Source organism: Balaenoptera physalus (genome assembly GCF_965194825.1).
Source record: "Balaenoptera physalus genome assembly, chromosome: 2".
Lineage (NCBI taxonomy): Eukaryota > Metazoa > Chordata > Mammalia > Artiodactyla > Balaenopteridae > Balaenoptera > Balaenoptera physalus.
The window spans coordinates 153,190,549-153,262,637 of NC_138883.1; the positions used below are offsets into that span (position 1 = coordinate 153,190,549).

The following is a 72,089-nucleotide window of genomic DNA, read 5'->3' on the forward strand; positions in this document are numbered from 1 at the left end:
CACTGAGTCAATGACATCTGAAGTACATAGATTGATGTAAATGGCCTTGTAAATGAGTCGGGAGTTTCAGAGGGGGCTGAGGTCCCAAACTGTAGCCGAACATCAGCCTGCCCTGGAGCCTCCGGTATCACAGATCTTTTGGAAAATCAGGCAAAACCCCACGGGGCCCAGGATGGCAGCTCCTGCCCTAACAGGATCCTGAAAAATAAAGGAAAAAATGCTTGGAACTGGCTGCGATTTTGAGGATGATAACAGGGAAGAGGAGAAAGGGGGCTCCCTTAGCAGCACGTGCTTAATGTAGGACATTTACAGGCAGGCTGTTTTCACACTGGCCGTGGCCTGACGTGTCTGCAGGAGGAGCAAGTGCGCGCCTCTCCCTCTTAGAGAAGAAGTGTCTTTTCTTAGGAAAACAAAGCTGGGTGGGAGTTGCCTCCCTCTCCCCCCCCTGCGCGCCCCAACATGCGCACATACACTCAATCCCGGCTCGGTGGATGGGAGAGCAATGGGACAGAAACGGTGTCACAGGAGAGGTGGCAAAGGGAGCAGGCTGGCGGGGGGCGGCCAGGGACTGAACCGGAGAAGCCGGGTTCACTGGACACTTTCCACGGGGCACAGGGGGCGCCGGCCTGGGAAGCGGTGTGCGCAGGAGCTACTGTCCCCCCTCTTGCAAACGAGGAGCTCGGTGTCCCCCTGGGGGACGCAGCCTTCTCTCCCGGTGGGAGGAGAGCTCCAGTCGGATGTGGGTGGCCCCAGTCAGGCGTCAGGTCACAGCCTCCTAATTCACTTGCCTTTGCTTTTTTACCCCAGACAGACTCCCATAGAATCCGGGGCAGATTTCCATGAGTCCCAGTGAGAGGAGCCCTCAGGGGGCCGGGCTGGCGAGCACCTTTATCTGATGCCTGATGCCCTGCTCCTTGTTCTTGCCCAGGGATGTCTCGCTGCTATTCCAACACGCTGGCCATGGGGACCTTGGCTGGTGGTCATCCCATCTGCACGAGGGCCCGGATAGGCTTTGGCTGGAGTGTTGCAGTGGACACAGAAGACAGGTGAGGCTACTTCCTCTGCCCCCACCCAGAAAAAAATCTGCATGTCTGTGTGTGCATGTGTCTATGTGTGTGTGTGCATGTGTGTATACATGTGCTTATATGTATATGTATCTGTGTGTGCATGTGAGTATACGTGTGTCTATGTGTGTGTGTGCATGCATGTGTCTGTGAGTGTGTGCATGTGAGTGTATTCATGCATATGTGTGTCTATGCACGTATGTGTAGTATGTATCTGTGTGTGCATGTGAGTATATGTGTGTGTGCATGTGTATATGTGTGTAATGTATATTCGTGTGTCTGTGTGCATGTGTGTGCCCACATGTATGCATCTCTTTCTGTGTGTGCATGTGTGTGCATGCATGTGTGTCTGCATGTGAGTGTATTCGTGCATATGTGTGTCTATGCACATATGTATATGTATCTGTGTGTGCATATGTGTGTGTGTCTCTGTGTGTATATGTCTATGTGTATGTGTCTACATGTCTGTGTGCAAGTGTGTGTGTGTGTGCGCACATGGGTGGCAGGGGAGGAGGTGCAGGCGGGAATGATGTCATGCAATTTGCTGCTTGAGCACTGGTGTGTTCCCAGCAAACAAACACACTCTGCTGCTGGGCACTCAGCTCTCTGACCCCTCAGGTGACTGCCCTGCATATGAACACGTGAAGTGGGCCCACTCAGGAGCTACGGACACAGATCTTCCAATGGCATAAAGACCTACAACTTTGACTAAAGAATGAATTCGTGAACATTCACAAAAACCTATTTTGAAATAACTTCTAAAACAATTAATAGGCACAGCTGGAGGTGACACTGTTTATGCTGCAGCAAAATGTTACAGGACAGACACTCCTCACAGGGCTCTGATGTCAGGACGCTTCCCACACCGTCCTCCATTTATTTCTTTTATTACTACTGAGTCCTTTGGCCTTGGGTTTAATGACATGTACTTTTTATGTACTAGTTTTCCATTCCTTTTAAATCACAATCAGAATAGAAACTGAAATGAGGAAAAATGGAAGGACTTCAGTGTTAGCCCCATAAGCCCTTCAGAGACATGATCCAAGCCTGAAGACTGTTGTCAAGAAACAAGATGGTACCATCAAGAAGAGTTTACGTTTGCAAAACCTGGCATCAAAGGTTATTTCCGTTTCTTTAGTTTCTACATAAAATCCAAGAGTAAATTTATATAGGTTTTTAAAGGGGCAGATCTCGTATTTACTAGAAGCCTGGAGAGGGTAAGTGTATGTAGGAAGGGGGCCACAGTGGCCTCAGGACCCAGCAGACTCATGTCACATCTCCTCACACGTCATCCGGAGAAAGCAGTTTAATTCCAGTGCTTTTGGCTGAGCACACAAACTACAGGCTCTCTTTAAAAGACAAAGCAAAGAAAATCAGGCTGCTTCCCGTGTGGCCTTTCGCATGGTCAATGCCCAGGTGGAAGTTTCTGGAAGGTCTGCTTTGCCGTGCCCATGGTCTCTGCTCTCTGCTCCTAGCAGGGCCTCAGTCTCCCTCCTCAGTGCTCCCTGTGTGTTTCGGGATGGGGGCCCCCTAATCCCACCTGCTGCCCCCATAGAACCCCAGCTCACCACAACATTGGACTTGCCACTTGGGGCTGAGACCTGGTCTCCTAGCTCTGGTCTCCAGAGTTTAAACCAGGCCAGACTCAACAGACCCCTTCCAGTGAAAGTTTGAAAGCCAAGTGAATAAATTCATGAATTAACGGGTGTCAAATTAATCAAGTCTCGGGGGTTTGGCTGTGAGGTGGTGACCGTCTTGCAGTGCTATTTAGGGGCCAGCTTTCAAGGGTGTTCTGTCTCCACAAAGAAGGTCCTCCTGGAGCTCAAAGTTAACCCCTTCTGTCAGGGGAAAAATGTTTGGGAAACTCCATCCTGTGTCCCTCCCTGGAAATTTGCAATGGTGTTCAACAGATTTGAGGGCTTAAGAATTCCTCCTATTGAAAAAGACTGCTAAGCGTTGTTGTAGTTAGTGTTTCTCAGGTTTAGTTGATCATAGATACTTAAAAAAAAAGCATCTCCTAATACCCCATGGAAATGACAGGAAATGATATGATGTCATATATGAGGGCTTTGAACTGAGACGTGGTTTGAGTCCTGGGTCTGCAGCCCCTCAGATGCTGGGTGACCTTCGGTGTGACACATAACTTCTCTAAGCCTGTTTCCTTTAAGTAAAACGTGGATATAATCCAGTGTTAGAAACAACACATGGAATATTCTATCACAAAGCCTAAAACACAGTAACCGTTCAATACAATGAACGCCAGGGCAGAATAGGGCTTCAGAAAATGCTGAAACTTATGTGATAAAAGAGGCAAATGTTTTTGGTTTTTTTTTTTCTTAAACCAATTGTATGAAGGCATCCAGACAGGCTGTCCAAACAGGATCCATAAATCCCCACTGTCTAGATCAGGATTCTAATTTCAGCTGTTTTGAAAAATACTAATATGCCAATTATTTGGTTTTCTTTCATTGATTCAAATAAACACCTAAGCCAACTAACAGAGGATTCCAGAAAACAGGTCCCAACACACTCGGAAAGTAAACAGCACATTCATTAGGAATTCCATACTTTGGATGGAGCTCAGAAGACTCCAGCGGCAGAATTCAAAGAAAGAGAATGCTAACAGTTTGTGAGTCAAACATAAAGATGGCAGAATGTGCAAATCAGGTCATCAAGTTTTTCACTGGGGAGATTAGATTTTAATCTGTTTTCAAAAAGACTGAGGTGTATTCGAACTTGTGCAATAGAAATAACTCTCTCCCCACAAAAGGAAAATTTTTTCCATAAAATGCAAACAAAACATATAAGCCATTCCTATTTAAAATTGTATCCATTGAGGTTTTATTTGCATTCTAAATAAGAGTTTGAAGATTGGGTATTCATAGTATTCTGTACCTGGAATTTGAGCTGATTTTAATGCTATTCCTGGGCTTTGGTGACAGGAGAGGACAGCTTTATTTTCTTCCATTTATTTGGAAAGATCAGCTCTATACTGCAAAAGTGATCATTCTGTTTGAGATCAGCATTCTTTGGGGAAGTTAAATCAATTATACTTCTATTATGTCTACACCAACATGATTTAGCTCTAACATGGACACACATGGAAAACAAGAGGCTGTGATTAAGGCATCAGATCTGGACGGTGGAAAGAAGAGAATTCCTCCTTTTCTAGTGAAACCTCAAACTTTTCTGAATAGCACTGAGCATTACATTAACGAAATGCCTTCAATGTACGGTTTTTATATGGAGAATTACTTTGGCTACAAAAGAGCCATTTCTTTGGATTCATGAAATAATAGGGACACTGGCAATCCTATCATTCTTGTGACTGAGGTCTGCATGCTTCCATGTCAGGAAGTGCAATTTGCTCTTATTGGGGCCTAATGATACTGCCCTGAATTAATGTACCTGCAGAAGGAATTCCGAATATGAAAAATTACGGCTCCTGTTCGCTCTTATCTGCAATTTCACCTGAATTGTGATTGGGACAGCCTCAGGTTTCTGGTGTGCGTCTAAAAAGTCACACAGGCTACAGAACCCAGACGCTTATCACCAGACCCTCAGCTTACTGCGGACTTGCTTAGTAACTGCCAAGGCAATGGGGACAGGGAATGAATTTTTTTTCCCCTTTCCAGACTTTTTAATTTTTCTTTCTTTTTTTTTAATTGAAGTATAGTTGATTTACAATGTTGTATTAATTTCTGCTGTACAGCAAAATGATTCAGTTATACATATACATACATTCTTTTTTCATATCCTTTTCCATTCTGACTTATCACAGGATATTGAATATAGTTCTCTGTGCTAGGACCTGTTGTTTGTTTATCCATTCTCTATGTAATAGCCTACATCTGCTAACCACAACCTCCACTCCGTCCCTCCCCCAACCCCCTCCCCCTTGGCAACCACAAGTCTGGGGAACGAATTTTTAATTAAAATAAAATGACCATACAGCCAATTTCCTCAGAAACTAAGGGAAGGAAGACCTTTATGTATAACAGTGTGGTGATAGTGTTTACATTTTCATAACGTTCACATAAAGCAATCATTTCCCACACCATCACTTTGCAATGGTGTTAATGTATTCTGACTGCCATTTCATGAATGAAGGATGGGGAAGCTTAGATTGTAGTGTCCTATGGTTAGACAAAGTCTTCAGGATGAAGACAAAAACCCAAGTATCATGCCTTCTTGTTCAATGCTTTTACTCGATTAAATATTCATATCTCATGAAACGAAAGAGACGGAAATTATTTTACCAGTGGCCAAGTGGATGCGAATGCAGCTTAAGGACAGGTCATAGGTTGCTGTCCATCACTAACATGTAAAACTCTTTCTGCTGGGATCTTTCTTCTCTAGACACCAACAACTATTGTAGAGCCTAGGGTCTAGTTTACATTTTTTTAAAAAGCCGCTTATCAAAGTATAAAGCATCATATGATGGAAAAAAAAGATTTTTTTTTTTTTTTTTCTGAAGTTAGTGGCTGGCTGGCCCTGAGGAAGAGAGAAGGTGAATCTCTATAGAGGCTAAAGCAGAAAGGCTTGTAGACAGAGGAGCAGAGGTGAGTGGGACAGTTAGGAAGATATTCACGCCCTGTCCTGACAGAGAAGACCGTCCTGGAGAGCTGACCATGGAAAGGCCTGTGGGAGAAACTCCACCCTTCGTGCTCTCATATCCCTATAGGGCAGATGCCTGCCTTCTGTGGGGTGAGCACAGCCTGCCAGGGGCAGGGGCCAAGGTGGGGTGGGGTGTCCCTCAGATACCCCTGCCCTGGCTCAAATTTGTCCCGAATGACACCCAGCCACCCCTCGTGCAAAGAGGGTGGGATCAGAGGACTTTCCTGAGCACTTCTGTGTGTCACGTACCCTTCCAGGGTTTTAGCTGCAGCGTCTAATTGAGAATAACGCCAAGATCCCGAGATCTGGAAACAGGCTGCCCTGGCAGAGGTGGTATTTCTGTCGTGTAGCAGTAGTGCAATCAAGGGCTCATGATTTAATCCATCCAAACTCCAGTTTCCAGCTTAAAATGAGGAGGATAGGGTTAACTCCCTCCCAGGGTTATTGTGAAGACAAAAGGAGATAATCCATGTGATTAATATGGGCTCACTCTTAGCTGCTTCTGTTTATTGATACCGTTGTATTAGTAAATCATCACTTTAATTGAAGGAGCTAAGTGTTAAAGCATCCTCAATCCAAAGAAAATAAATGTCTCGTCTGAGGGCATGCCTCTGCTTTAGTGTGGTGAGAGAGGACCCGGGCTAGATGGATCCCTTTGTTTTGGAGACAGGAAGATAGTTTTCAGATAGTCATTGAAGTGAACTAGGAACACTTGAAGTTGGCAGGGAACCTTCGTGCTGTGGGAACACCGTGGAGGGAGGTTTTGAGAATGGCTGAAGGTACATGTTTTTGAATTCCACTTACCACTCCTCTGCAGCACCGGATCCCTTCTGTGTGAAATACACACATGAAATCCCAAGCAGAAAGCTGGGCTATTGTTTTTTGGTTTGGGGCAGAGAAGCATTGTGACGTTGGTTCCGTTCCCTCATCTTTCAATTCCATCATACTCTCAACCCCACGTGGAAGGACCAAGTTTGTTCCATCATATCTGTGTACCAAGGACAACGTCTGGCTTAGCTACAGGCTCTACAATATTCATTTAATAGATGTTGAACAAGTTCTCATCACTATAAAGACAATTTCTAAAGCCAGATTTTATCATTCCTTGACGAGGTCCAAAAATATTTGTTTAGAAATAAAGGTATACATTAGCCAAAGAGTGAGATCCCCATAGGGACAATCGTCAAATCTATTTTATGTTAGAACTATTGATTTCTGCAGACTAGATTGCAGTCTCTTGGAGGGAAGTGATTGGGTTTATTCATCTTTGTTTCATCGAAGTGTGTGTTCCACACAGTGCTTTTCCACGTGGACCCTTGAAAAACCTTCCTGCTGTGAGATTAAATTTGACCTATTGAAAAGAATCAGAATTGATGGTCTTTGAAGGGAATGAAGACCAAAAGTTTAAGAGGACCTGACTGAGGCATAGAATGACAAAACAATTGGTATATTTTGTCAAAAGTTTTCAGCAATATGTGAACAGAACAGTAAAAATTGCTCTAATTCTGTACTGAGTTTGTTGAATTAATTACAGCACTTACAGTTAAATGCATTATTTTTTATTCTAATGAATGAAACTTTAATGAGCTGAACCTGTCTTAAATATCTATGATTTTTAGTTGAAAGTTGCCCATGACATTACGCTTCTTATGGATTTTCCTTTTGTGAATGTTTTATCTACTTAATAAAATTTTATCATATGAAAATGTGTACATGCATAATTGAATCTGTTAGTTTTTCTAATATGTGATACATCAGTAAAAGTGAATTTAAAAATTTGTTCAAATTAATAATTAAGTTTCCGATTATTCATTAAATCTCTTAATAAATGCATACTTTTATTAACTCCATTAATACACGTTTATAGCCCTCTAAATACACTCACCTACTGAGTAATATTAAGCTATTTGTCAGGTTATTTTCTCTGAGGGATTTGAAAATAACATTGACTGAGTTGTGACCCTTTAAGCTCTGAGGAGAACCAAGTTTAAAGTTTAAATTCCCACCTCCTTCCTCCAGTACATACAATATATGGAGTTTTTTTTTTTTAATTTTTATTTTAAATTGGACTGTAGTTCATTTACAATGTCGTGTTAGTTTCAGGTGTACAGCAAAGTGATTCAGTTATACCTATACATGTATCTATTCTTTTTCAAATTCTTTTCCTATTTAGGTTATTACAGAATATTGAGCAGAGTTTCCTGTGCTATACAGGAGGTCCCTGTGGAGTTTTTTTTTAACCAAGCTGCTTTTTGACTTTTCAAATCATTTTTTGGAGATTGTTTAGTTATTGAATCATAGTTTTTTGTTTTTGTTTTTTTTTAATCAATTTATTTATTTTATTTTTGTCTGCATGGGGTCTTTGTTGCTGCACGCCGGCTTTCTCTAGTGGCGGCGAGCGGGAGCTACTCTTCTTTGTGGTGCGCAGGCTTTTCATTGCGGTGGCTTCTCTTGTTGCAGAGCACGGGCTCTAGGTGCACGGGCTTCAGTAGTTGTGGCACGTGGGCTCAGTAGTTGTGGCTCACAGCCTCTAAAGCACAGGCTCAGTAGTTGTGGTGCACGGGCTTAGTTGCTCCGAGGCATGTGGGATCTTCCCGGACCAGAGCTCGAACCCTTGTCCCCTGCATTGGCAGGTGGATTCTTAACCACTGCGCCATCAGGGAAGCCCTGAATCATAGTTTTTAATTCCAGTGAAGCGAGTCACTTATTCGTTAGATGCTTGTCAAAGGCAGGCTGAAGTTATATGGACCCTTCGCAGCAGGAACCGGTTTTGTAGACGGCTGCCCTCAGCAAATGGGCTGAAGACAACAGGGCAGAGGTAAGCTGTTTGCAGTAGATCCACTCAGAGGCTCACTGCTGTCTTTGTAGGACCTGCCTTCCTGCAGTCTGGCTCAGTTTTACTGTTACTGCTTCATACCTCTTAAAAGAATTGGTGATGTTGATTACAACAGAACGGCGACTGGGCAGCCACTGGGGCAAGTTACTGATGTAGGAGTTACTACTATTGTTTCTTAAGCATCCTAATGGGTTTAGTGCATATGGCGACCCCACTAGGTCCTCAAAAGGTATGTGACTTACAGACTTTTACATCTACCTCAGCAATAAGCTCATCAATGTATGTAGATTATAATATGACATTAACTTTTTCTTACCCATTTACGTGGACTATAGCATGGCATTCATTTTTGTTTTGTGTTTCCACTATACCCAGACACTCTGTAGAAAACTCATATCAATATAGGGGCAGGTGATTAAAAGGTACAAACTATTATATATAAAATTAGCTACAAGTATATATTGTATAGCACAGGGAATCTAGCAAATATTTTATAATAACTACAAATGGAGTATAGTCTTTAAAATTTGTGATCACTGTATTGTACACCTGTAACTTATATAATATTGTACATCAACTATACTTCAATAAAAAATTTTAAAAATACAATGGCAGAAAAAAGACTGAAAAAAAGTAAACTCATATCTATATTTTAAGGCATCTAAAGTTATATTGATCTATTTGTACCCATAGTTATATTTTATTGTAAAGCATTCATATCTAGGAATAGATTAACACTGAAATTATCCCATATTTTTACTGTGTTTTCACTGTGTCTATGTAGGAATGTCTTCCATCTCAGCTTTAGGAAAAATAATATTTCTATATTTTCTGGATTTCATCCAACTGTATGAAATTGAAAATTGGAGCCACTCAAGTTGTCAAGTTTTCCTATGTTCTCACAATTGGGAATAATAGTTTATCAGTTACAACTGGGAGTAATAGTTTATAGATTATAGAATGCCCCTCTCAAAGAACTCCTCAGTGTTACCAGAACCAAGTAAGGCCTTCGTGATGTAGCCTTTCCACATTATTTACACTTCCGTAGAAATTAAACTCTGGTTCGAATGTTTTCCTACATACATACTTATGGAGGTTCGTTTATCTCTGGAACAGAATCTGGCTGGCTGGACATAGCTAGGACCATTTTCCCAGAGCCTGCAGAAATTTTAGTTCAATTCTAACAATGTAAAAGGGCTACAGCTGAGTCATTTGTTGTTATTGTTTGTATTTTTTAATGGTCAATATAAATAATCTGGTATTTTTTCCTCCCCCAACAAAATAATGCATGTACAGACACATAGGCACAAATCAGACCAAATTCACCAGGTGATTGACAGATCATCAATCCCGCTTTAGCCACATGGAATTAAAGGCAGGAGTAAGCTGCCAGTCTCAACTATTTCTACTGTTGCCTGAGTGCTGCCCTTCCACAGAGAAGGCAAAGACCCTTAAGCCAAGAAGTTAGTTTCTTTTCCTGCCTCACCAGGCTTTACTTAATCTCTGTGTGCCTCAGATGATTTATCCAAGACATGGTACCTATCTCAGAGGGTTCTTGCAAGGATAAAGTGAGTTAATATATTGAAAACAATTTGAACAGTGCCTGGCATGCAGTAAGTCTTGTATTTGTGTTGGCTATTCATCTCCCAAATAATCATAATCATAATCATAATGACAGTAATAATAAAACTACTCACCATGTCAAAATTATCCAAAAATTTAAATTTAAATCATATCACTTGAACAAATATTATGTAACACATCTGCTTCCATTTTTAATGGCGAAAGATTTTGTGACTGAAGGTATCTTTCTAACTCATGTGAGTGGTTTCACATACTCTTACTCATTTAATGCGGCCGGGGGGGTTTCTTGACATTTCTTACACCTCAGCAGTTCTGCGGGCATTTTCTGTGGGCCTCTAGCACACAGATAGCAGACCACACAGATCATTTCAGGAGCTCCCAAAGTCATCCACTCTTTCTCTCAGGCTGGGCAAACGGAACTTAGGGCCCAATTCTGGGATGACTCTCTCTTCCAGAATGATTCCTCTGTCCTTCTGGAGCAGAGCCATTCCTGCCTTTTACCCTGCTTTGAAAATTATTCTTTCTGAATAGAATGCACCACAAATGCCCCATGCTGACTCTTAGGTCGCTCAGAGAAGTGAGAGGCCAGATGATATCCATTAGACAGAAAGTAATGGTGACATTAGTCTAATAAGAGTACACTGGGCTTCTAGTAATTCAGAGTGCTTAAACTGCATTATTACAATTTTGGCAGAATTTACCCTAATGGACTGAGAGAATTAAAATGCTGCAGATATGGACATTGTAATGCATTTCTTCTTTCAGTGTGGATGTGTGTGCTTAAACTGGCCTGGCTATTTGAAATACAAAATAAGATTTGTCTGGGGAGGTGAAATGTAAACTAAGTGTTAACACGAGCGATGAAGCTAGAATAGGGGTGCTTTGCTGGCCTGGGGGTGGGCAGGGCTGAGAGTAACTTCCTTCTCTGAGGTGGGGAGGCCCCAGGGTAGAGTGTCCACGGGAGAGAGTGGAGCTGTCAGGGGCAGTGCGGAGGCATCCGCGAGGTCAGAACTGCGTGCTTTATTGCTGACACTCAACTCTGGGGCCAGGAAGAAGGAAGGTGCCCAAGATGAGATGGGAAAAGTAGCAGGAGGTTGATCCACTGAGAAAGGCCCAGCTAAGTCTTGGAGGGGATGGGTCATGGTGGGGGGGAACTCTGCAGGATTACAAACAAAGAGATGGCATAACTAGACTGGTATTTTAGAAAAATACAGCAAAAATTAAAATGCCAGCAACAAAGCAGTTCAGTGGGCATTAGAGAAACTCTGAAAGCTTATTGCTTATCTCATCTGAGTTAAACTCAGCTGAGGCCACACCTACAGCGATCAGCAGAATCTGGTGGTACACCCCCAGCCACACCTGGTCAGCCTAGAGCTTCTAAAGGAACCTGACACAATTCGCCCTTGAAGACAAGGAGGACAGGGAGGGGGAGGGGGAGGAGCAGTGGGGAAGGGGAGCCCTCTGAGGTTGTTTCCAGAAGACAGAATATTTGAGGGCGTCAGACACATCAGGATTGCTGAGATGGGGGAGGGAGAAGGCAGACGTGCGAGGGTAGTTAGGTCAGCAGGACAGGGCACAGAACGCGACCCTGCTCAGTTCATCGAGATGGACCTTACATGGTAGGATTCTGAACTTCCTTTTGATTAGAACACAGAAGAAATGAGCTTCTTACAAGAGTTCAGAAGTTTAAAACAAAACAGTTGCTCAGTCAGATCTCTAGCTTTTCCTGGTTCTAAGACCTGTGAGGACCATTTCCAACAAGCACTCTGAAAGCAGTGTCCCCAGCACACCCCCATGGTCGACGCGGGAGCAGATTTCGCGAAGCCACCTCCATCCTTTTGTTTAGTATAATAAGTTAATATACATACAAATTTTATACATGTAGATATAGACATGACACATGAAAGGCATGAAGATACTAATATAGAATCTCTCTATACATCAAATGACAACATTACCAATAATTCTGAGACCATCTTACCCTGCTCTGACAGCATGCCCTGTTATACTTGCTAAAAATTTGTGCTTATTATTTGCTTGATTTGATTTATATTTTCCTATTACACACATCTGTAAACAATATGTTATTTATTTTGTGAGTTTCTGAACTTCATCTAAATGGAATGGCTTGTATTTGTGTTCTTCTGCTCATTGCTTTATCTCTCTTTTTTTTAATTCTGTATATTTTATTTTATTTTTTTTTACTAAGTTTATTTATTTATTTTTATTTTTTTAACATCTTTATTCGAGTATAATTGCTTTACAAGAGTGTGTTAGTTTCTGCTTTATAACAAAGTGAATCAGCTATACATATACATGTATCCCCATATCTCCTCCCTCCTATGTCTCCCTCCCACCCTCCCTATCCCACCCCTCTAGGTGGTCACAAAGCACCAAGCTGATCTCCCTGTGCTGTGCGGCTGCTTCCCACTAGCTATCTATTTTACATTTGGTAGTGTATATATGTCCATGCCACTCTCTCACTTCGTCCCAGCTTACCCTTCCACCTCCCTGTGTCCTCAAGTCCATTCCCTACATCTGCGTCTTTATTCCTGTCCTGGCCCTAGGTTCTTCAGAACCAATTTTTTTTAGATTCTATATATATGTGTTAGCATACAGTATTTGTTTTTCTCTTTCTGACTTACTTCACTCTGTATGACAGACTCTAAGTCCATCCACCTCACTACAAATAACTCAATTTCATTTCTTTTTATGGCTGAGTAATATTCCATTGTATATATGTGCCACATCTTCTTTATCCATTCATCTGTCAATGGACACTTAGGTTGCTTCCATGTCCTGGCTATTGTAAATAGAGCTGCAATGAACATTGTGGTACATGACTCTTTTTGAATTATGGTTTTCTCGGGGTATATGCCCAGTAGTGGGATTGCTGGGTCATATGGTAGTTCGATTTTTAGTTTTTTAAGGAACCTCCATACTGTTCTCCATAGTGGCTGTATAAATTAACATTCCCACCAACAGTGCAAGAGGGTTCCCTTTCCTCCACACCCTCTCCAGCATTTATTGTTTGTAGATTTTTGGATGATGGCCATTCTTACTGGTGTGAGGTGATACATCACTGCAGATTTGATTTGCATTTCTCTAATGATTGGTGATGTTGAGCATCCTTTCATGTACTGGTTGGCAATCTGTATATCTTCTTTGGAGAAATGTCTATTTAGGTCTCCTGCCCATTTTTGGATTGGGTTGTTTGTTTTTTTGATATTGAGCTGCTTGTATATTTTGCACATTAATCCTTTGTCAGTTGCTTCATTTGCAAATAGTTTCCCCCATTCTGAGGGTTGTCTTTTAGTCTTGTTTATGGTTTCCCTTGCCGTGCAAAAGCTTTTAAGTTTCATTAGGTCCCATTTGTTTATTTTTGTTTTTATTTCCATTTCTCTAGGAGCTGGGTCAAAAAGGATCTTGCTGTGATGTATGTCATAGAGTGTTCTGCCTATGTTTTCCTCTAAGAGTTTTATAGTGTCTGGCCTTACATTTAGGTCTTTAATCCAGTTTGAGTTTATTTTTGTGTATGGTGTTAGGGAGTGTTCTAATTTCATTCTTTTACATGTAGCCGTCCAGTTTTCCCAGCACCACTTATTGAAGAGGCTGTCTTTTCTCCACTGTATATTCCTGCCTCCTTTATCAAAAATAAGGTGACCATATGTATGTGGGTTTATCTCTGGGCTTTCTATCCTGTTCCATTGATCTATATTTCTGTGTTTGTGCCAATACCATACTGTCTTGATTACTGTAGCTTTGTAGTAAAGTCTGAAGTCCGGGTGCCTGATTCCTCCACCTCCATTTTTCTTTCTCAAGATTGCCTTGGCTATTCAAGGTCTTTTGTGTTTCCATACAGATTGTGAAATTTTTTGTTCTAGTTCTGTGAAAAATGCCTGTGGTAGTTTGATAGGGATTGCATTGAATCTGTATATTGCTTTGGGTAATATAGTCATTTTCACAATGTTGATTCTTCCAATCCAAGAACATGGCATATCTCACCATCTGTTTGTATCATCTTTAATTTCTTTCATCAGTGTCTTATAGTTTTCTGCATACAGATCTTTTGTCTCCTTAGGTAGGTTTATTCCTAGGTATTTTATTCTTTTTGTTGCAGTGGTAAATGGGAGTGTTTCCTTAATTTCTCTTTCAGATTTTTCATCATTAGTGTATAGGAATGCAAGAGATTCCTGTGCATTAATTTTGTGTCCTGCTACTTTACCAAATTCATTGATTAGCTCTAGTAGTTTTCTGGTAGCATCTTTAGGATTCTCTATACATGACATGTATAGTATCATGTCATCTGAAAACAGTGACAGGTTTACTTCTTTTCCAGTTTGGATTACTTTTATTAATTTTTCTGCTCTGATTACTGTGGCTAAAACTTCCAAAACTATGTTGAATAATAGTGGTGAGAGTGGACATCCTTGTCTTGTTCCTGATCCTAGAGGAAATGCTTTCAGTTTTTCACCATTGAGAATGATGTTGGCTGTGGGTTTGTCATATATGGTCTTTATTATGTTGAGTAAGTTCCCTCTATGCCTACTTTCTGGAGGGCTTTTATCATAAATGAGTGTTGAATTTTGTCAAAAGCTTTCTCTGCATCTATTGAGATGATCATATGGTTTTTCTCCTTCAATTTGTTAATATGGTGTATCACATTGATTGATTTGCGTATATTGAAGAATCCTTGCATTCCTGGGATAAACCCCACTTGATCATGGTGTATGATCCTTTTAATGTGCTGTTGGATTCTGTTTGCTAGTATTTTGTTGAGAATTTTGGCATCTATGTTCATCAGTGATATTGGCCTGTAGTTTTATTTCTTTGTGACATCTTTGTCTGGTTTTGGTATCAGGGTGATGGTGGACTCGTAGAATGAGTTTGGGTGTGTTCCTCCCTCTGCTATATTTTGGAAGAGTTTGAGAAGGATAGGTGTTAGCTCTTCTCTAAGTGTTTGATAGAATTCGCCTGTGAAGCCATCTGGTCCTGGGCTTTTGTTTGTTGGAAGATTTTTAATCACAGGCTCAATTTCAGTGCTTGTGATTGGTCTGTTTATATTTTCTTTTTCTTCCTGGTTCAGTCTCAGAAGGTTGTGTTTTTCTAAGAATTTGTCCATTTCTTCCAGGTTGTCCATTTTATTGCCATATAGTTGCTTGTAGTAATCTCTCATGATCCTTTGTATTTCTGCAGTGTCGGTTGTTACTTCTCCTTTTTCATTTCTAATTCTATTGATTTGAGTCTTCTCCCTTTTTTTTTGATGAGTCTGGCTAATGGTTTATCAATTTTGTTTATCTTCTCAAAGAACTAGCTTTTACTTTAATGATCTTTGCTATTGTTTCCTTCATTTCTTTTTCATTTATTTCTGATCTGATCTTTATGATTTCTTTCCTTTTGCTAACTTTGGGGTTTTTTTCTTCTTCTTTCTCTAATTGCTTTAGGTGTAAGGTTAGGTTGTTTATTTGTGATGTTTCTTGTTTCTTAAGGTATGATTGTATTGCTATAAACTTCCCTCTTATAACTGCTTTTGCTGCATCCCGTAGGTTTTGGGTCGTCGTGTTTTCATTGTCATTTGTTTCTAGATATTTTTGATTTCCTCTCTGATTTCTTCAGTGATCTCTTGGTTATTTAGTAGTGTATTGTTTGTCCTCCATGTGTTTGTAATTTTTACAGATTTTTTCCTGTAATTGATATCTAGTCTCATAGCATTGTGGTCGGAAAAGGTACTTGATACAATTTCAATTTTCTTAAATTTACCAAAGCTTGATTTGTGACCCAAGATATGATCTATCCTGGAGAGTGTTCCGTGAGCACTTGAGAAGAAAGTTTACTCTGTTTTTTTTTGGATGGAATGTCCTGGAAATATCAATTAAGTCCATCTTGTTTAATGTGTCATTTAAAGCTTGTGTGTCCTTATTTATTTTCATTTTGGATGATCTGTCCATTGGTGAAAGTGGGGTGTTAAAGTCCCCTACTATGATTGTGTTACTGTCAATTTCCCCTTTTATGGCTGTTAGTATTTGCCTTATGTATTGAGGTGCTCCTATGCTGGGTGCTTAAATATTTACAATTGTTATATCTTCTTCTTGGATTGATCCCTTGATCATTATGCAGTGTCCTTCTTTTTCTCTTGTAATAGTCTTTATTTTAAAGTCTATTTTGTCTGATGTGAGAATTGCTACTCCAGCTTTCTTTTGATTTCCATTTGCATGGAATATCTTTTTCCATCCCCTCACTTTCAGTCTGTATGTGTCCCTAGGTCTGAAGTTGGTCTCCTGTAGACAGCATATATATGGATCTTGTTTTTGTATCCATTCAGCCAGTTTATGTCTTTTGGTTGGAGCATTTAATCCATTTACATTTGAGGTAGTTATCGATATGTATGTTCCTATTACCATTTTCTTAATTGTTTTGCATTTGTTATTGTAGGTCTTTTCCTTCTCTTGTGTTTCCTGCCTAGAGAAGTCCCTTTAGCATTTGTTGTAAAGCTGGTTTGGTGGTGCTGAATTCTCTTAGCTTTTGCTTGTCTGTAAAGGTTTTAATTTCTCCGTTGAATCTGAATGAGATCCTTGCTGGGTAATCTTGGTTGTAGGTTTTTCCCTTTCATCACTTTAAATATGTCCTGCCACTTCCTTCTGGTTTGCAGAGTTTCTGCTGAAAGATGAGCTGTTAACCTTATGGGGATTCCCTTGTATGTCATTTGTTAGTTTTCCCTTGCTGCTTTTAATATTTTTTCTTTGTATTTAACTTTTGATAGTTTGATCAATGTGTGTCTTGGCGTGTTTCTCCTTGGATTTATCCTGTATGAGACTCTCTGTGCTTCCTGGGCTTGATTGACTATTTCCTTTCCCATATGAAGGAAGTTTTCAACTATAATCTCTTCAAATATTCTCTCAGTCCCTTTCTTTTTCTCTTCTTATTCTGGGACCCTTATAATTCGAATGTTGGTGCATTTAACATTGTCCCAGAGGTCTCTGAGATTGTCCTCAATTCTTTTCATTCTTTTTTCTTTAGTCTGCTCTGCAGTAGTTATTTCCACTATTTTATCTTCCAGGTCACTTATCTGTTCTTCTGCTTCAGTTATTCTGCTATTGATCCCTTCTAGAGAATTTTTAATTGCATTTATTGTGTTGTTCATCATTGTTTGTTTTCTCTTTAGTTCTTCTAGGTCCTTGTCAAATGTTTCTTGTATTTTCTCCAATCTACTTCTAAGATTTTGGATCATCTTTACTATCATTACTCTGAATTCTTTTTCAGGTAGACTGCCTATTTCCTCTTCATTTGTTTGGCCTGATGGGTTTTAACTTGGTTCTTCATCTGCTGTGTGTTTCTCTGTCTTCTCATTTTGCTTAACTTACTGTGTTTGGGGTCTCCTTTTTGCAGGCTGCACGTTCGTCATTTTCATTGTTTTTGGTGTCTGCCCCCGTGGCTAAGGTTGGTTCAGTGGGTTGTGTAGGCTTCCTGGTGGAGGGGACCGGTGTCTATGTTCTGGTGGATTAGGCTGGATCTTGTCTTTCTAGTGGGTAGGACTGCGTCTGGTGGTGTGTTTTGGCATGCCTGTGACCTTATTATGATTTTAGGCAGCCTCTCTGCTAATGGGGTTGTGTTCCTGTCTTGCTAGTTGTTTGGCATAGGGTGTCCAGCACTGTAGCTTGCTGCTTTTTGAGTGGTGCTGGGTCTTAGCGTTGAGATGGAGATCTCTGGGAGAGCTTTCGCCATTTGATATTATTTGGAGCCAGGAGGTCTCTGGTAGACCAATGTCCTGAACTCAGCTCTCCCACCTCAGAGACACAGGCCTGACAGCCAGCTGGAGCACCAAGACCCTGTCAGCCATACGGTTCTTGTGATAGTGGACAAACCACCTATCCCTGCTGTGTTTCAGTTTCCTTATCTTTTTCTCTGAATTCCTCTGGTTCTGAGCATCTGAAGACCTCATGAGTCAGAGACTGTGGTTCCCATGAACCTTCCGCACATCACATTCATTGCTTTATCTCTTCAACATTATGTTTTTGATATGTATCCATATTGCTGAGTGTTTTGTAGTCCATTCATTTGCACTGCTGTGCAAAAGCTATTTTGGTGTATTAATATACCACATTTTATTTTCCATTCAGCTGTCAATGAACTACAGGCTGTTTCTCATGCATCAGTGTAGGCAAACAAATAATATCAAGTGTAACTTAGTAAAGATAGATTCACATGTTATTGCCCAAGTGTGTAGTTTTCTAATCTTCTTTATCCAGAATATGACATAATCTCTAGATGATTAAAATGACCCCATATCCTTCTGGAATTTCCAGTGCCTTTTAATAACAACCAACAGAGAACTATGATTATTTTATCTGGCAATAATCAGTATGCCCAAATTCTCTTTTGCAAATAAGAACTCTATTTACTTTTATATGAATCAAAATGTCAGACAAAATTGATGTTTTCACATGAAAATTAAGAAAGTGACTAGAACATATGCTTAAATAGAAGGCCATTGAGTATTTGAATGGAAAAAGAAGAAAAAATAATTATAGATCAGGCCCCCTCTGGGTCTGCTTCTGACGAAAAAAAAAATGAGTGGATGAAAAATCAAAACCACAAGGAGATATCAGCTCACACCTGTCAGGATGGTTATCATCAAAAAGACAAGTAATATGAAATGTTGACAAGATGTGGAGAAAAGGGAACCCTCGAAAACTGTTGATGGGAAGGTAAATTGGTGCAGCCACTATGGAAAACAGTATGGAGCTTTCTTAAAAAATTAAAAATAGAACTACCATATGACCCATCAATTTCACTTCTTGGTATTTATACAAAGAAGAGGAAAACATTAATTTGAAAAGATATCTGCACCCCCATGTTCATTGCAGCATTATTTACAATAACCAAAATATGGAAACTTAACCTAAGTGTCCATCAACAGATGAACGGATGAAGAAAACATGGTATATATGTGTGTATATATATATATATATATATATATAATATTAATATAATGGAATATCATTCAGCCATAAAAAAGAAGGAAATCTTGCCATTTGCAACAACATGAATGGACCTTGAGGGCATTATGCTAAGTGAAATAAATCAGACAAAGACAAATACCTTATGATGTCACTTATACGTGGACTCAAAAAAAAAAAAAAAAAGCTGAACTCATAGATACAGAGAACAGATTGGTGGTTGTCAGAGGTGGAGAGTTGGGGGTGAGCAAAATGAGTGGGTGGTCAAAGGCACAAACATCAAACTTCCAGTTATAAATAAATAAGTCCTGGGGATGGAAGGTACAGCATGGTGACAGTAGTTAATAATTCTGTATTGTATATTTGAAAGTTGCTAAGAGAGTAGATCTTAAAGTTCTCATCATAAGAAAAATTTTTTGTAACTATGTGTGGTGATAGATATTAAATAGACTTATTGTGGTCATCATGTCACAATATATACAAATATGGAGTCATTATATTGTACACCGGTAACTAATACAATGTTACATGTCAATCATACCTCAATGCCTGGCACATGGCCGGGAATCTTTGAGTATCTTGAAGTGAATAATAATGCAGAGATAGCTCTGTTATATGTTCCAGCTAGTCTAACAGTGAGATTAACGTTGCCCTGGAATCCTGCGCCCTCCTGAGTGGAGTCCTGAGTGGACCCTCTGGATGACCAGCCATGTACTCTAGTTCCTCGTTGGCCGGGGCATCATGAACTGTCTCAGGGGCCGTGCAGCTGGGGACAGTGCTTCACTGAGGGCTCCTTTTAGGTATCCGCTCCCCTTTCTAAGTCTGATAACAGCACAACGGACCTCAGGTCATCATTTGTTTTTGCACCAGATCAGATTGCCACGGGGTCAGTCCCCTGGATTTGTGCCTGAGCGGCCAGGACAATGACCAAAAGCTCCGGATCTCCTCCTCCACTCTGCCAGTTCCTCTCTGTAGGGAGCAGAGTTCCAGACTGTGCCAACACGATTAGGAGCAGAGGAGACTCAGCAGTGGAAAGCGAAGCGTCACTTCCCGAGATCTATGATTAAAGAGGTCGAGCCTAAACCTTGGTCCTGGATAGAACACGTTTTATGGGGCAACAGTCCTCAAATTTATTTTTCAGAAATCAGCAATATTTCTCACGGCAACCACTCAATTTATGGGCCCTTTCAGTGAACAACTGTGGAGTACCACTGTACCTCTGCTCCAGGTACCCTGAGCATCACGACGGATACTGCCAAGACCACAGTCCCTGCCTTTAAAGCCTCCTTGCTGGAACTCAGGGTCCAAAACTGTTACCCTTGGGGTAATCCCAGCCTGCTGCCTGCTTTTGTGTGACTGTGATCGAAGAAGGATTTTTACATTTTTTAATGGTTGAAAAAATCAAAAGAAGAATAGTGTTTCTTTTCTTTTTCTTCTTTCTCTTTCATTTCTTGTGACATATCTGGCTAAACAAAATACTCATTAGAATAACCCCACTCTGCTACTGTGCTAGCCATGGATGTCAAATTGCTGGGATTTGGGGGATTATCTTAAATACGCCAAATAACCAATTACTGTGATTTCTGGTTTACAAAATGTTGGATTACTGGATGTTATTGTCCATTGGAAATTAGTAGGAACTTCTAACTCCTGAAATAGAACTATATTTGAGACAATGTGTCCAACACTGTATATGATCATTAAGCCTGTTTTTCTCTCTGCTAACCTGCCTTTGAAAACATCAATAGAGACTGAAAGGCAAAAACCTTACAGTTCTGCCTGGGGTCAACTGCTGTGATTTAGTCTAGAAATAACTAGATAGGAGTCAGACTCAAAGGAGACTCTGAAATTGGATCATTGCCTCTGCAGCTTGGTTTGCTCTTGAGGTTAAGATTTTTGGAAGGAGATCAATAATTATCAGATGTATCAAATCCACTGAAAAAATAATTACACAAGGGGCTTCCCTGGTGGCGCAGTGGTTGAGAATCTGCCTGCCAATGCAGGGGACATGGGTTCGAGCCTTGATCTGGGAAGATCCCACATGCCACGGAGCAACTAGGCCCGTGAGCCACAATTGCTGAGCCTGCGCGTCTGGAGCTTGTGCTCCGCAACAAGAGAGGCCGCGATAGTGAGAGGCCCGCGCACTGCGATGAAGAGTGGCCCCACTTGCCGCAACTAGAGAAAGCCCTTGCACAGAAACGAAGACCCAACACAGCCATAAATAAATAAATAAATAAATAAAATTAAAATAATTACACAATATTTAACTGGTGTCATAACATGAGAGAATGGTCTTTCTTGAAATAAAGAATGACACTGATACTACTATCTTTAAATCAAGATAAGAAAGAACCCTACAACTCTCTCTCTGTCTGTCTGTCTCTCTGTCTTTCTATGTGTGAGCATGTGTATAAAAATGTAAAACTATATACACACACACACACACACACACACACACACACACATTTCTCTTCTTTTTTCCATAATAAATGAAATAATGACTATAAAAAGTATAAAGCAGCCTGAACCTACACAAGTTGTCATGGACATTCTAGGTAATTTTGTTTCAAATTGATAGATTCAAACTACTTCCCGATGAGTAGAAATGAACTAAATCATATCAGTAGCTTTTACGAAATACATTGGTAGTTTAACTTACTGAAATTTATTAACTGGCGTTCACTGTAGTGGTTAACCTCTCTCTCTTCTTACTTGTTTGGGTGGGGGGCAGTGAATTTCTTCCTTCCTCCCTTTCTTTTTTCTTTTTAACATTTCTCACTCATTCCTATAACTGACATGCTAAATGCTTTGAGAATGTGGACGCCAAGTGTCAACTAAAAGCATGCATACAAATATATGTAAATTTTCAATATCCTGCTTTTATTTATTCAATAAATAAAAATTGAATAAGATTTGCAATATCTTGTAGATATATGCTTTTATTAAATTTTTTTAAAAAATATTAGCACTTATGAAAGAAAAGACTGGTGGGATTGGTCATGGAGGAGGGGATTGAAATTTGTGGTGAAACCAGGATAGTTTTACTGCAGGGCAATAAAGGCAGAAGAATGCTTTTGCTAATGGTGATGATCTCTCCCATCCCTTTTCTTAACCATACTGTTTTACTGGTCCGTGTGGCCACTAGGAGTTTTATGTTTTCCATGATTTCCAATGAGCTTACTCCATTTGGTGGAGGAAAGTTACTGAATGCATAGTACATGTAATTTAAATTTTGTAACTGTGTAAAAATTTTCTTATCTATGTAAAATTACTAATCTGAAAAAACTTATTTGTTAGATTGTTAATTATGTTTTGATTCGGAAAATGTATATGTGATTGTTCAAGGAACAGAAGAAACTGGCTAAGTGTGTGTTGACACTTCTGGGGGTGTGGGAGGAGCCTCCTGCTTCTGTGCATAACGTTCATTTATTTTTCATTTGTATCTTCTGTTTAAAATGTTAATGCACTTGGGAGAGGGGATGGTCACAACCACTCTAGTCTGAGTGAGTTTATCCTCTGTTTTACTGAAGGTAAAGAAACTCTATGTACACAGCTGGCCTTGGAGGAGTAAGGACAGGACACACCATCAACGTAATGGAAGAGGGGCGGCGGGGAGATGTGGTTGAGGTACCCAACACTAACTCAGCGCCCAGCGGAGAGGAACATCTCTGATCCTACGGAGGACTTTGCAGCTTGTATAAAATGACACTTAATCGTTAAATTATGGGGAAAATCTTGTTATGTTAGTCTTGAATAATAGACAAATTTTAAACAAGATGTAAGAAAAAATGAAGTTACTCTATATTTGTCATTTTCACCCCTTAAAATTTAAGTTCTTCCAAGTTTAAGATGTTTATATAAAAGTGCTATAGTACCACTTTTCTAGTTTTTCAGAGTAATCTAAATTATATCTTTATTGAAAAACATATTTATCTGGTCATTGTTAACTATTGGAATCTCTCTGGAAGGATATTCACAGGAAACAATTGATATATTTAATCACTATTTTGGGGACCATATATTATTTTTAACACAGTCTGTAAAAAACAGTCCCAGCCTCTCCTGATGCCAATCTTCGGTTGCAAGGATATATCTTCTAGTAATTACTCAAAGTTAAAATGATCTATACTACTCTGCGGACGTAAGGATGGCAGGTGAGAGTTGAGAATGGATAACGCATCAGCACACAAAGCAGAGAGGCAAGGAGAACAGATGCAGTCACAGACATAGGAGTTCAGGAGACCAACCCTTAAGTTGCAGGGACGAAGCGTCAAAATGGCTCAGGACTCCCTCTGACACTGGGGAACTGAGAGCTGAAGAGTCCTCACCTAAGTGCTGTTGAATTAAAGACAATTCAGTGACAGAAATGCATGATTTTCACCCTACAGCTTTCATGAAACAAGTTGGACAATGCGTATGTTTCTTCAAAAACAAGCTCTATGTGTTGAGAGCTAAGGATTGGGCTACGCCATCTCATTACAATTCTGGACTTCCTCTTTAGCATCTGACAAAGCTTCTATATTTTCTTAAGACCTCCCAGAAACAAACAGGCAGCACTGAAAAAAAAAAAAAAAGGAAGTTAAACAATGATTGGCTAAATTTGAAAGATACATAACTTTTTCACATGATACCGTTCCTAATGCAACACCCCTTTCTCTGCTGTTCTCCCATTTTCCAAATAAAGCCACCCTGAGGAAGTGGTGTCAATCAGCTTAATTAAAAATACTTCCTTCATATTTGCTACAGTACACTTTCTTCTTCTTGGCTGGCTTTTACCGAAATGAGTGATTTAAGTTCTTAGAAGAGATTGCTGCTCGTGTTACAACAGCTGATGAACATGGGACCCCCTCTCACACTTGCTCTTTGGGGACCTGTAGTGTAGTTAGGTAAGCAGCGATCTCATTTTTCGTCATTGCAGTTTTACTGACATTGAAATGAAAGATGCGAGGTAGCTGTCAATTTACTTCTTTAGTTTGTTTTGGCTTTTGTGCTTTTCCTCTCAAGGAGCTACCTCTGAGGAAACATGAAACTTTATATTTCTGCTTACTTATTGTCACTATAAAAGCAATACCTGCTCATTAAAGAAGTGGAAAAGAATAGAAGAAAGATAAGAAGTTACTGATAATCCCCACCACTTAACAAACAAACACTGTTTATATTTTCCTTGATTTTGAAACATGTTTAGGAAGTCTTTGTACATTATTTTTGTAGGTTTCCAATAACTGGAAATGAGAAAGCTCCTCAATCTGTTCTGGAAACTCGACATTCTTAAATGGTTACTTAAGCCTAAAATATTTCAGTCGAGTTAAACTTTGACCAACCCAGGTGACTAGTTTATAGGTCTTAAAACCTTGTGGAATACTTTGTATCAGCAAAGACCACACACCCCGAATTCCTGGACGGTGTCTGGTGTTTTCTTTCCCTAAGTATTTCAGACGCATTCTTCCATTTGAAAGCTTTGCATCTTACTCAACAACTTCTGTATCTAAACTATGTTAAAGATACATGGAAAAGAGATGACATCACAGAGCTGATTTTGTTCTTTTAGCCTTCTGTTCAGCTGAAGTTGAGCAGCGGTAATGAGTCATGCTGTCTTGTGACCAGCCGGGCACTTTTCCAATCAGAGAGACTGTTAAGATCTCTGACAACAGAACCTGTCATTGTTTGAAGAGTAGATATCAACGGTGACCTGTATACTTGGTGATCCAGGCTTCTGTGAGTAACAAAATGCGTTCCCATCCCTGCTGAATGACAGAACACCAGTAATGAGGTAGCACTTAGTAAAGCTGACTCATTTCCTCGTTTATAGATGAAGGGGATTGTCCAAGAAATAATCTCCCAGGTAAGTCATGGTTCCTTCAGGTAATACGTGGTGAGTCTTTTCAAAGCAAGGCTGACTGTAACACTGCCTTGTCAGTGATGAGGTCTATGAAAAGGCAAATTTCTTTATGAAATAATGTCAGACATTAAAAGCCAGGTCCATTTTTATCCTTAACCATGGATGCATTGCTGATTTCAGATGCTACTCACAAGAAAGAATTCCCGTTGCACAATCAGGTGTACAGATGATTGAAATTTTCCCATTAATTAAAATGTGGTATCAGTGTCAACTTTCCTTTTTATTTTCCACCACGCACATTTTGTGGTGACGCTGCAGCTGTTACCCTGGACATCTCTGGGAGATGTCTGTGGGGCAGTGCTGGGTACCCCCTCCATACAGCCCCGTTCCACGGGGCTGTGGGATTTCCAGCCAAGTCAGGTTGACTTGAACTGACTCAGCAGGTGCTGCCATCTTGGGAAACCAGGAGACCTCCTCCTTCCTGACTTGCTGTAATCTCCTGGGCTTTACAGTCAGGCTGCCTTTACAAACACATTTCTCAAAGCCAGTTTGGAGCATATTTATTTTTTAAAGTACAAGAAGCCTGTTGGGAGAAAAACATTAGATCAATGCAATCCTCTGAATACCACCCAAAGTCGTAACTCATTTCTTCTTAGACTAGATTTTATTTACGAGTATTTTTTTTTCTTTGAAGCATAGTTGATTTGCAATGTTTCGGGTGTACTGCAAAGTGATTCAGTTATACATCTATCTTTCTATCTATCTATCTACTTTTTCAGATTCTTTTCTATTATAAGTTATTACAAGATACGGAATATAGTTCCCTGCACTATACAGTGGGTCCTTGTTATTTATCTATTTTATATTTACTAGTGTGTGTCTGTTAATCCCATGAGGATTCTACAGGAGTGGAAATAGTTTCCTCTAACTAGGATTTCATTACTTTCACTCATTTATAATGTGTGCCTTGCCCTCTGTTGCCTCTTTCCCTACTTGGTATGCCTTCTTCTGAATTCTCATGGAACTTTAACAGTTGTGCCATTAATTCTTTTTGTTGTTGGGAAATCACAAATTATGAAATGTTAAACTGAGCACATTTAAAAATAACCTAGGCTTTTCTGCTGTTTGGGTAAGGCCACTTGCTTGTTTGGGGTTGCTAATGGGAATAAATGACCGTGTGTGATTACTTCTAGATCCAGCTTGTTTGCCCGGAGGAAAGAATTCATTGAACAGCCACAGACTACATTCCAGAACGTTAGCCAAGCACTTTGCAACAGGGTACCATTGGGTCATAGCAAAGCCTGCCACCACTCCTGGCAGAGCGACTCCAAATACCTGCCCATGGGACAGAGGTCTGGTTGCAGGAGGTCAGTACGGGCTCTCATGGCAAGAATTTTCATGAGTGCTTCTTTCCTCCGTTTAGTTTCCTGATAAAGGGCCATTGGAATTTTTAAGTCTCTGGAAATGCGTGGGACTCTACTTTTTTTTCAGTAGGTGCTTTATATGCTTTGCTGTGAGTTCTCCCAGTGAACTTCGATCTAAATTCTACATTGCAGGGTGGTGATGTGAGTGTGTGTGTGGGAGGGCGATAATTTCAAATACTTCAGGACCCAGAATAGATTTGTCACTGTTATTTCTCTCCTTCCTTGCCGACAAATCACAATGCTATTGTTCCCTGTTTGGAATCTGAGAATCTGCAGAGGCAGCTCATTGGTCCTCAGGGAGGATGACAATTAGCATGGCAGGTGGAACGCTGCACCTCCCGACCTCCCAACCCCTCTTTTATCTGTTTTACAAATTGGACAACTCTGCTTTGATCTGCTTTCGTGTAAGAGGTCATCGGAGCACGAGGAGATAAAAGTTGTCAAAGCTGAGCCCAGAAAGAGGTTGGTGCTGCCACGTGTGGTCACTCAGAAGAGAAGTAGGGTTGGGGCTCAGGTAATGTGTGTGAGCTGCCCGTCCAGGTGGGCCTCCTCTGGATTCTCAGGGGCTTATCCGCAGACAGCCTTGAATGGATGGTGACAGAGAGCATCGTCCTGGAGCCCAGATGCCTCGGTGCCTGTATTGGGGGATGGGGCCTCTAAGGAGGTGGTAAAGGTTAAATGAGGTCATCAGAGAGGATCCCTCATCCAATAGGGTTAGAGGCCTCAGGAGGAGACAGCAGAGAGCTTCACCCCCACCCCCACTCCCCGCATTTTCTCTCTATCTGTCTCTGTCTCTCTCTCTCTCCTCCCTGTGAGGACACAGTGAGAAGGCAGCCGTCTGCAAGCCCAGAAGAGAGCCCTCACCAGTGCTTGGCCATGACTCCAGCCTCCAGAACCGTGAGGAATAAAGCCCTGTTGTTTTAGCTGCCTGGTCTGTAGGACTTGGTTATGACAGCCCGAGCTGACCTGTACCCAGAGGGGCCTCTCCTTCTGAGGGGCCAGTCCTGCTTTCCCCACCTGCCCTCTGCTTGGTGGTGCTCTGGGTTTTCTCACAGCCTGTGCGTTCCTGCCTCCCATCTCGATTAGAAGCTTCATCCTTAGGAGTCCAGTAACAGGCCGTATCATTATTTGCACCCCTCAGGCACTAGCCAAATACATTTCTCACACTATAAAGTGTAATATTTGCTGATTGATTAACTAGTCTGAGAGATGATTAGCCAAGTTGTACCTATATCTTGAAATAGTTTGTTTTTACTTTGGTTTCAGAATTGGCAAAGAAATATGGGGATACTTATGCACAAAATTTCTGGCTACTTGGTGATATGAGTGTGTTGTTTATTTTCTCCTGGAATGATCCAGATTCAGAGAGTTACCTCAGCACTGACCTTTATCTTGCATATAAACATAAAATGGGGCCCAGGACTCCAAATTCTACAAAACTCACTGTAATTTTCTTTGAATGGTGGTCATTTTATCAATAATATTAAAATCCCATTAAATTATCTGAAGCACCAGGGTGCTTCATACTGTTCTCTTTCTTTGTAATTATTTAATCTCTTTTTAGTAGAAAAGAGGAAAAATCCCTTGAACCAGAAAGGATTTCTTTCTACTCTAACAGTATTCCTTTTTTCACTCTGGGTGAAATAAACTTAACGGAAAGGAGCTGAACTCTCCACTCCAGGCCACACGATTTAATGTGATGCAGGATTTTCAATTAATGGCAATACCTTGGACTTGATCAGAAAATCAAGCCACGAGAACTGAAGCCACAAGGGGTTAACACTTTTTCATTGTTTTTACAGAAAGACTATGTATGTCAAAAAATAATCCAAAAAGGATTTTTCATTTGCATTTCTAACCTAAAATGGCCCCATGCTTAATTTAACGTGCTTGATGTGCGTCATGGAATTATCAGTTACCTTTCTATTAAATTGCAAAAATCAGGGACATTTTGTTTAATCAACACTAATGTTCAGAAATGTGTTATCCGTGATGTTATCTGTTCTATCTGAACTTTGCCAAATTTTTTTTAAAAACTGCTCTGCCACCATGTCATTAAATTACGACATCTGAGTGAAAAGGCCGCATCACAAGCTAGTGGCCCTGTGACTCGCCTGAGCCCCACCTGACTGATGCCATTGGCTCCATCCCAGAAGCAAAGGTGAGGGAAGCAATGACAATTATCTCAGTGATTTTGGCCACTGTCTTCTTCCTCAGAAACACAAAGGTGGCACAGGCGAAATGAGAGAGACAGTTGATGCTGTAAAAGTTTTGCTCAGGCTGTTGAATTTATTTAGATAATTGCTTAAAAAACTTCTGCCACGTCAACTTCGTTCTTCTGAAATGACTCTGTGTCTTAATACATTTAGGATTACATTCAGCTGCAAGTTACAGAGAGTACAATTAAGAGAGGTATTTCACACTGAGGTTATATTTAACTCACATAAAAATACATACTGAGGAGGAGGGTTTGGGGCTAAAGCAGCTTCATAGTAACATCTTCAAGGATCCAGTGTCCTCCTCTCATTTCTGACCCTCCTCCCTGCCCTATAGGGTTTATTCTCATGGTTCTAGGATGCCTGCTGCCCTTCGAGGCAACTCCATGTTCAGGTTTTTTTTTTAAAGGGGAAGATGGTTGTTCAACAGGTATAAAGTTTCAATTATGCAAGAGAAATGAGTTCTAGAATCCGCTGTACAACACTGGGCTTATGGTCAATAATGCTGTATCGTACAATCGCAAATTTGTTAAGAGGGTAGATCTTGTGGTAAGTGTTCTTATCACAAGAAAGAAAGCAAGCAAGAAAGAGAGAGGGAGAAGGAAGGAAAGAAAGAAAGAGAGAAAGAAAGAGAGAAGAAGGAAGGGGAGAAGGGAGGGAAGGGAAGGGGTTGGGGACAGCAGGAAACTTTTGGAGGTGATGGATAAGTCTATTACGTTGATTTTGGTGACGGTTTCATAGGTGTTTGCACTCGTCCAAATCCATCAAATTGTACACATTAAGTATGTGTAGATCTTTGTATATCAATTATGCTTTAATAAAGCTGCTAAAAAGAAAAAGAAAAAAGGGAAGAGTCCAAGGAGTCTTTCTCCTGAAGAATCCTTTTTTGTTTGTTTTTTACATATTTGAGAAGTATGGTCCTCCCAGGAAATTCTGCTTACCTCTCACAGTCCAGAACTTGGCCACATGTCCATTCCCAGCTGCAGAGGGGCTGGAATTAGCTTTCCAGCCTCCACAGCGAGCGGGGGAAACAAAAGACAGGGATTGAAAGGCTTTTGGGTGGCAAACCCACCCCCTCTGCCATCCCGTCTTTCATGGATGCGGTGTAAGAGGCATAACGGACAGTCACGTTGTGGGTTTATCTCCTCACTTTGTTGACTCTCCCCAAACAAAATTCCAATAAAAAAAAAATCCCAATTAAACAAGGTCCTACAATATTGCATGGAGAACTATATTCAATATCCTGTGATAAACCATAATGGAAAAGAACATAAAAAAGAATGTATGTATATGTATAACTGAATTGCTCTGCTGTACAGCAGAAATTAACACAACACTGTAAATCAACTATACTTCAATTAAAAAAAAAATCCCAGTTGATTTTGACTAGTTCACTGGAACTAAGAGTGACACGAAATGATCCACAGCAGGTTCGAACTCTACTGCTGTCACTCACCAGCTGTATGACCCGGGCAAGATACTTCAAGCCTATAACCCTCAGTTTCCTCATCTCTAAAAACGAGCTTCCGCCCTTGGTAGATTTCGACAGGAACAGCTCTGATGTGTCACTCCTTTCGTATGAATTCCTCTTCACACTGAATCTAGGCTTAGCTCAGACCTTCTTTAGCCAGTGGGACATCAAAACACACAAAACAAGCAAACAGAACACAGTGAGCATGAGGTCAGCTGGTCTGAGGGGCAAGGTGTGGGGAGGGGGTGGCAGAGAGGAAAGACCTTCCAGGAAGAGGGGCCCAGCTTCTAGCTGTCCCAGCCAAGCCCAGCCCCTGGTCACCTGGGAGCTGACTGCAGTTGCCTGCAGAAGCCCAGGCCAGACCTGTGCAAGGTCTAAGCAAAACACCCATGGGTATGTTAAAAAAGTCGGGCATTGTTGGTTTAAGCCACTAAGTTTTGGGGCAGAAAAAATAACTGGTACACACACCAACTTTCCAGTGTTGCTGCTGGGATGAATTACAAGGGTTGTGAGGCACAAAGCGAGCACTGGAAAATACTAGTTATTATTATTGTTGTCGTTATTGTTATTTTCCGTTGTACAACATAGATACATGAAAAAGACTTGCCAATTAGAAAAAAAATAATCTGCAGATACTTTCTTAGCCCCTGCAATCTGTTTGGCATTGTCCTGTGCTATGGGGCTTTTCTTTAAGAAGATTATATCCTGGCTGATACATTTAAGATAAAGAAACAGTGCATTTATTACCACAGGCTATAAATACACGATAGGAGACCCAACTCTATGAACGTAATGAGTAAACATTCAAGGAATCAGTACAGGTTTTTGGAGGAAGCGTCACAGGAAAATGTATTTCTTGGTCTTGAGTGTAGGGAAATATTTAATAATACTATTAATATTTGGCATTTGTTGAGAGCGCCTTGTGTTCCAGGCATGACAATAAGCATTTACATGCAATTTCAGATTTAATCCTTACCATAAACTTATGAGCCAGTTTTATCCTATTTTTGTTTACTTATGAGGACCCAGAATGAGGAAGAATTAAGAAATTCCCTGATCTGTCCAATATTTCCCCCCTGATCAGCAGTAGAGCTGAGATTTGACGCCAGGGTTTCCTGATTCCAGAGCAAATGCTCTTTTTCTTTGCACAGAGGCTGACAGAGAAATTAACTATATTTATACCCTAAGAAAGCTCATTCTGACGTTGACGGGACAGGAAATTGTTATTGTGGTCACAAGCCTACCGTGACCTACGTTCTAAAAGGTCCTAAGTAAATGTATTAACAGAAAGTTCTTTTAACGATTAAAAGACATAACGTACTGTTCTAGAGCAGAAGAATAAAACCAGCTAACACGTGTCTGGGGCTTACTCTGTGCCAGGCACTTGTCCTAGTGCTTTATGCATTTGGTACTTACTTGATTCCTTCCAACAGGAGGAGGGTACATTCTTTTACTTTCCCCACTTTAAACCAGATACAGAGATATTAAATCAATCTCCAAGTCACCTGACTGAAAAAATGGTGGGTCAGGGATGGAAACCAGGATGGCAAGCTGTGTTCTGCCCACTGAGCGCAAGTCCTCTGCTAAGCGCTGTGTGAGCTCTTCCACACGGGAACTCAAACCTCGACAGAACCAAGAGGTGGACGAACGTGTACAGAGTGACAATCTCTTCTGCACATTTCAGCTCGTGCCACGCAAAGTGTCATCCCATCAAAGACTAGGACCCTGAGCTCCAGAGAATTAGTGAGCGTGGATTTCGTTAGCGAGGAAGCTGGGGTTGGAAGCAAGGCATTCTAATCTAATGGCAGACTCACCTTTTTGGGGGTCTTTTTAACATTAATTGTATTTAATAAAAGGTCTACATGAACGTAGTTTGAAGAAAGAAATTGTTCTACCAGCCTTCTTATGAAACAACAGCTATTTGCAGCCCCCCTCTCTGATATGTCCTCCTTCCCAGAGGAAACTTTTTTCAAATCTTTTCGCTCTTGGGATTTCTAGCATAGCTCAAAAACCACGCTGATATTGCTATTTCTTGATTTTCCAGTTCTAGGAATAATCTGTTGAATCCCCACCATGGACAATGAGAAATGACCCCTGATCATCCCCTCTCCCTCATCCTTCCATAATTACACTTCTAATCTGATTTTCCTCCTCTGCTCAGCTCCTTGTTTTCTCTGCAGTTAATGGTTTTATATTTGTTTCTATTTTGCTTAGGGTTTTATGTATTTATCACGAATTAGCCCCCAAACTCTCCTCTAGCTGGTAAGTCCTCCCTCACCATATTCACACGGTAACCGTTCTATCCCTGTTCACCCACCTCCCCAGACTCCTCTCCCAGCCAGAACCTTCTCTCTGCTCTGTTCTGCAAGAGGTGCCTCCCAGGCCTCCTGCAGAAGCTGCTTCTGGAATTTTCTCTCACCATCACTATGGGAATTCCCTTTACCTTGCTCTTGTGTTTTATCTCTATTTCTGAGATTTCAGGAAGTCCTTATTCTTGGTTGATTTGCTCAGTTTGGTGAGCATATCTGTGTTCGTGTGTCTGGGTCAGGCAGCGCTTGCGGGTCTGCAGAACCTCGGGGACTAGAGTGTGGCCCTGCCTGGGTGCCACTACTGAATACTGCCAGTTCTCTTCTTTCGTGCACATAGTAGGGCCACTTTTCTTCCCATCCTGCAAGTCGGGAGCAGTCGTGATTTGCTTTATCCATGAAACGTGTCTCTTCCAGCAGAAGCCTTAGGAGCCAGTGTGTGATCTGCTGTCTCCTCCTCCTTCCTTTGGTGTCTGGATGTGACTCAGCGTCCAGTGCTGGGTACGGAGGAAGTGAAGAGCAGAACTTTGTGGTGCTTGCCACTGAGATTTGGGGGTTCTTTGTTACTGGAGCAGAACCAAGCGCAACCTGGCTGGTCCCAGTGCAAGTCATAGACATGAAACCTCCAGCTGCATCGTGTTGCAACTCATCCAAGTTCCCTTCAGTAACACTTGGTGATTTATCTCTTTTTCAGCAACTACTGCAGCCAGGCAAAGGCTAAGAACTTCACATTCATTATCTAATTTACTCTTTCCACTAAAGTAGGACTTGTTCTAATTTCCATTTAATCCCAGTATCCCATTTAATCCTATTGTCTAATTTAACCCACTCTTCACACTGAGGTAGGTACAATTAATCTCATTTTACTGATGAATAAAATGATGCTCAGAGAGGTTCAGAAACATTTTTAATGTTATACTGAAAGCAGGGAGCCTGGATTTGACATCAGTTCTGAATCATGCCAAAGTACCTGGAGCATAAATTTGGAAAAATCAAGATAGCCTTTCAAGTTACTTAGAGTCTTCTATTCTTTGAAAAAGTTCAAAATATAATGTAGTCCATGTAGTAGGAACATAATGTCCTCTGCAAAATTCCCCTTAGTTTTGCCAAGAATTTATAGCAGAAATAAAATTGAATTTATTAAAAATAACAGTATTTAAGTGCATGTAACTGAGTCTTTTTTAAGGCATTAAATACTCATACATTTGTATGTAGGCTTTCTAGAAACCACTTAGGATAAATATCTGATTTTGTGTTTAGAAATGTTTACACTATATATTTCTGGTTCTCTTGCTCTTAGGTTAAAATCCATTTCCAAATGATCCTTAAGAATGATTATTTTTCCCTTGCTGAGATTTCACTGAATACAGAGAAGAGGAAAGACTGAGTATATCACGAAAGGAAACACTCTATTTGCCACATTACACATTGATGAGAGCAAAGTTCCACAGATTAATTCAAGTGGGTATTTGCTGCAGTTTCCACTGTTGTAAGCCATGGGAAAGCAAACAATTCAGGTTAAAATCCTATTTTGACATGAACTGTCTGATGACTTTTCTTGGCGCTTTACTTCCCCTGAGTATATAAAAGCCAAAGAGTATTTTTTTTTCACTTTTATCTGAACAATCAAAACAGTCATCCAAAAAATCAGTAATTCAATGGGTAATACAAATACTAGTTACAGTTAATTGAATTAATAGCATGATAGATTTTGCCAAAGGCTAAATTTGTAAGTCTCATGACAGCTTTTGCCTGAATCTTCAAACTTGTTGAGAAAATCCCGGAAAATTTGAATCCTGGGCTAGGGATGTGTTCCTTGCTCAAAACAGTTCGGGACTCTCTTGTGGATGTTGTAAACCTTCCACAAGGTTCACTACCTTCAGGACTGTGAATTAATGACCTTCGTTTGAGGCCCAGTCTTTCGATGTTTCTTAGTAGTAGCTGGTGATTCATCGGGGGAATGTTGATTTCTGGTAAAAACAAACAAACAGAAGTTGAAGTGTGATTCTTAAGTCATGGGCCCGACCATCCATCCCAAAACATTTCCCAAAGAGGAATTTCCTAATTCCTTTTCATTCTATCTTTTGAATTTTAAACTGTGTGACTCAATGAAAAAAACTAAGGTAAAAATGAAAGGAGCACATTTTGGGATTCTGTATAGATGGACCACACACGCACACACAGAGGACTTCATATTCGTGCAGGAAGAAACACTTGTGAATGCAAAAGTCACGCTCATTTTACTTTATTTTTTTTGACCTTTGCAGCACTCTCGGACTTTCTTGTCAACGCGCTCGCCCACACTAGCAGCTGCCACGTCTGCGGCTTGACAAAGAGCTGCTCTTCCTCAGCTGTCAGCATCTGTCTGAGCGGAACCACTGCGTTTCCCGGAGGAAATCCGGCTGCAGCCGCCCCTGCGCACAGGCGTGCCCTTCGCCTCTCCCTGCTGGCCTGGCGGCGGGCATTCTGCTCCCATTCTGCCCCCAGGCTCCCAGGCGAGGATTTCTTCCCGCCCTTCTCCCATCCCCACGCCCTCCGCCAGTCTCACTGACCACTGCTGTCAACTGGCGCCTGCCTTCTTGCAGACAGGAGAGGGTCTGCCGTCATGTTCCTGATGCTGTGAGGAGAGCCCTGGGTGACAATTCGGCACTTCTGCCCCGTGTTCAGAATTTCAGCAAGTGGTGACCCTCGCTTTAGGACCGAGCATCCCCTCCAGCCTGACAATTTAGAGCAGCGCGCACAGATGCTGTGTCCATCTGCATTAATGTCATTGGACAGGAGTCATTTCAGCCTCCGCCGAGTCTTTCAGTTTTTCACTTTTTGGGAAATACACTATTAATACAATTTGTCACTATTCTTTAAGGAGCACTTATTATGCTGGGATTTTAGTATGTTTTACCAATTTAGTTGTCATAATGGCCTGCAAGTGCCTTGATTTTAAAACCTTATTTCCCAGGCCTTTTGAGAGCTCACTATAACCTGAGATTATTTTCCTAATGGACAGCTTCTATAATGTACTTCTTAAAAGCCAAATGGTACTTATCACTTCATTTTGCATATTGAATGACATTTTTAGCTTGGTGTTAATAATCCAACATTATAATAAAAATAATAATAGCAAGGATTTGAAAATCCATTACAAATCTCCTTAAACCCAGGTGAACTCATTAACTCTTAGATAAAAGAAATTGGAATTAAAAAAAAAGACTTGATTTTATTCTGCCTCCTGTGATGACTTTGAGGAAGAATAAGAAGTAGAAGTGAATTCTCCTGACTTCAAATCTAGTGTTGGGTTTGCTAGGATGACCAGTTAAGATAGGCTGTTTCATTTAAAAATGAAAACAGAGAAAGAAACATCCCTCTTGTCTCTGAGTCAAGTAGATGAATGTGAAAGCAAAGGTGGTGATTTCTGCTTTTGTCATCTGGAGAGAGTGGATTGAAGGGAAACAAGAAAGAGGGTTACCAAACCTTACAAACAAAACATACAAACAAGCCAGGATTTTCAAACCATAAGCCTTATCAGAACAAGTTTCCTATCCTGCTCTTCTGTCTAAAATGTCAGTGTTTTGGTCATGCTGAGGGCTCTGTGGGGGTGACTTCAGTCATTTGCAGGCTTCACTAGGTGTAATGGGTTGAACTGTGTCAAATTCATATGTTGAAGTCATAATCCCACTACCTGAGAATGTGACCTGATTTGGAGACAGGGTCTCCACAGCGGGAATTAAGTTAATGAGGTCATTGGAGGGAGGGGCGGTCCTAATCCAATAAGACAGGTGTCCTTCTAAAAAGGGGATATTAGGACTCAGGCACACACAGAGGAAGAAGGCCACGTGTCGATGCAGTCAGAGACTGGGGGATGTGTGTACAAGCCAAGGAGCACCAAATGTTGCCAGGAAAGCACCAGTAGCAGGAGAGAGGCCTAGAATAGACCCTCCCTCACAACCTTCAGAAGGAATCACTCTGCCAACACCTTGATCTCAGACTTCTGGCTCCAGAACTGTGAGACAATAGATGTTGGCTGTTTATGCCACCCAATTTGTGTTTCTTTGTTATGGCAGTCCCAACAAGAGAATACACTAGACATCCAGGGAGTCAAAACCATGTCCAATGTAATCCAGGCCCATCAGGAGCTTACAATGAATCCACAATGAATCATAGAGTGATTCTGAAAAAGCTGACAAATAAATTACAATGAATCATGGAGTGATCTCCATGAAACACGGAGCAATCATAGGCAAATCATAGACAGAAGGCCACTAGAGAAATTCAAACAGTAAATGCTATCAGAATTCAGAGGACAGGAGAGAAATAGAGACAGGAACCTCCAAAGGTTCCCACAGCCTAGCGTGAAAGAGCAAAGGAAGGGTGCATATGAGTCCAGAGGAAGAAAGAAAAGCCCATGGTTTTGGGGATGGAAGTTGGGAACAAAAGGCAAGACCTTACCTCTTCTCTGGCAAAGCACGTCCTGTGTTCTCACTGGCCATCGAAAGAGACACAGCCGCAAGGGCAGAAATGACCCCCTCCATGTAAGGGGCTCAGGTGTTGTCTGGGAGGAGAAAGTCATCCATTAGGCTCAAAATTTCCAGGAGGATGTATGTTTATGTACCAATTTAAGCAACAATAGAAAAGCAAAACTGCAAAATTTTATTTTGCTACTTCCATATAACCCTAGAATTAGTGTAAAAATGTCAAAGTAACATTTAGGACATACCCATGGGAAGGTCCTTATGCTAGGGAACGACTTTATCATTTAAAATCATTAAAGAAAATTGGATTTGATTCTTAAAGATGGAAACATTTCTTGCCATTTGTAGAGCTTGTTGAAAACTCCATTTTCAGTGTTCAATCACAAGTAAATGTGAAAAATACTTTATTTAATAATTGACTTAGGTTGCCTTTAAATATAGCTTTGGCCTGTTTTTGTGAGCTTTTTCTTTAATTTTCTATTAGTGGGCATAACCCCTTGCTCATATTTGCTGTGACATGTCATGGTTGGTACCGTCCTCTCAGCAGCTTCCGCAAACTCTGCTTTTACAGTGCAGAATACAACACCACCATAATTTTATTTTCCTCTGAGGAAATTCCCAATATGTAAGTTCAAATATTAGAGACAGTGAGACAAAGGCAATAATGTAAAACCACAATGGAAATCTGACTCACTCTGAACTTCAAAATTGCAATGCACTACTAAAAATAATTAGTCATCCCTACTGCTTGGCAAGATTTCTTCTTGGATATTCTGTAATTGTGAAATGCACTGAGAATAATTCAACCTTCTTTCAACTCCTTGGTTTGCCGTGAACAGTTGATACCTGCATTGGCATTAACCACCTTGCAACACTCCCTTACACATCTTTCTCTGCACCAATAAGAACAGAGGAGATTTATCTAGGCCGTGTGTGCTTATTAAGAATATCCATTTTATACGTTCACTCATTGAATTAAAAATTAAAAGTGAGCAATTCTATGATGTGATTGCAGTAATTACTATATAGATAGAAAGGTTGATATATATAAACCTTTGGTTGATATATATAAACCTTCACATATAAAAATGAGCATTGGAGTAATTGGATAGAGAGCTGATAAAATAACAATCTGCTTAATTTGCATGTAGCTCTTCAAATTAATAAAAACCAATGTACAACGTACATCCTGTACTGTTTGGAAGGCCAGCAGCAAATTATCATTGTTTTTCCCCAAAACGTAGCTCACCATTTAGGTAATATACACTCAACCTCTCAATACTTGTCTGCAGCTCAGTAGAAATATGGGTCTTGGAACAAATGGAGGAGGGACACCATTTCTCATGGTGCATACTGTGGTGCCGCTCACCATTTGTCTCAGAAATAAGTGACATTTTTTTCAGCTTTATTGAAGTATAATTGACAAATTAAAAACTGTATGTATTTAAGGTGTACAATGTGTTGGTTTGATTTACATATACATTGTGAAATGATCACAACAATCAAGCTGATGAACACATCCATCCTCACATAGTTACTATTTGTGTGTGTGTGTGTGTGTGTGTGTGTGGTGAGAACACAACATCTATGCTCTTAGAAAAATTCAAGTACACAATACAGCGTTTTTAACTATAGTCACCACGCTGTAGATTAGATCCCCAGAACTTATTCATCTTAAAACTGAAAGTTTGTACCCTTTGACCAACATCTCGCCATTTCCCCCACCCTGATACCCACCATCCTACTCTCTACTTCTCTGAGTTTGACTTTTAGATTCTACATGTAAGTGGAATCATGCAATATTTGTCTTTCTCTGTTTGGCTTATTTCATTTAGCATGATGTCCTCTAGGTTCATCCATGTTGTCGCAAAGAGCAAGACTTCTTTCTTTTTTATGCTGAGTAATATTCCATTGTATGTACATGCCACACCTTCTTTAAACGTTCATCCCTCAGTGAGTACTTAGGTTGCTTCCAAGTCTTGACTATTGTGAATAATGCTACAATAAACATGGGAGTACATATATCTTTTCCAGATAGCGATTTTATTTCCTTTGGATATATACCCAGAAGGGGGATTGCTGGATCATATGGTAGTTCTATTTTTAATTTTTTGAGGAAATTCCATACTGTTTTCAAAAATGGCTGAACCAGTTTTTATGCCCATAAACAGAGTATTCCCTTTGTTTCACCCCCTTGCCAATACTTGTTGTCTCTTGTCTTTTTGATAATAGCCATCATAACAGGTATGAGGTGGTATTATATTGTAGTTTTGATTTGCATTTCCTTAATGATTACTGATGTTGAGCACTTTTTCATGTATCCATTGGCCATTACCCGTTGTAGGTCTTCTTTGGAAAAAAATGTTTATTCAGGTCCTTTGCCTATTTTTACATAGAGTTTGTTTGTTTGTTTTTGGCTATTGAGTTATAAGAGTTCCTTGTATACTTTGGATAGTAATGCTTTATCAAATGTATAATTTGCAAATATTTTCTCCCATTCCATAGGTTGCCTTTTCACTATGTTGACTGTTTCCTTTGCTGGGCAAAAGCTTTTTAGTTTGATGTACTTCCACTTGTTTGATTTTGCTTTTGTTGCCTGTGCTTCTGGTGTCAGATCAAGACATATTTTAAAGACTAAGGATAAGCAACCCTTGGCTTTTCCAGAGCTCTGTCAGAGAACCCTTCTCAATGAATAGCAAAGATAGGAAACATTCCAAACCAGACAGCAAATAATGCTCTGAGTATTTCCTTTGGTTCAGGAACAGTTTTCACTTGGTTATGGCTCCTTGCCCCTCACACCTCATGATGATTTACATAGAATTATCTTCTCTGAAAGGAAGCAAGCAGTGCCCTTACCTCTGATTCAGAAATAGTCTTCATATCCAGCCACTTTCTTACTTGTGTTTTTGTGAAACAAGTTTCTTATAAATTTGGTAACACAATTAGTTCACATAAATAACAGGTGTCCATTGCCACTGTAATTTTAAAGACAACCTAAGCAGATGTTTCTAAACATTTTGGGCATCACACCTCCTCAGTAAAAAGTTTTCAGTCATGATATCCAAAGACATCAATATGCGTTGATTTGTTAATTATAGATATGGAAGTCTTCTGTGATATCTTGAGCATTATAAAAGATACACAGAAATGTAAATTAGAAAAACTGAATCAGATAAGAATACATGTCGGGCTTCCCTGGTGGCGCAGTGGTTGAGAATCTGCCTGCCAATGCAGGGGACATGGGTTTGAGCCCTGGTCTGGGAAGATCCCACATGCCGTGGAGCAGCTAGGCCCGTGAGCCACAACTACTGAGCCTGAGCGTCTGGAGCCTGTGCTCCGCAACACGAGAGGCCGCGATAATGAGAGGCCTGCGCACCGCAATGAAGAGTGGCCCCCGCTTGCCGCAACTAGAGAAAGCCCTCGCACAGAAACGAAGACCCAACACAGCCATAAATAAATAAATAAATAAACAAATTAAGAATCCTGGTCAAAAAAAAAAAAGGTGATGATTTACTTTAAAAAAAGAAAAAGAATGCATGTCAGTAGAAGTTCTAATAGTTATTCCTCGTGTACCAATTCATCATTTCATGCAGCCTTTGGGGGGTGTGCACCCCACTTTTGAGACCCCCCCCCCCGGCCTGAGCTAAGTGAGACCAGAGGGCGGCAGTGAAGTGCTCAAGTAGGGAATGGAGTGGTCTTTCCCCTCTTTGTGACCCTGGCTAGGTGAGGACGTTTCCTATCACCAGAGTAAAACCAAGATGGATGACAGTAACTTTTAAATATTCATTATCATGATTCATCTTAGTGTTTATTGCTTTGTAATCACAAAGGATGAATTACTTTCTTCTGGGTAAAGCACAGCGACAAGATGTTTGCCATAATCATAGATAGGGGAGGTGATGGGCTCTATCCTAGGGCACAAAGACTGAGATCATGGACCCCTGATCACGCATAAATCTGCTAGGCTGGGAGAAGATGGGCATGAAGGTTTATGGCTTACCTCCCATGTGCCAGGCACACTTATAGATGCTGAAATATGTTCAAAGACATCATGGCTCCAAAGCCTTTACCTAATGTTTGGGCCATAACAAATGCTATTATTATGTTTCTTGTGTAATCATCAAAATTATCCAGGTAGTTAGGAATCAATATCCTCATGGTTTTCACCTTACATTGTAAGCCACTTAAGGATCAGAGAGGTTTTACAACTTGGCCTTGGTCACACTTAGTAAAAGATGAGAGAAGTCTTTCTGATTCTATAGCTAAATTTTCAGGGTTTTTTCCTTTTCTTCTTTCTTTGTTGCTTTTTTTTTTTTTTTTACTTTTATCGCTGTATAATTTTGCTCATGTCAGAATGCTCATGAAGAATCCCAGAGCCCTGGAACACGCCTATTGGTTTTGTCACATCATATGGACAGTTATGGTAGATACTGTTTATTTGTCCCTATCCACTGTATCGTACACCTGTAACTTATATAATATTATACACATGCACACAAAAGTTCATGGTAAAGGTGGTTGTATTGGGTAGGGTTCTCCAGAGAAACAAATAGAATATATAAGGAGTTGGCTCAACTGACTGTGGAGGCTTGGTGAGTCCAAAATCTGATGGGGAAGGCTGGCAGGCTGGAGACTCAGTAAAGTTGCAGTTTGAGGCCAAAAGTGGTCGGACTGGAGAACCAGGAAGAGCCAACGTTGCAGATGAAACTCGAAGGCCATCTGCTGAAGAATTCCCTCTTGCTCTGGGGAAGTGAGTCTTTTGTCCTATTCAGGCCTTCAACTGATTGGACGAGGCCCACCTCCATGGGGGAGGACAATCTGCTTTACTCAAACCTTGCCAATTTAAATGTTAATCTCATCCAAATCACCCTCACAGACACATCCAGAGTAATGTTTGACCACATATCTGGGCACCATCGTGGCCCAGCTGAGTTGACACATAACGTTAGCAATCACAGTGGAGTGATGGCTGCTTTCTTTAATTTCAAGAGCTGAAAATTAAACAACAAAAAAAAGCATTGGGCTGAGGGGCACCGAAGTGTAGCCTATACTTATCATTAAGAGTTCCTCTTTTGGAGAAATTTCTGAATTAAAGGGGATGATTTTTCTTAACTCCACTGCAACATTTCTGATTTGTATTTGATAATGTAAAAAACACATACTAGTGTGGTATAGCCAAGGCAAACAGAGGTGAAGATTCACAGAATTGGAGAAGACCCTAGAAATCAGGGACTCCATGAACGTCATGTTCCAACTCCCCCAAAATTGTTCAAACATTTACCTGCAGAGCTGAGACTGGCACTGGTCCTGTGACCCGTCCAAGAGCATTTGTGGTGCATGGAACCAACTCAGCATCTACCAGAGGAACTTCACTCCTATGGATAGTATATTGGATACCATATAAGATTCCATTTTGAAAAAGATTATTTGCTAAAACAAGCTTGCAAACACTCTCTTACTTCATTTGTAATGGATATTTTTGTTGCTACCGATGTATTTCAACATGTTCAAGATACATTTGAGAACTGATGTTAGGAAAATAACTTCAATCTATGATTTGCAAGTTTGAATTTCAATAATTTGGCCCAATTTGAATTTATAAGCACAGAGAAAAGGTTAACTCACCCACTTAGTAGTTTGGAAAGCATTTGGTTTTATGTTTATTTTATCCTTACAAAATTACGGTGCTGAATTTAATAAAATAACACAAGCTGCTTTTTTATTTAAAAATTAACTAATATGCATGAAGGAATATTGGAAAATACAGAAGAGCAGGCAGAAAAAATATAGTCAAATATACCAGCTACCTTTTTTTCTGGGAAGAGTATTATATGTGACTTTTTTCGCTTATCATATATCCAAGGCCTTTTCTGTGTTATGGAAGAACCTTGAAAAATATAATATTGAATGAGTATGCAACCTTCCATTAAGTGGTTATACCAGGGAATTCCCTGGCGGTCCAGTGGTTAGGACTCTGCACGCTAACTGCAGAGGACCCAGGTTCAATCCCTGGTCAGGGAACTAAGATCCCACAAGCCATGAGGGACGGCCAAAAAAAAAAAAAAAAAAAGTGATTATACCAGTGCTTAACTAACAATTACTTCTTTATTGCTGTTTCCATTTTTTTTTTTTTAACCATAAAAAACAAAGCAGGGTTAATATTGCTACAGGCTCATTCTTGCCCCATCCCCCGAATTCATAGATTGAAGTCCTAACCAACATTGTGTCTGTATTTGGAGTAAGGAAGTAATTTAGGTTAAATGGGGTTATAAGAGTAGAGCCCTGATCTGATAGGATTAGAATCCTCAAGAGGGGTAGCAGAGAGCTTTTTCTCTTCTCTCTGTCTCTGTCTCTGTCTCTGTCTCTCTCTCATGTGAGCACACAGTGGGAAAGTGGCCATCTGCAAGCCAAGAAGAGAGCTCTCCCCAGACACAGAATCTGCCGGCCCCTCGATCTGGGACTTCCAGCCTCCAGAACTGTGAGGAGTTAATGTTGTCTGTTTAAGACCCCAGTCTGGGGTATTCTGTTACAGCAACGGAGGTGACTGATCCAGTATCTCTTTCATAAAGCTCCCTCTGCATGCCCCACCTGCATCTGCTCATGTATACGCTTCAATAGCCCATCAGATTTAAAGCACAAGTTCAATGATAAAATATCTAAGAATTCAAGATGGCAACAGCAGAACATTAAACCAAGCTGGGCCCTCCTGAGCGTGGACCCTCTGAGATTTCACAGGCCATGTGCCCACAGGACCGGCCCTGACTTTCTGGGGTGTTCTTGGTGTGAACATGTGGGCCTCGCTCACCAGTATCCATCCCATGGCAACAGAGTCTCCTGTTGGTTTGATGTTTTGTGATATGTAACCGACTCTCAGATCTATGTTAAGGAGGTTCCATGGGTCCTCTGATTAAGAACATTTTTTTAGTGGTTATTTTATAATCCTCTGTTTACTGAAAAACAACCAGAGAATCACAGAAATATAAAGCTGGAAGGAATTACCTGTCTGGTAGTGTTCAGGGTTGTTTTTGTTTTTTAATTTTTTGTAGGCAGTGGAGCCAGTCCTTCAAGGAAAACTTTTGAAGAAGGAGGTTTGTTAAGTGGGGGCCTAGCGCTGCTTTGATTGGGGCGGGGTTGTCAGCCCAACACCCTCCCTGAAACATAATTTGAAAACCAATGATCTCATCCCACCTCCTAATTTAAAATATTTATTTATGGGTTGCCCTCTAGGGATATTCAAAAATGACAGAATTCCAATTTTTTTTTTAAAAAAGCATTATTTTAGAGATTTTAAAAAATGCCGGTGTACATAGGAGTGTTTGAACATGAACTTAACAAATTCTCGTAAGAATTGAGGAACAACCGTTTAGCAGTAAACGTGGCTCTCAGCTCCAAAGGGGCAGCTGTGTCCATCTCTGTCTGACCTTTAATGGTGGTGGAAAACACACGAGATAATGAAATCTCAGGACACCTTGTGATTCTTGGGTTTTGCTGGGTGAAAATAGGCCCTGTACCTTTCACCTGCTTTTTATGGCCGAGCCCCAACTTCCTTCCCTTTCTTGAAGTTGCTTCACTTGTTTTACAGCCTTTGAGTTACCACCATCACTTGCCTTTTCAGTGAATCAGGCCAGCTTCTCATCTTCATAACTGGGCAAACTCATGGAATCACTCCCAGGGAGTTGGCATCACACTGCCTTTTGTTGTTTTAAGGCATTATATTGTTTTACTATATTCTATTGCTTCTATAACTTTATGCATTCATTCATTCCACAATGTGTGAATATTTCCTGGTCACATAGCTGTCTAGTTGATGCGGGGAATTGCAAAGATGGGTAAGACATAAGCGTTTCCTTCTAGTGGGACATGATATAGCCAGGGAATCAGAGTTGCAAATCAACAAAGAATAATGTGTTTTCCAACTGTGGTTTCAAACGGTTATATGCTTAAAAAAAGCCATTTTCTTTTCATAGCCCAATTAAAAATTGTATTTGGTAAATATTATGTGCAAGGCTTTAAAAAAACATTATTTTAGAATCTCAAAATGTAATAAATTAAATATATGCTTTCTGTGATATTCTTTCCATTTTAATATTTTTAGGAAAAGTAACTTGGCCTCTAAAGTGCTATCAAAGTAAAGTTGAATCAGAAACAGTTTTTAGTGAATTTTCTTATGAAGTGTAAATAGGTTACAAAAAATAAAATTAAAAAAATAAATAGACTAAGATTGTGTCAGTTAATAAGAGAGAAACTAACGGATGATAGATGTCAAATCAAGCTTTTGAAAACTTAGCTTAAAAGTCCTAGCAGGACACAAAAATAGATATAACTATGCTTCTTTTTCAAAAAAATATAATTCCTCCTCCCTCCACCTCCTCATTCTCTATTCTTTTTCTTAGAATTCTTACGTTAAGTTTACATGGTTGCCTTTCAGTATCGTTATTTACAACACTGTCAGTGTTTCCATAGTTATGCAGAAAGCCCGTTTCCATAGCAACACTCTTGGTTTCCTAAACAAATAGTATCACAGTGTTAATCTTGTTTCAATGTTATTGTACTATGTTATTAGATACAAAAATTCAAAAAATAATTTAAGCAGAGTTTGAAGCTAGGTGGGTTGGTTTTATTGTTTGGTGCTTTCGATATTAAATTTCAATTTCATATTAAAATATGTATCCATTTGAAAAATAGTGGGAATTTTGTATAGTAAACATGATACCAATTTTATTCACTAGTTATAAAACACTATAATTTAATAAGAGAGTGTTTCAATATACGAACAACATACAGGGAGAAGTTTACCATCTTCAGATTAAAATGACTGTTTTTCAGCTGGCCTGGATAATTTGCTTCCCCAAGTCTCTAAAGTCATTTATAAGCTACCCACAGCAATATTTCCCTTTGCCATTTTTGCATTTTAAGTAATTTCTACCTGTTTTGCCTTTTATTTTACAGCCCCACAGGAACAACTATGAAACAGACTTCAAGGGAAATTTATGGCTTCCGTTTTCTTTGATTGAAACAAAGAGAAAAATTAGTAGGTTTTTGTGTCTTTGTCTTAACACTTGCTCATCATTACCCTTAATTTCTTCTCTAAGGAGCAAATCTTTTGGCCTCTTTCAGAAATGGGACTTGACCTACCCCTAGCTCCCAGCGACGTCTGGCGTATCCAGTTTGCCTTAATTGGATAGTTTACATTCGCCTCCTCCAGGAGGGTCTCAGGGCACATGGGGGAGAAGATGGCCAACATGGAGGGTAAAGGAAATGGAAATATTACTTTTATTTAACCGAAGCGACAGGAGCTGTGTTAACAGTCCATAGCATTACCATATCCTGTCAGATGTTTGCAAAAGGCCAGCTGGGCTGTGCGCATCTGGATCTCTGTGCTCTGCGCGCTGCCTCATGTAACGTAGCTTTTCAGAAACCTGCTCTTTCATTCTCCTTTTGAATATGTCTTCCTTGAAGAATACATTTAAATGAGTTTCCCATCTCAATTTTAGCAGGAAAAGCATTGAGACAGGGGTATAATATACTAATTTGCAAAGGTGAATTGGTTTGCTCTCTTGTGGGGAAAAGAGTCAATAATGACGGAAGCTGATGTCAAACTTTGGACCCACCATGCCCCGGCTGGGGAGCTGGGGCCAGCCAGACACCAGGCCAGCCCATCCCAGCTCCGGTGTCTGAGCTGTGGGATTTGGAGCCTGGGATTTCAACCCCTCTGAGCCTCAGTTTCCTCATCTATAAGATTAGGAAAATAGCACCCAATGTGCAGCAAGCATTGTTGGGAAATTAGAGACACAGATAAGCAGCAGGGTAACACTTGCTAAGAGGTAGTCATTGTTGTGATTTACTGATTGTTCCTTCTTTTCTTTGATAATTTGAAGTTTGGGGTCAGAAAGAGCCTGATTCCTCTGTAGTGCTTCAAGAAGGTGTGTCCATGGAGACTCTGCACGGGCCGAGATTCTTCAGCTTTCCCACCATCACTGGCTTGTCTCCCGCCCCCTTGCAGCAGGCAGCTTTTATGTTTCAGTTCAGGGGAGGCAAGCATTCAGACTTCCCAAAGCTGCCTCTTCATGTGGGTTTCCTCAATGGGCAGCAGCCTCATGATGTGGAAAGCCCCTGAGAAGAGGTCCTTTCCTCACCTCCATCCCTGCAGTGAAGCTTCACCGGTGTTTCTCAACCTGTCGTATGCAGAGCAGTCATCCCAGGACCTCGCTGAAATGCAGATTTGGGTTCAGCAGGTCTAGATCGGGACCACGTTTCTGCGCGGCTGACAAGTTTTCGGGCAATACCAAAGGCGCTGGTCCAGGGACCTCATCTTGTTTGCGAAGGATCTAAACTCCCCAAATCAGAGATTTTTCTCAAATTTATTAAGACTCCAATTAAGAGCCAGTTCCTGTAACATTGTGTCCCCAAACTCTTTGGCCTGGGTGTATTTGGGGTTCTTGTTCTAGTACAAGATCCAGACCATCCAGTCTCATTGAACTTGGCTTCCTTGTGAGCTGGAGAAATTGGGCTGGCTGAAATCTCTTGGGTCCTTTTCAAAGATCAAATGCGGTACTCTTTCTTCTTTTGGACACCAGACAAATCAGGAAAGATGCAGAATTGCCTCTATTCAAATCAGCTGATTTGACTCTCCTCTGGGTCTAAGGATTAGAATGGTTCAGTTGTACTAGGAAAAATGTATAACAGGATTTGAACTGATCATCAGAAATAGTTTAATATCCCAATCAGAAATTCAGAGATTCATCTACGAACAAGATTAGAAGCTGGCTGTATCACGTAATCATCAAAAAATACAATATGCTTAGTGTTTCAGAATTCCCTAAGAAAATGTGTTCTCATTTCCTTTTGTTATGGAGACAGTATAACAAATCCAGTTAGGTTTTCTCAGACAAAACTGTGTTTGGTTTTCTGTTCTCTTGTACTTGTGAACCTTGTTGGCATTTTAATTGTTATATCTTAATAGCAATGTGTCTTTCATGGAAACCTTTGAATGGCGACTTGCTCTTTTCTAAGCTATTTCAAAAAGAAATTGTATTTGAATGGTCTAAAAAAAAAAAAATTCCAGGGCATTCTAGGGGATTTTGTCACTTGGGTTTTCTTTACTTATGATCTCATTGTCGAGGATTGTATAAGCTTCTAAGAATCAAAGGGATAGTGGTTTCTAAAAAGTATATGCAAACACAGAATTATTTTCATTTTTATTCATATGCTAAATATATTCACTCAACTGGCATCGACCTCATAATGAATCATGATGAGTCTATTTACCCTCCTCAAAAATAACAATAAAATTGTAACAAAATCAAATCCCTTTGGAAAATGAGGCAGCCAGTTTTCCAATAGTGCTTGCTTGCCATGGAAAATTCCCCAACTGTCAATGATAAATTCACATAAGTATATAAAAAATGTGGATGAAAATAGTATCATCCTTACACGGTAAGGAGCACATGAGCTCATGAAAATTAAGCTCTTAGAACAATACCTGGCACATGCCAAGGGTTCAATAAATATTATGTATTGATATTATTCCTGACTCTCATCTCATTTTTTGTAACAAGTTAGACTGCAGTATCATAACCTCTCCCTAGCTGTCTATTCATGAATTAAGTTATATGTGTATATATGTATATATTTGAGGGGACCCTTTTATAAATGATGGTTTCAAATGTTTGTAGAAAAATCTGACACAGTCCAGAAAGAAATAATGCAAATATTCTCTGACAGTCTATAATGACTATAATTTGAATGTTCAATCCAAACAGATGACCATTCTCAGGGTTCTCTGTTCATAGAATGTCATATAGAGGATTATGATTTAGAAAGAAACTATTTTCCAAATAAAAGAGCAGAGTATCTCAATGGGGGAAAACCCCGAGCCTATGATACACACATGAACATATATATTTCCATGAGAAATGCATGTATGTTTTTCTTCTGGTTGTACTGATTAAAAATTCATCTTGTCCTGTTGCATCACTGGTTGCACTGTAAAGCACTAACACTGAAGTGGTGTTTGCACAGAACAAAGAAAAAGGGAAACTTAGCAAATAGTTGGTTTAATGAAGTCAATCTACCATTCCAAATCACCAAGGCCAAACATTCAGTCGGATGGATAGTTTTCACTTGCCGAGACCATGAAGCCATTCTTTTATGTTTGTTTTGTGCCAACATGAAGGGGGATGCACAAGGAAATTCTATATGATTTTGAGGGGCTTTTCTGCAGTTTATTTATGCAAGGTGAAGCTCATAGGATTTTCCCTATATAAAACCACATCACAGTGGATATCAGGCTTGCCAAAGATGCCCAAAAGCAGCGGCAGAATAAGCTGGGGTGACTCACTGGATAGAGCAGCCGCCAGATGCAGCATCCCAGGAAAATGATTTAGCCCACGGACTCCAGTCAGACACCCTGGGCTCAAACTCTGGCTCAACCCTTCCTGAACTGCTTGACTTTGAGAAGCTCCCTCACCTCTCTGTGCCTCAGATTCCGTGCTCCCCTTGGTAATAGGGATCTCAGTACCTGATCACAAAGGCCATTGTAAGAAGGAGAACAATCACGTACACAGAGCCATTAGAGCAGTGCCTTAGGCATAGTGACCAAGAAATGTTAGTGGTGATTAGAAAATGAATAATGTTTCCTGTAACTGCCATGGAGATCATTAGTCATGTAGTATATTTTTATGAGTTGCTTCCCATTTGACTAAAGCTGATTACAAACTTATTACGCTTTGAATTCTGTAATCTTGGCAAATGTGTAGCCACTCTGAAGCTTCTAAGTCAGGTTAAGGTCTCAGATTCTAGAGAGAATTTAGTAATCGGTCAGGTACCAGCAGAAAGGGCTGTGAAGATCAGGAATTTTAGATAAAATCCAGATGGCTTGGATATTAAATAATTCTTAAACTCTGGGTTTAACTATGTCAACATAATTCCAGTAGTAACCATTTAACCAATTGTTTTTGTCAGCTCTGGCTGCCATAACAAAATACCACAGAGTAGGTGGCTTGAACAACAAATTTATTTTCTCACAGTTCTGGAGGCTGCAAGTCCAAGATTAAGGTGCCGGCAGATTCAGTATCTGGTGACGACCCACTTCCTGGCCTGTGGATGGCTGTCCTCTTGCTGTGTCCTCAAGTGGACTTTGATTTTATGATTGTCTTGCAAAGAAATTGCTGACATTTCTTAATAAAAATTGCTGAAATTTTGAAATGTGGTTCTAATATGCATGCAAATCAGATAAAGATCAGAGGGTATTCTAATGTGGGGAAATTCCAGATATAGGCACACCTCGGAGATATTTTGGATTCATTTCCAGACCACTGAAATAAAATGAATATCACAATGAAGCAAGCCACAATTTTTTGGTTTCGCAGTGCATATAAAAATTATGTTTATGCTATACCATAGTCGATTAAGTGTGCAGTAACGTTATGTCTTAAAAAAAATGTACATACCTTAAAAATACTCTATTGCTAAAAATGCCAAAACAATTACAATAGTAACATCAAAGATGAATGATCACAGATCACCATACCAAGTGTAATAATAATGAAAAAGATTGCAGTATTTCGAGAATTACCAAAATGTGACACAGAAACACAAAGTAAGCAACTGCTGTTGGAAAAGTGGTACCAATAGACTTGCTCCGTGCAGGGTTGTCACACACCTTCAATGTGTTAAAAAAAAAAAAAAAAAGTGTATCCACAAAGCACAGTAAAGTGAAGTGCAATAAAGCAAGGTGTGCCTAGCTTGGATAGTAAATATGTCTTAAACTCTGGGAGGGGTTGGGATGTTGCTCATGACCATTGATAAGGTGGTTTCCAAGGCCACTTGGAGCAGAAACTGTGGGATCGCATTGTGCTGGAAATGGGAGTGATTGAGCATTTATAACAATGACAAAAGCAAACTGCTCAGCTTTAGGGAGGAGACAGGTAAGGTAGTAGTGGGAGTACACCGCAGGTACCGTGAAGTCCTCAGGCTCCGAGATAACACTGGTTCTAACTTAAAGGAAATAAGGCAGGAGAAGACAACGAATCATGCTTAAAGACGTGTAAATACAGACTGACAAAGTTACAGTACTGAGTTAGTGAGTAAAAAAAAATCACAAGGAAACACCAATCCCCTGTGGTTATAGTCTTGAAAACTCAGCACATCACATGTGTATTAGGTTTTCACGGGAAGTACCTTGAATCCCCTTGACTTAGAAACATGATATCGATATATGTGGAATCTAGAAAAATGGTACAGATGAACCGGTGTGCACAAGGCAGAAATAGAGAAAAAAATGTATGGACACCAAGGGGGGAAAGGGGGGTGGTGCTGGTGGTGGGATGAATTGGAAGATTGGGATTTACACATATACAATAATATGTATAAAATAGATAACTAATAAGAACCTGCTGTATAAAAAATTAAATTAAATTAAATTTTTAAAAAAACCAAAAAAACCATGATGATAATTTCATATGGATGATCCAAAAGGTCTTAAAAAGAAGGATTTCTTACTATCTAGTTCTCTTTCAAGTTCACATGGCCCGACTTACCGAGTTCTCTTTATTTTTTATTTTTTTTCGAATTTTATTTTATTTATTTTTTATCCAGCAGGTTCTTATTAGTTATCCATTTTATACATATTAGTGTATATATGTCAATCCCAATCTCCCAGTTCATCCCACCACCCCCACCACTTATCTTTATTAAAGGATATTTGCAGTCGAGCTTTCTGGACTATACAGGTCTTTTAGGTTTTTAAGGGTTAGTAAACACTTCCTCCCATGCAGACTCAGCGTGACGCCGGCCCCTGTGATTCTATGAAAGGAAACGCCCTGCTCTGAGGCTGGGTCCCGCTGCCCGCAGGAGCTGTACATTTCATTCTCTGGAACATCTCTGAGCTGGACCAAGCCGGCTGATGATGGGAAGTCAGAATAACTTGCTTCCATTGGGGTCAAATGCAGCTCAGAGTCAGTCCTTACTCCTGACTGTTCCTGTCTTCACCTGCCTCTGCCTTGTCCCAACGCCACTGAGAAACCAAGTCCTACAGTGAGGCTATCCACATGGGTTGCGTTGTCAGTCGCTTTCTGCTTCCTTTCCTAAGCCCATCTTGCCCACACTGCCTGAGTCAGGACGCCCACACTCTCATGTTCTGTGTTACCTACAGGACTGATTCCTTTTGGGGCAGCAATCCCCTCGGGAACCCTGTTGGGGATTTTCGCCCCCTGCCTCACCACCAAGAGCAGAGCCTGATTTTTTTCCCTCTGGCTGACATTGAACCTTACTTGTTAGCATTAATTTTTCTCTGTAAGTTGGAAGTGTGAGCGCTGCTTTACTGCATGGAGAGAAGGAAAAGATGGTGACCAGGTGGGAGATTGTGCTTCTGGGTTACCTGGAAGCCTCATGCACCACCCGAGGAATCCCCAGGCAGCTTGTTCTAGAGATGGATGCTTAACTGTTTTCATTCTTTTAAACATCAACTCCTTGAGGAAAAGTCTTCTTAGGCTTTTTTTTTTTTTTCTTTCCTGAAATACTTGCTGATTTTTTTTCTTTCATATTTATCTCACATAATTCAGTGCTGGTATTTTTCTAAAATGATAGTTCCTCTCACTTTGCAGAAATTTCCATGAGCTGAGGTTCCTTTCTCTCATTGATCAGGAAGGTGCCCCCTTAAGCTACCTGCCCTCAGGAGACTGAGGGGGTCACATTCAGAATTGTTTTGAAAGCAAGAAACTTCCAGAGACTAGAAAAAGGATTGGACCTTGGGGTCTAAATGGTTAATGGGAGTTCTTTTCAGATAAGGAAGTGTTTTGGTTAACTTCTACGTGGAAGGAACAGAACTTTGTTACCCTAACTAGCTGACTGGGGAGGTTTTTAACCGAAGTCTACGTCAGCTGAAGAGGATTCCTGATAACAAGCAGAGGTACTGATCTGGCCTTCAAGGAGGCATTTTCTAACTGTCCTAGGGATTTCTCCCCATCCTTAGGGTTCACAGAAGACTTTCCCTCATGTCTCTTTCTCTCTCTCTCTCTCTCTCTCTCTCGCTCGCTTTCTCTGGGTTTTCCTATTACTAATTGTGCACGCAGGAAGGTAATGATTTCTTTTTTTTGGATTCTGTGTTCATTTTATTTTTAACATCTTTATTGGAGTATAATTGCTTTACAATGGTGTGTTAGTTTCTGCTTTATAACAAAGTGAATCAGCTATAATATACATATATCCCCATAACTCCTCCCTCTTGCGTCTCCCTCCCACCCTCCCTATCCCACCCCTCTAGGTGGTCACAAAGCAGAGAGCTGATCTCCCTGTGCTATGTGGCTGCTTCCCACTAGCTATCTATTTTACATTTGGTAATGATTTCTGATGTCCTTTCTTTCAAACCCCTACTTTCAGATCAGCAGCCGGGAGCAGTGATAAATAGGTCAGTTATTACTGACGTCACAGGGAACTCCAAGCCACATGAACTGTGCAGAGCTTGAAACCCAAGATAGAGACAGTGTGATTAAAACCGTAAGTAGGGTGAGCTCCTGTTAATGACAAATTCCAGCCACAGATGAGGAATAAGGAGAGATGATGAAAGTTCCTCCTTGAGCCACAGAACTAGGGAATAAAAGGACTCGTATTTTACAAGTTAATGAATAATGATCCTTACAGGGGTGGGAGGACTGACCCCACTCTGCTTATCAGTAAATTCCATGAAGCCTTACCTCATCCTGGGGGATTTCTCGTCCTGTCCTGGTTGAGCCAGACAGAGTGTGAAACACCTTTTTTTTTTTCCCACTTCAAATCCATTTTTAAAAAAACTCAATTTAATTAAAAAAATTTTATTTTATACTGGAGTATGGTTGATTTATTGAAACACCTCCTGTTACAGGCTGAGTAGCCATTCTTACCAGACGATTAGCATGCTCAAAGGAGTTTGCTGAGTTTCCCACTTTATTTTACCCATTGTCTCAAATTTCTAGACATTTCCTGAGACTCCTGTGAATTCAAGGCAGGTGGGGAAAGTAGTAAATTAGAACAAATCCATCCTTCCCCGAAGGAGAATTCCCTGGCTAAATTGAGCCTCACACATCACTGTCTGGGGTCAGTTATTATCAAGGCAGTTCCGGGGTTGGGTTGGACGACCCTCCAAGCCTAAGGTTGCCCCAGACACAAACGTGTCTCCCCAGGCTTCCCTGCCCTCCTCCATTCTGCTCCCGATGCTACTAATTCATTTATGCATCAAATATGCTTCATAAACGGTCACTAAGGAGATGAAAATCATCATCCTTGACTTCAGGGCCAATCCTCAAGGAATTAACAAAATAAGCAGCTACTTACAGTCAGAGGTCCAGGCTGGGTGGGGGGTGGGTTGAGGGGATGGGTCCCTGTGGGCAAGGTCATGACCGGCCAGCTTTGCAGGCTCTGTGCTTATCCTCGTGCCTGGCACATTGACCTCTGTAAATACGTGTGACTTAAATAAGTAATGAATTGGAGCACCAAGATAGGGAGCTATTTTCCGGGCACTTATCTCCTGGCATGGTTACCCTGATACGGGACCAAAGCTAATGAGATCTGCTTAGCGGGCGCTAGGATGTTGACAAACCAAGCAGCGCAGTGGTCAGTGATTTTATGGATGGACAAAGGGACGGGGTATAGGAAAATGTGGGTGGAAAAAAATATAGAGAGATGTAAATTTCTCCTCAAATTATATCTTTACATTTATTTTTGCAATTGCAGTGTATATTTGGAATCTGAAATACTGAGTTTCTTTTGAATAAATATCCAAATTTCCTTTTTACTGCTGCATCCATAGCTGATCTCATTAAAGCTGCGTAAGAAGAAAATCACCACCTGACTAGTAATCTCAGTTGAATCAGTTATTTTGTTCCAATCAAAACATACTTTTTATCATGATACAAAAAACACCCCAAGACGTCTGTAACTAATACAAAGCTGGAAATAACAGCTCCTAATTAATTGTTGGCACCACCTCCCCTCCCCGCCAATGCACACATAGCACACACCCAGGTCCTATGCTCACTTTTAAACTAAAACAGGTCGATACATTCATCTTCTGTGATTTTATTCAGCTCTAGATCGCCGGGTTATTTGGAAGCTACTAGCTTGAGGAATTAAGATTCTCATCAAATAGACAGACTAATGAAGATTTCTTTCCAAGATCAAAGCACATCTTTGTTTCCAGGAGGTTGCTTTTTTTTTTTTAAATGGTGGTATTTATTTTTGTACACATTGTCCTTTTGGTTTGTTATCTAAGATGTCATGAAAATAGTGCTGTCAAAACTTCGGCACTGAGTCGAACCCTTTTGGCCTCACGTTTTTCTGGAAGTCTGTTCTGAAGGGCCAGGTGCAATTTCCTGGGCTCAGCTGATCTGGCTGGGATGAGCTTCACCACCCACCCACCTGGTCCCTGGGCCATCCGCCAGGCCCACCTCTTCTGTTATCAAGGGCTCTTTGGCCAGAGGGGATGTTTTGGTTTCATCTTCACATATGTTGGTCTCTGGAATGTTTGGCAGGAGGGAAAAAAATTAAAAAGGTCAGTTTCACTTGAGGCCAGTGATCTCAGCGGTCATTTCCCACAAATGACCTGGCCATGACTCAGCTTTCACTTTTCTTATGACTGCTGCCTTTGATAGCATCCACATTCCACATTAGGTAATAGTGAGTTTCAGTGAATCTTGACATCAGTAAGCTATCTACTCAACCTCCAACCTCTCCACTCTCTGCCTCTTGCCTTCTCCCTTCAGAGGGTACAAACTGGCAAGTAGACCCAATGACACCTGTGTTCCCTCGTCCCAGTTTTGATCTACATGGTGTTTTTAGGGGGGAGAATATGAGCCAACATTAAAAAATGGGAAGATTTTATTTACACACCTAGATTCCCATCTTCTGAAAATGATGGAAATCTAGCAAGATGAGAGCCACATCCTCCGATGCCAAAATTGGCCAGAGATGAGTATCCACTGCCTTTTTTAGGGGAACTGCTCTCTTCACTTTTCCACAGTCTCCAGCATTCCCTACAGTTGCACTCTGCTGAGGCCACATGCTTCCTGCCAATCAGTATGGTGCTTTCTTGATCCCAGCCTGCATTTCTCTCTATGTGATTTCTTGGTCTGTGTAAGTATTTGGATTTGCAACCTCTACTCCATATAGTATTTTATGTATAACATCTTAGCTTTGGGAGTTTTGGTAGGTAATCCAATTGAATGGCTAATAGTGTATTATTAATAGCATTGATTTCCCTTAGTCCCTGTCACTGCCACATGGGATTCCTCTCCATCTACTCCCAAGAACAAGCTGGTATTGCTTCTCACCCAACAGAGGTTCCTGTTTACAGAAGTAATTCTCTCAAAGTCAGGCAGGTGGCACTTACATGGGACTTCCTGTTTTACAATGCACTTTTCACGCGTATGACCTCACTTAAATCTCAGGACAACTCTGAAGGGGAGATTTTATCATCTCTACCTTACAGATGGAAAATTCACGTGGGGTAAGAGCCTGCCCAAGACCACACGTTTGGTAAGTGATGGACCCCAAGGCAGTCCAGGGTTCCAGGCTTGCAATCTCCCACCTTCACAGGAAGATACTGCTGCCTTGGTAAGTTCTGAGCTTTACAGTTTGAAATCTTTAATTATTGTCAAAGGAGCACTAGAGTTTTCCAGCTGGATGTCATTACAGCTGGAAAAGACAAAGACAGTGAATTTTAAAACAAGGCAAAGAGAGACTTCCCTGGTGGCGCAGTGGTTAAGAATCCACCTGCCAATGCAGGGGACACGGGTTCGAGCCCTGGTCCAGGAAGATCCCACGTGCCATGGAGCAACTAAGCCCGTGTACTACAACTACTGAGCCCGCGTGCCACAACTACTGAAGCCTGTGCACATATAGTCCGTGCTCCGCAACAAGAGAAGCCACCGCAATGAGAAGCCTGCGCACTGCAATGAAGAGTAGCCCCTGCTCCCCACAACTAGAGAAAGCCTGCGTGCAGCAACGAAGACCCAACCCAGCCATAAATAAATAAATAAATAAATAAATAAATAAATAAATAAATAAACAAGGCAAAGAGAAAAAGGACTATTGTGAGTGGTTTCTGGGTTTGGAAACTCTTATGATTTTTCAAAGGACTGATTGAATTTTAATATAACCTCTATGACACTCATCCCACTGTCTCCCGTACGTGATCCTGTGTATTTTGACTGGCAAATCATTATTTGATGGTGTGAGATGGTTACCTTCCAGTTTTCAGGTTTGGAATGAGCGATAGAAGCTGCCGTCTACATGTCTTTTTCTGGATTGCTCTACTTGGTTGCTAACAGGTAGTGAAAATAAACTGATTTCATTGTCATTGGCTCTCTTGAGCCAGCTTAAAGCAGAAGAACTAGTTGTTGTTGTGCGGAATCCCTGTTTCTGTTTATTCGAGACCTGTTTGGTCGTCCAGATCCTTACCTCTGCATAAAGGCTGAAGGTTTCCAAGGGAAGGCAGCTCTGTTACTTTGCTCTCAACAGCCCTGTGCTCCAAGGCTCCGTCCCCGGTGAGGCCACCAGCCTGAAGCCCCTTGCCAGCTTAGTTCCTCCCTCTGGCATCACCTCCCTCCAGCATCACCTGGTCCCCCATGCAGCCTGTTGTGATGTGCTAAAATCATCCAGCAGCCTTGGACCTCCCATATTCCGAGGGCTCTGCAGCCTCCTCCTGGACCGTTTCCTACCCAGCTCTCTGCTCAGCTGTGTTTTTCCTCAATTGCTGGTGGCGAAGGCTTTTCTACTTCCTTTTGGCATTTCAGAGATGCCACTTGATATGTTAACTGACATTGTCATTTTTGCTACCGTAGTGAACAAAAGCTGTGCTTTCGCCCAGTTCCTGCTCTCTCCAGGGATTATCACATCCCCGTGAAGACGACTGTCTGGAATACTCCATGAAGGGCAATCTTCTAAAGGCTTTTACAAGGATTTCTCTAGAATAGAATATATACATATATGGATGAGTTTCAAATATTTTAAAAATTTATTTTGCAAAATTCATTTGCAATGAAGGAGAAAAAGTGATTTGTGTGGTCCCCCCTCCCAATTTGTGACCTGATTCATTTCAGGACAATGGTTTTGAATAGAATCATAGAAATGGGGTAGCTTCATCAATGCTTGCATACATCTTCCTGAAAACTGAATTCATACCAACTAATTATCCTTCAGAAGAGAACAGGTCATCCATTTGAATCTTCTTTTTGATTTCTATCTCAATATTTCAAAGAGAACTAAGGTTTTGGTGAGAATCCTTTCTTGCCTGGAAAATACTGGGTTTCACTGAATCTCATCTCATTGTGCTCTCAGCAACTGAAAGTGTTTCCACCTCAGGAATCAACTCTTTACTTTACTTGACCCTCTCCTTGAAAGTGGCCGAGCAAGCGCCCAGCCTCCAGCCTTGGCCCACTGGCTTTCTATGGGGACTTCACTGTCTCTAAAAATTCAACTTGTGTAAGGAATTACCATAAAATGATTTGAAAACATAGGGAAGAGTCAGCTGTAGGTCATTTGCACATTTTCAGATCTAGACTAAATGAGAAGTTGTTCACTGGCGGGGAGTTATTACAATGGCAGTGAATTAGACAAAAAGCATTTTTGTTAAAAGAAAAAATGGTCTTTAGGCTCTTGTTCACCATTGAAACTATGTTCAGAATTATCAACTAGGACAGAAAATTCTAAAAGGGAAATATAAGTTACACAATTTGCTGTTGCCCCCTGACATTCTAAAGACAAGTGGAAGTGAAATTAAACGACCTGGGATGGTGTCCAGTGGGGGATGCTTGTTAGCTATTGTTCAACTCTTTCAATGCAAATCACTCTCTCTGGACTGTTGACTCATTTCTCCATTATGTGTTTTATCTCATTTCTTACCTTCCTATCATTCATTCTCTCTCTGTCTTTCTCTCTCTGCTGCTTTTCCTACTTTTGGGCGTAACTGAGGTGAAAGACTGTGTATGGCTTTGTTTTTCCATCTCCCAACTAGAAAAGGTAACCAAGTAGCTAGGTTCACAATGAACTGCAATCACCGTCACAAATTAAGGGTATTACACTCCAGAGTGTGCTCAATGAGTCAAAAAAGTGACGCTGGGCAAATTACCCAATAAGAGTGTATTTTAATAAACGCTAACTATGAATGCGGTCAGTCCTCCCATAAGGTTCCCAGCTATTATCCGTTTCCTGGCCTCGCATGTCATTCTTTGATGACCAGGCTCAGATGTCTGCCCAGGGCTAGGACTGCCCCGCCCCCTCCCACCTCCAGGCCCCATGTCCACGTGATTTTGCCGCACTTAGTTCTCCAGGCACTTATTCTGACAGGGTGCTGTCCATGTGGCCTTTCCTGTCACCCTGGCTGGAGTCTGACACCTCAGAGAGCGTGTCCTTTATTATTTCCATCAGTCGGAATCTAGTGCCTGACACAGAGGAAGGCACCTAGGATGAAAAACTGGCTGAATCAGTGAGCCAGTGAAGTATGCATTTGCTTTAAACCACAAAAAATGCACATTTGGAAACTGTTGGAGGCAAGATGCTTCTAAAGCTGCTGATACGCCATGCAGTTGGTCCTGTACTGATGAACCGCGTGGCAGTTTGCTTGATTTGCCGTAGGTTTTAAAAAGTTGTAAGGGTCTAGAATTTTAATGGAGAGTCTTGTGGCGTTTCTCTAGCCTTCTTCATCTCCAGGCAGCAGAAGCTGATAACTGTCATTTAAATTTTCCTGTGCTTTTTGAAAGACATCTATGCCGATGTGGATTTTCCATGAAGCTAAAGAAGCTTCAGGCTTCAGGGTGAGCTCACGTGGTCATATGTTGAGAATGGTTCTCAGAATGGACACAACCACACTGGTTAACACGCTGTTTCTTTCCCCTCCAGAATCTCCACTTTGCAGCCCAGCTGTGCCAGCCAGTGGCGGGAGCTACAGGAATTTCTGGGACCTGGCTGAGGGGAAGTTAGGTTGGGAATATGCCATTTTAACAGTGATTTGAAAAGCCATTTCAGAATGTTTCAATCAAATCAGAAATTCCAGACTTCTGATTTTGTGAATTTAAAGGGTACCTTTATTTACAGGTTATCTTTAAGCTTATTTACAAAAGAACTGAGAGGGAAAATTCAGACAAAAATCAACAGAATATGAAACAAAAACAATCAGTAACAAGCAGTGACACTGATAGAAATTATTCTCACGTTGAGAAGTAAGTGGTATAAAAATTTTTCAGATCAGACTGAAAGTGGTCCTTCAGTAAAAGGGAGAGGTGAGTTTCTAACAGAAATATTGAGTGGTAATGTACAATTAATTATTCTGTAACAAAACACAAAATGCCCTGGAATTTTTACAGATTATAGGTTAAAGATGTTGATAGAAGTTCTCCAAAATTTGATAAGAAATGTAAAATATTTACCTGCTATTATCAACTAGGAACTGTGAAGCTGAAAAGAACTTTTCTAAGCTAAAGTTAATAAAAAAAAAAAACTAGTTTTGATGACATGTGCTAGGGGGAAGACTGGATAATCTTCCTACCATCTCTAGAAAATTATGTTATAAAATCGTTGCCATAAAGAGGCAATTCAAGAGATAAGCAAGAAATCTGATGGAGTGATGTTAGCTATGTCAGGCCATTAATGAGTCAAATATAATGGATTCTTTTAGAATTTGTGAAGTTTGTGGTATTTGTCAGCTTTGTAACATAATTTATTTGGATTTCTCCTTCCCACTACACGTTGACTTTTATGTTTGCATTTTGTATACTTGTTCATAATGTGGAACTTTTAAACTTTTAGTGGGACCCTTTCTGTGGGTTTAGGGATCTACACATTGTACAACTGTCATAAGCTCAAGTCCATTCAACAAGCCATGAGGGCCTTCAGGGAGGTTTCCAGTCAGTGTTGGCGAAAGGGAGGGGCTATCAAGGGTCATTAAGCGGGGGTAGGGAGGGTGGAGGGGCTCTGAGCCTTTTCTAAGAACCCTCTTCATGGAAAGTCCCTTCTTTGCTTATTTTCCCCGATTCCTCTCTGTCTTCTATTCATAGCAAAACAGAAGTCGAAAGAAGGTCTTAAATGACCGAAATATCATACTGCTTCAGAGACCTTTGGTAACGACAACTCCCTGGTCACCAGTTAACTTCTGAGTATTTAAAAGGCAGGGCATGGATTTATGCTAGTTTAGAATAATTAATAACCCTTCTCAGTAAATATTTTTCCCCTGAATTTCTTAGGAATGGAAGAATGGGCTCCAGCCTCTGACTCAGCTTTTACTGACAATTCGAGCTTAGTGCATGATAATTTCGAAAGGAGGAGAACTGAAATCGAATAGCATACGATTCACAAGCAGAAATAAGGGGATTTTAATAAAGAGGAGTAGGTGTCAGAGGAGGAGGAAATGGCTGTGACACGGTGTTATCAGGGAAGGATTTTCCTTCAAAAGTGGAATTGGAGTTGTGTCTGGATGGATGGGAGAGAAACTGGATTTCTAGAAAGAAAAGGGAAATCATATCAGGAGAAAGTATAAAGATGTGCAAAGCCACAGGCAGGGCTGGCCGCCAGCATCCAGGGAGGGGCTGAGATTGGTGGGTCACAGTTCCGAGGGAGTTACATCCATTTGCATTCATCCATCGATGAATATTTATTAAGTGATTACTGCGTGATGGGGATGCCATGGTAAGTCAAATACAGTCCGTGCCTTCATCTATAATCTTGGAAGCAATAACTGCTGTTGAAAACACACAAAACACTAACACCAAATAACGGGATACAGAGTGAGGGGCAGGAGGGCTTCTCTGTGGAGGTGACCTGCTCTGCTTTTGGTTTAAGGTGCTGCCCGTGTGGTGAAGAGATTGCAGGGCTGGACCAGAAGCAGGGATTCTGGTTGGGGCACTGCTGCAGTGGGGGTAGGGGATGATGGAGCAGGGAGGGGCGGTGGGAAGTGTTCAGGATGGGGATGGATTGTGAAGACGGCATAGATGGTTGGAATGATCAGGGAGTGTGAGGGGACAGCGGTCAAAGGTGACTCATTTTCTGACCTGAGTGACAGGGCGAAGGTGGATTGTCTGCTGAAATGGGGAAGATGGAAGAGGAAGTACCATTTTCTGCAGACATCAAGGGTTCTCTTATGGACGTGCAGTATTTTAAGCCCCTGTTAGACATCCGAGCAAAGATGACATGGAGGCATTTGGATACAATTAGATAAAGCACCTTGAGTGTTGGGTGAAAATAAGACACATGGGACACATGGACCAGAACTCAGACCCCAAACTGAAGCTGGGAGGGATATATCCAGAGTCATCAGATTAAAGTATGGCAGGGAAGTGTGTCTTAGGTTCCTGCCATATCCAAAGCATCATCTGCAGCCCCATGGGGGTGAACTAGGGACTCCTAGCAAACGACCCGGGAGACGCACATGGAAACAGCTCTGCTCCAGCTCTGGTCCATCAAGCTTTTCCTAACAAAACATCAAGGTTATCAGTGTAGGGAAGAGGGAGAGGTAGGCGTTCTGATTGGAAGAGACCTCCTGAGGAGGGATTTGGGGCAAGCCTGAGGACTGGGAGTTTTTACAGGTGTTTAAAGGTAAGGCTTCTTCAAATGAACAAGTCACTTTAGTGACAGCGCAGCTTGGGGGCCTGCTCCAGGGAGGGCAGGACCACGGATGCAGAGGGTTTGAGGTGGCAGAGAAGGCGGGGCAGGGAGACAGGGGCAGATCCCTAGTGCTCTGATGCCCGAGGAGGACTTTGGATTTGTTCTGAATGGAATGAGGAACCCCAAATCTTTATGAGTAAGGGAGTCCACGATCACATTGCTGCAGGAATTGAAAATATAAGCCTCTGTGTGGAATACCATGGAAACGATGGCCTGGTTTTTCCACCTGGATAATAGTTGAATGTGGTCCAACACTGAGAGTTTCCATAGCTTTATGGAGCTCTTGATGCCAGAGAGAGGAAAGGTGGAAGGAAGTGTAAGAGCATCTGGGGCAGATCTGCCCAAGGGGATGAGGGGACTCAAGGAACCAAGAAGTGACTGACCTGCCACGTGGGGTGGGGTAGAGGGAGAAAAATCTGGTGAAGGAGGAGGAGACACCAGGCCTCTGAGGGTGGGGCGGGGGGTGGAAGCCAGGGTGTTTGGGGTTCAGGTGAATATAAACTGAAGCTGTTATCATCTGTTTCTCCCATGATGGGCCCATATCATTGAAGAAAATTATGATATAACAATGTAATTTAGGTTAAAGAGTCAGAGATTCTCGGAAATAAACCATTCCCTAGAGAAGCGTAAAGAAAGAGGAACATAATTTTCTCCAGCTTGTGGACAGATCTTTATTAGCTAGGATCCTCACTTACCTTTGCAACTGTCCTTATATCTTTTCATTTCTGTCTTTTCTGTCTCTTCTCTCTCTTTCCTCTCTTCCCTTTTCTTCCTTCCTTTCTTCCTCCCTCCCTCCTTTCTTTCCTTCTTTCTTTCTTTCTTCTTTCCTTCCTTCCTTCCTTTCTTTCTTTCTTCCTTCCTTCCTTCTTTCCTCCTTCCTTCCTTCCTTCCTTCTTTTCTTTCTTTCTTTCTTTCTTTCTTTCTTTCTTTCTTTCTTTCTTTCTTTCTTTCTTTCTTTCTTTCCCTCCCTCTCTCTCTCTTTTTTTTTTTTTTTAGCTAGAGCACATAATTCCTTTTAGACACAAATAGATTCAATTTTGTACTGACAGCTACGTTTCCAAATTGCCAGTCTTTTTCCTCTTCAGTTTCTTTATCTGTAAAATTAGCAAAGTGGGGACCTTCTTCTGTGGCCCTGTGGGGACGGACGTGATTCAGTGACCACATACCTTGGAAGTAGACATTGTTAGGAGAACTTTATAGCCTTAGAGCTGTCAGCTTTGGCCAAAATGGCCACAATGGGATAATTTCCTCTTCAATATTGTTTAATGAGACTAATTCTTTTAAGCAAGAACAGGAAAAAAAGAGGGAGAAAAGCAGCAACAAGCTACAGAGATCTGTCTTCTAGTTTAGTCTTCACAAAGCCCTGAGAAGTAGATCCTGCAGAGAACGTGGAGGAAGGAAGAGGTGCTCAGAGAGGGGAGGTCAGGGGTGCGGCCGGGCACAGCTCATTAGTGGTGGGGGGGGTGAGTCTGAAGCCATTTCAAATGACAGTTTAAAAAGTCATCACTGCACAGATATTCTACAACATCTTAGGCTCCCTGTTGACCTAATTGGTCCCTTGGATCATTTTATGGAATGCAGGCTTAGTTTAAGAAACTGCTCCCATATTTGAAAAATGAGATCATTTACCTTAACATTCAAGATCTAACATGATTTCACCATCAGGAGTTCCACAGTGACTTACGAAACCCAGAGCTGAAGATGGATTATTCCAGATCCAGGCTGCCTTTCTCTCCACCTGTTTTAAAATCTGTGTCATCATGAAAAACAGTCTCCTAAGGAACTTGTGGGTCATGCCCTGTGTACAGACCGAGTCCTGAAGGAGGGACGGCAGAATCTGGCCCAAGCACAGCGGATGGAATGGTGGGTACCAGAGAGCACCTCACAGGTCAAGGCCTGTTTCTTATGCAAGAAAACGTTCCCAGGGCAGCTGAGCGGGTGAACACGAGAAAACTGACAAACCTGGCATCGTTTTGAAAGATACCTACTTCCAGACAGAGGGTGTGGATGCTTTGTGTCTCCATAAGTGTTGACCAGAATGTGTGTTCAGTGTTCAAGGATGACGTGTAAGTCCCCTAAGTGATTCTCTCAGGGCATCTGTAGCCAAGTGCACTAAACGTGCAGGAAAGCTCTGTTCCCGACATCCAGCCTCTCTAGGCCACCATTTGCGCTTGTGGTGGGATGGCCTCGCTGCAAGTCCTGGTTCTTTTTGGTATTTTCCAAACTGGGTGCGATTTTTTATTTTTATTTTTGACCACAAATGTGTTAAAACCCTATACATTGTTTTTATTACTCAGGGTCTTTGAAGAAAACGTAATTCAGGCTAGATGATTCAAATGAAGATCTCAGGGAAGAAACATCACAGAGGTACAGGCAGTCAACCTCTGCACACCTAGAAAAACAACCCTCACCACTGACTACTGCGGGCCAATAGACCCTTTGTATTTGTTTATTTTAAATATTTTAACTTTTAAATTTTGTTTTACAAATAATTGACAAGTAAGAATAAAAGCATAATTAAAAATAACAGCACCATTAATCATAAGATGAATTTTAACAGAGAAAACCTCTGTGTAACAAAGAAACTCCAGAGCACAGACTTCATAAAAGATGAAAGAATTCTTTCACACATCTTTTTACCAAAATGAGAGAATTCTCGTCCCAGAATGCCATCTTTCCTGTTGGTTCTTGGAAGTTATTAAGAGAGTAGCTCTTAAGTGTTATCAACACCAAAAAAAAAAAAAAAAAAAAGTAATTTCATGAGGGGATGGAGATGTTAACTAACCTTATGGGACCATCATTTTGCAATATATACATGTATCAAATCATCACGTCTTAACCTTACCTATGTTATATGTAAATAACACCGCGAGAAAGCTGGGAAAAAGTATACTCATGAACTTGTATAATCCCTTCCTCTGCAGGGTGGGCTGCACTTGCTGCCTGGCTTCTAATGAAAGAAGCCAGCTAAGGTATTGGGGTCTTGATCACATGATTGGGTCACAGGAGGTATGGCTTCTGTCCTGCTGGAGTGATCTCTTGCCTTCTTGGGTTGATGCTTGCATGACTCGAGCCCCCATGATGGAGAGGAACTGAGGGGAGGTGGCCTCCTCAAACAGCCTGCAAGGCACTGGGATATGTCATCGACCACTTGGAAGTGGCCCCTTCCCGGTGACCACAGCCTGGCCACTGCCGACTGCTGCCTCCAGACTCCACGGTAGAGGGTCCAGCTAAGCTGCACCCAGACCCCTGACCCTAAGGAACCGTGAGATAATGAGTGCTGTTCTACGCCACTCTGTTTGGGGGAATTTATTATGTGGCAATAGAGCATCAGTAATTGCACTTTCATTGGGGATTACTTCACATATCATAAAATTCACCAATTTATTGCACATAACTTTTTCAAAGGTACATTTAGTATAAACGTGCTCATGGTCACCTTACAGAACACTTCCCTCAACCCCCCCAAAATTGCCTCCTGCCCCTTAGCCCAACCTCTGTTATCCATCGCTCAGTGACTCTTGAGTTTAAGGCAATTCATCTAGATTATCATCCTTTGAAGGTTTATAATCTGAGATTTCCCTTATGCATCAATTTTACTGTCATGATTAGAGTCCAGAGCGCTCACGTCTGTCTCTTCCGTCTCCTGGTTAATAAGCGTGGAAGGCTTTCCTCCTTCTTCTCTTCTTAGCTGTTAGGGACAAGGGGAGAAATTCTGAATTCTCGGCTGTGACCAGTGAGAGCTAAAGCAGGCCAGAAGACGGAGAGTGTGCAGGGCTTTGGACTCTGCAATAAGACAGCTGAAGGATGGTGGCATGTCTTACAAATGCCTTACTTTCTAGGCCTCCCCTTATTCCTCCATTTCTCATTATTTTCGTGTTTTTAAAGCATTGTTGGGAATAATCGATGCATAAGCATGAGTGATAATGATGTAATCTCTAGGATTACGAAATAGCAAAACTTTTCAAGTTGCAGGAAAAATGAGATCACCAAGATCCCATCATGAATCCAGAATTTATGGGAGAATCCAATGAACCTGTATGGTAATAAGAAGATTAAAATTTTTATCGTTTTTTTTTTTTAAAAGTATATTTTGTCTTTGGTTTTGGAATGATCTCTAAGAAAGGATAAAAGTCATGACATGTCATTTAAACTACTTTTAAATACATTGGAAAGCTGAAGCTGGGTCCAGCGATTCCTGGTGGTGGGTGAGAATGAGGCACGTGAGACCCCCTGGGACACGGAGGCAGGGAGCTGTTCCTCCCCCCGCAGGAGGGACAAAGGAAGCCTTGGTTTAGTGGAGGAGCCCAGTGAATGGTGGAGCCATGGAGAAAAGGCCCCTGGAATCACCCAACTCTTGCCATGGGCGATGTACCAAAACAGGGAAGAAACCCCCGGTGTCTCCGTCTCCTCCTCAGCCATCCCTGGTCCCTTCCCGTGGCCAGACTGACAAGCTGGCACCTCCCAGGGCTGCGCAGGGCAAGAGGGCAGAGGATGGATCTGGGCAGCTATGTGCAGAAAAGAACCTGCACTCACTTCTATGATTTCTTTTAAATCTAATATATCTTTGGCAGTATTAGCACATGTGAATACACCTTGTCCTCAGAAACAGCTCTGAAAGATTAAGCAGAGAAGGACTCTATCAGGGAAGGCCCTGTGAAGGGTGGCATTTCCTCTGAGCCTGGAAGGGGATGTCAGCACATGTTGCTTCATGTAAAGCAGAAATAGCAGTCCAAGCTGTAATCAGATGAGCAAGGGCAAGGCGACTAGATAAGGTGGACCGTCATGGGCTTGAACCGGGAAGAGGTGGTAACTGTGGACCCAGGCTGTGGAAGGCTGGCACACCTCTTCAAAAATCTTAGATTTTATAAGGAAAGGGTCATTATCTAAGAGCATCTCTTAGTGGCAGGCACAAAATAGGTACTCAATAAATACTTATATTAAATTAAAGTAAACTCATTGAGGAAGAGAATCTATCAAACATCGATTTAGGTGTAGATTAATAGTAAAGCAACTTGGAGATCTGAGGCAATTATCTAGACAATTTTAAGACAGATAACCTGCTATTTAGGAGAGAGTTCTTTTAGGTCGAAATGAGCTATGTTGAGTAGATTCAATTAAGTAATTGCTCAAGTCCATTTTGCCTCCTTAGACAAAGGCTAAACACATACTCTGCCATTTGGCATGTTCTATTTTTTCTGTTGTTCAAATTGGTAATTAGCTTGTCTTTGAAAAGTCAGCTTGATTTAAAATTGTAGTCCAATGTATCTTCACACAGGAGTGTTCACATTAAGTTTTCACACTCTATTTATTTATTCATTTATTTATTTATCTGGTTGCAGCAGGTGGGCTCCTTAGTTGCAGCATGCGAACTCCTAGTTGTAGCATGCATGTGGGACCTAGTTCCCTGACCAGGATCGAACCTGGGCCCCTGCACTGGCAGCGCGGAGTCTTATCCACTGCACCACCAGGGAAGTCCCAATTTTTCACACTCTCAGAGATGATTTCCACAGCATTAATTACAATAGTTTTGTAATTATGCTTTCCTTTAGCTAATTCTCCAGTGATTTCTTCTTTCATCTTTGACTTTGTCCCTAAGAGGAACATTGTTACAGGAGAGTGAAGTCTGGGGTTGCTTTTGGAGTCATTTCTCCCACCTGCCTTTTTGTCAACGATACATAAAACTGCAGAAGAAACTTATGTTTCAACCTACAGTTTTCATTATGCTTTCGCCACTTCTAATATCTCTTCCTAAATGCCATAATTCCACACACGCTGCTTGACACCTGCCGTATGTAAACATGGAATAATTTGGACATTATTGCATGGTTCTATCAAAATCCTGAGCAGAAAAAAAAATGACATCTAATATTCACCCCGGATATGAACAAGGAACTTTTGTTTGATGTGACAGCATTAATAATTTTATCACAGATGAGCATTTTTCAGAAGTGCCCACAGATTGCCAGTAAAAGATCATTCTTCCCTTGTGGACATGCTTTACATCACACGCCTTCCACTTGCTGATGAAATCTTACCTGGACGGTGCAGGGCACACAATCTCTCTGTAGAGGGAGGGAGAAACATCTGCAAGTGATCATGAGTCTGTGTGGCTTTTAGGACCTCAAACAAGTTGTTTCAAACGTGGAGCAATGTCACATTGACTGGCTCAGAAGACTGACGGGAGGACCACCATGGGCATCTCCCTGCATCATTTTCTCTCCTGACTCAGTTTTAAGATCAGGTGTGAACATCATGGGGTGTATGTGCTCGACCCTGAATTAAAGACGAACTCCTGATTGTGAAGGTTTAATACTTTGTCTTTGGGGAGCATTAGCTCCGCCACCTGACCCCCCAATACTACATAACCAACTATCCCCTCGCCCCTTTGCCTCTGGCGGTTCTTGGGGGGTTAGTCAGGGTGGGATGGTGGGGGGCAGGCATTACAGACGATGTTACAGAAGCTTGGTCTCTCCTCTCTGGTACAACGATGGGAACTATGTGAAATTTTAGGAGATCAGATACAGCAAGTGGCTACACGTCTCTGTCCCTGAGAAGGCACGTCCTTCTTTCCTTGAGCGAGCAGCCAAGTGTAGGGGGGACTTTTATGAGCTTCTCTGTCTCCCCTGCTGGCTTGCACACCTTCTGATCAATGAGCAGGAGATGACAATCTGAGCGGGGACTTCAGTGGTGCAACCTCCGGGTTCACAGATGCGCAGCGGAGACGTGGGTGGGAGCTGCAGGGGTCCTGTGGGGACTGAGCACCTGCCTGGTGGGTGTCCCCTTCTTGGAGTCATTCTCTCCCAGTCCTTCTCCTGAGTCTCCTCCTCATGGTCAAGCTTACCCGGCCCAAGGCCCAGAGTTCTCAGAGAATGGGGGAGAAAGGAAGAGGTGCCCTGACCTTCATCTTTCTGTTCTCTGTGCTGCGGCAGCAGTAAAACAGCCCGTGGGCATCAGTCAGGGGCGGGGGGCTCCTAGGACGATGCTTCCCACCCACTCGGCACTTCCTGGACATTTGTTTGCAGTCACAGGACTCACCTTGTCTCAGTTGTCTGTGAAGACGTCTGTTTCCCCTTCCAGATGGGGAAAACTGCACACCAAAGGATTTCATCGTATTTCCCTTTGCATCTTCTCCCCAGCACGCTGCCTGTCGGGTAGTATCCAGACGACATAGGTTCTTTAAAAAAAAAAATTGGGAACATCTTAAAATACAATTTTACCAATGAAATGAGCACAGATGTACTCTGGATGAAATCCTAACAGTGAAAAACCAAGAAAAGAAAGAATTCGTTAGGTGCGAATGTTGGAAGAGAAGAGACACCCTAGTGTTTCCAGAGAAAGTGACAAAAACACCAGCTGACCAGGAGGCCAAGGTTTCTGGGGCTGGGCAACCAGAGCAGACCAGCCTGCCCTTCAGTGCACGAAAGCTGGTTTTGACCATGTTTCCCTCCATACAGACCCAAGAAGGAGGAAGTAAGAAGAATGCAAAGCAGCCTAAGTCTGGGGGAGACTGACAATGATCTGCGCTGGGCAGGGTAGCCAGCCAGCTCCTTCAGGGCTGGGGGCTGGACTGTATCATAATTCACCATTTACTCAGCACTCGAATTCTGGGCTTCTTTATCCTGGATGGGACTTCAATTCAGAACAGATTGGGGAGTGATCATTAATAATCAATGGATAGGCTACAAATTATTGAGCACTTATGTGCCAGGCACTGCTAGAAGAGCTTTGAAAGCATCAACTCAGCTCATCTGGTCCTCGTAATACCCACTCCAGTGGGGGCTGTTATTATGAGCCCATTTTACAGATGAGGTGCTTGAGGAATAGCGAGGTTAAATCACTTGCCCAAGGTCGCCAGGGGATTGTCGTTGTTATTCTATGGGGTTCTGAAACTGTGTCATGGCACAATGGGAGTAAAGAAGGACACAGAAGCTCGCCACAAATCTTTGGATGGAGTCGGGTTTGCATCTGCCTCTATCTAGGTGAGGCTGAGAAATGTATTCCCTCCAAGTGACACTCCTTACTTATCACATCAGTGAAATAAGTATTATGTAGAATTACTTTATAATCGAAAAATTTCATCTGAGTGCCTGCTGCTAGCCCACATCCAACCGTCTCGCCTCTCTTGTCCAAGATCAAGAGTCTGCTAACTCATCTGATTCTGTTTTCTCAAGAAAATAATGGCTTGTCCCTCCGAGGAATGGTGCATAATATTGCATATAAAGTGAAGAGCAGTGTCTTTCCCATTCTAACTGCTCAAAAATTATGAACTAGTATTACAATTATTAGCAAATAAGAGAGTATATTTTGTACCATTAGCATGTTCTTAGGCACTCATCCTAACTGTATTATTTCCAAAAAAAAGTTGTCAAATAATTTTTTTCACCTCTTTGTGTTGCATCAACAAACCACAGATAAGGCTTACTTGCTCTCCATATAAAACCCAGACCCTCCTCAGAGACGAATACAATTGTAGTATAAACGTCTCCCTTCAAAAGGGTTTAGATTGTTTGAAAGCTCTTTTGGAAAGCTCTGTTGGAAATACTCAGATGTCAGGGGATTGTTACTTAAACCCAGTCTAAGAGTCTAAGGAGAATTGGGTGGAGAAATATCCCTTCCATCCATTTCCAGTGGGTAGAACCATGATGTGCTCTGTGTATTTGGTCCAAAGTGCAAGGCACTATCTTGTCCAAGAAGGAAGCAGAGGCTCGTTGAGGTCAAGTAACTTGCTCAGGACCTCAGGGCTGCACATCAGTGACAAGCTGGGACTTGAGACCCTTCCAGCCAATGCTCGAACCCCGGCCCCCTGTCACGCCCCTCTGTGGGCTCAATGCTTGCAGTAAGCAGCAGGATGGGTGTGTGTGAATGGGACATCTCTGTGTAAGTCCCATTAGCAAATGCCAGCATTGCATGATTCTTCAGTTACAATTTGTTAAGAAGATATATTGCTTTCTTTCCTTCACTTGACAGGTTTCAGCTTTTTTTTTTTTTTTTTTTTTGAAATAATACAGTTAGGATGAGAGCCCAAGAGCATGCCAAATTAATGCAAAAAGGTATTTCCAAGAATTGGAGAAGACCCTCTCTTCTGTTTTGATAAATAATGGCCTTTGGGGGAGTCTCCAGAGAATCGGCAGGTGCTCTGGGAGCTTAGGAAATGGCTCAGGCCCACCTGCGTTAGGACGTGGGCCTGGCTCTGCAGGAGTTTGGCGAGTTCACAGACATGTAAACTCAGTTTTAACCATGTTTGTTGCTCCGTGGGACATTGTCGTTTCCCTCAGTCCCCACACATCTTCAACGAGAGAAAATCCTGGAAATCCAGCGTTGTTTGCTTTACTTTCTCACTACCCTATCCAGGCTTTTCAGAAACCTCCCCGCCTCATTCCAAACAGGAAGTTTGGGCAGGCAGTTGTACAAATGGCCCCGCATTATGTGGGATGTCACCTATTGTTATCGGGACAAAGACATCCTGAAATTCGGACAAAGGCTTCAAATCCGCCAGGGTCCCGGACCCTTCAATAGCCTCACATTGTATCTGGGGAGTGATTGAGTGAATTGGGTCACTCCAAGAATATACCTAAGCTTCTGAAACTCTGCTATTATTAGACTGCCAGAATGGAGCTACACACAGCATATGCAAACAGCGCTTGTAATAACTCGGTTCTATCTGCTCTGCATACATG

General features: G+C 41.3%; 2 long non-coding RNA genes across 8 annotated transcripts; one reads left to right on the forward strand and one right to left on the reverse strand.

The window, feature by feature from the left end:
- Nucleotides 1-635: 635 nt before the first annotated feature.
- On the forward strand, nucleotides 636-40,293 carry LOC309655262. 4 transcript variants are annotated; one of them, XR_014260714.1, is made up of 4 exons: nucleotides 636-1,046; nucleotides 1,683-24,900; nucleotides 26,091-33,775; nucleotides 34,582-40,293. It is a non-coding gene; the product is annotated as an uncharacterized lncRNA (long non-coding RNA). The 4 variants fall into 4 exon arrangements; XR_014260715.1 differs by lacking the exon at nucleotides 636-1,046 and having other exon boundaries at nucleotides 17,718-24,773; nucleotides 24,868-24,900; XR_014260716.1 differs by lacking the exon at nucleotides 636-1,046 and having other exon boundaries at nucleotides 17,739-24,900; nucleotides 26,091-28,482; nucleotides 33,615-33,775.
- LOC309655266 lies at nucleotides 33,707-56,605 on the reverse strand. Of its 4 annotated transcripts, none has more exons than XR_014260727.1 (4): nucleotides 54,091-56,605; nucleotides 42,062-42,155; nucleotides 36,758-36,860; nucleotides 33,707-34,284 (listed from the first exon to the last, which is right to left on the reverse strand). It is a non-coding gene; the product is annotated as an uncharacterized lncRNA (long non-coding RNA). The 4 variants fall into 4 exon arrangements; XR_014260728.1 differs by having other exon boundaries at nucleotides 42,062-47,420; nucleotides 54,091-54,176; XR_014260729.1 differs by having other exon boundaries at nucleotides 42,062-50,096; nucleotides 54,091-54,140.
- Nucleotides 56,606-72,089: the final 15,484 nt, after the last annotated feature.